This window comes from Ziziphus jujuba, chromosome 3 (genome assembly GCF_031755915.1).
Source record: "Ziziphus jujuba cultivar Dongzao chromosome 3, ASM3175591v1".
Classification (NCBI taxonomy): Eukaryota; Viridiplantae; Streptophyta; class Magnoliopsida; order Rosales; family Rhamnaceae; genus Ziziphus; species Ziziphus jujuba.
This window is the reverse complement of record NC_083381.1, coordinates 93,725-165,813: the sequence shown is the minus strand read 5'-3', so window position 1 is coordinate 165,813 and position 72,089 is coordinate 93,725. Positions and strand designations below refer to the sequence as shown.

Here is a 72,089-nt window from a genome sequence, read left to right as displayed (position 1 = left end):
AGTCAGCCTCCATGTGCATCAAACCTTGTATTCCACCCACCTTGAGAATTTTCCACTCTTTCCAATCTTTAATCTAGGTGATCAAAATGAGCAATCATTCTTTGAAGTTTTTCCAAGATCGCCATCATGTCGGTAGGTTCACGTCCACCTCCTGTTGCTTGAGAATCTCCCTTGAACCAACGGATTCCTCTTCATTAATTCTAAATGAACCATCTCCTCTTCTCATCATTTAATCTTCCATGTTACTATAAATAACAAAAATTCTTACCAAAATCACTCCCTCACGTGTTTCACTCAAATAATGTCTTGATACTCGTGTTTGCACACTAGTTTCAGCTTTTATCCTCTTTTAAGCTCACACTCTCTTGCCTTTTTCCACTCACAAGAATATCTTAAAGTTCTAATTAAAACACACATAAAACATAAACTAGATCACAAGTTTTCCTTATTTAAACTTATCAACAAAACAGCAACTAAAACAAACAAATATCGAGTAAATTAACAAAATTTAGTGTCGGCCTAACTAACCAAAAATAAGGAAAAATTTAGCAAGATAATTTTGATTTATCAAGAAACAAACCAGAATAATAAGAACAAAAAATTTCAAGGATAAAATTTAGAAAAGAGATTCAAACAATGAACAAGAAGCAATTTGAACAAAAACTTGGAATAGTTGTTGGTTGTTGTTCTCGTAATTTAAGTCTTTGTATCAAATCCTTCAACTAACTTTAATCCAAGTAATTTTAGCACCCAAAATTCAATTTTCCAGCAACAATATGGAACTAATAAACAGCAGCTCCAAATATCTCAATTTCAATCTTTCCCACTAAAACAAATTCAAACCCCAATTTGTTTTCAACAAACTGGCCTTTTGTGCAGTTGTTTTTTTTTTTTAATTCTTGGCTTTTTTTTTTCTTTTTTTTTTTCACAAATAGAATAATGCAAGGACAACTTCCAACAGTGAACAACACAAACCGCGATTTAAAGTTCAACAAAGATCAAACCGTGACTACAAATTACAAATTTGTAAATTTGTTGTATGTTGCCTCAAATCCCCTTTTTTTCTTTTTTTCTTTTTTTTCTTTCTTGAATATATGAATGCAAATACTTTAAGATTAAAATAGCAAAGAAAAATAAAAAATAAACCAAAATAGCAAGAAAAATGATGAAAAACAACCAACAAACTAGGAAGCAAAATATGGTAAAAAAAAGGAAACCTAATGTGACAAGGAAAAAAAATTATTTTGAATTTTTTTTTTATGCAAAACGTGTATGAACTAAGAAAAATCTTAACCTAATGCTAAAATTGTAGAATAACATAAAAATAAATAAAACCATTAAGATAGATCAAACCTGTACAAAATCTTGTCTCTGATACCAAATGATACGAACCTAGGTCAACTTGCGCCCAAACTCTTATTATATTAGCCCGGATCACAATTAAGTTCAGGTTCTAATAGTCACCTTAACCCTTAATTAACTTGTGATTAGAAACCTTGGTATATGATGAAGATGCCACAATAGGTCATGGATGTCCTATTGATAAGTCGAACTAAAACACTCACTCTCTAATGGTGTTTTAGTGTTCAAAAAGAACAAAGAGAATTCTTTTTCACAAGTATTTTTCTGTATAAATAATGTACTGAATTTTATTGAGAAAATAAGCCTTTAAATAGGTTTGAAAACACAAAATAAAACCCTAAACAATTAGGTCAAAACCGGCCATTGAAAATAGGAAACTATGCTTGGCCGAATTTCACCTTCCTTTCCTAAACTAATTTGTATTAATTAATTCCTTCATTTTGAATCAGGAATTGATTAATTTACAATCAAAATACTAAAATTCTAACTTTCTGAATTTGATTTTTCCAGCAAATAAACAAATAAAAACCAAAATAAAATATAGTTTCCTAAAATAAAAGGTCAAACTCAAACTCAAATTAGGAGACTAGTTGACTAGTTTGACAACTAAGCTAACTTTAACCAATTTTCAGCTTGTAAATGATCCAAATCAGCTCCAATATACCATTTAGGATGCTAAATAGGATTAATTATGATTCCCATATGTTGTCCTTGATTGGAACAAAGAGAAAGAACTAAATCATCAATATATGTCAATCCCAGCGGCAAAAGGTGCATTTTCGGCCAAAAATGTCCTCAATGCTCAAGGTGACAAACCAACTCCTTAGGTAATGATAGAAGCTCTAAAGCCTTTTGAAGATGTGATGCCAGACTAACTCCTAAAGTGCCTTCCTCCAAGAATAAGTATAAATCATAAAATTAAACCAATGCCTAAAACAAAGCTCCTTCATGAGTGCCATACAAAGCTTTAATGTTATTTTAAAAGAAGAAAAATGGAAGTATACCTTTGTGTGTAAACTTTCGATCTCTCAACAAGGTCATAGTGCTAGACAAGTACCCCATTCTTTTCATTGTGGACCTATTTTACTAGCTTAGTTGGGCCAAGTACTTCACTAAGTTAGACTTGAGATCGAGGTATTATCAAATGAGAATCGTTGAGGGAACTGAGCAAAAGACAATGTGTGTTACTCTTTATGAAGCCTTCAAATTTTTGGTAATACCTTTTGGGTTGAAAAATGCACTGTTAACGTTTTTTACACTAATGAATCAAGTATTCCGTAGCTATCTTGACAAATTTGCTGTAGTATACTTGGATGGCATTGTGATTTTTATTTCAACCTTGAAGGAACATGTTCAACACATACAACTAGTGTTCCAAAAGAATTAGGAGAATCAATTATTTGTGAAGAAGGAGAAATGCTCATTTGCTTAAGATTGTATCAAATTTTTAGGTCACATTGTAGAACAAGGCAAAATCCCAATGGACATGGAAAAAGTGAAAGCAATCCAAGAGTGGAAAACCCCCATTAATATCAAAGAGCTGAGATCCTTCTTAGGATTGATGAATAACTATTGTCAGTTTGTTCAAGGATATTCAAAAAGACCACACCTCTTATACATTTGTTGAAGAAAGAGGTAACATGGGGGTGGAAAGATAAATGTAAAGAAGCATTTGAAAATAAAAAATGAACAATGATGAAAGACCTAATTTTAGCATTTCCTAACATCACAAAACCATTTAAAGTGCAAACTAATGCTTTGGATTTTACTTTGGGAGTAGTCTTACTTTAGGAAGGTCACTTAATCACATATGAAAGTCAAAAGTTATCAAAAACATAAAGGAACTATAATACCTAAGACAAGGAGATGCTTGCAGTAATTCATTATTTGAGAATATGGAGGCTTTATTTGCTTAGGACAAAGCTAATTATGAAGGCAAAAAACTCGGCTTTGAGTTACTTCCTAAGATAGTGGATTAACCTAAAAACAAGCTCATTGGTACAAATTTATGGTCAAGTTCAACTTCCAAATTGAACATAAAATAGGGCGTAATAACCAAGCACAAATGCTTTAAGTCGCAAGGTGAAACTTGCAGCTTTGAGAATGAAGCGCATATGTTTGCCAGCACCATAAACTCATCAATGCAAGAGCGCATAAAAGACTACTTGAGGAAAGAGCCAATTGCTCATAATCTTTTTAAATTAACAAATGAAGGAAAAACATGGCAATTGTGGAGAGAAACAGACCTAATATGGAGAAAAGGAAATAAAATGTTTGTCCCAAAGTCTGATAATTTGAGGAAGATACTCTTACAAGAGTAGCACAATATTCTGTGGGCATGACATCCAAAATGGCAAAGAACATATGCGCTAATCAAGCAGCACTATTATTGGCCATAATTGTGTGAAGACGTTATAGACTATAGTTGCACCTATTTCATCTTCTAATAAGATGGAGGCAACCAACATTGTTAGAACTGCTCCCTACACCCATTAACCCATGGGAGAGTGTGTTACTAGACTTCATTTCTAGTCTTCCAAAGATCGAGGATCTTTCAAACATACTAATAATTGCAGATAGATTTTCAAATTATGTAACATTTATTTCGACTTCCAAATATTGCACTATAAAGGAGACAACTTATTTATTCATTTAAGTTTATGGTGAAATATTTGAGAAAGCTTAATATGTTATGAGTGATCGAGATGCAAGATTCATAGGAACCTTTTGGTCGAAACATTTCAAGCTTCTTGGATCACAGTTTAATATTTCTCTAAGTTTTCATCCTCAAACTAATAAGCAAACAGAAAAGCTCAATGGCATTTGGTGGAATAGTTGCGGCATATTGTCAATGCCAAAAAAAAAAGAATTGGACACAAGCTCTGACATAGTCTAATTTTGCTTTAACTTTTAAAAGAGTTCTTCCACCAATAAAAATCCTTTCAAGATTACCAATGTCCAAAACCCCTTATTTCCTCATATAATAACTAGATATTGTCATAAGAAATCTAGAGCTTTCAACTTCACAAACAAATGGAGGGGCAATGTGGAAATAGCCAGATCTTACTTGGAAAAGGCAGGAAATCGAATGAAGAAGAGGGTAAGTCAAGGTTGGAGACCATTAAAGTTCCAAGTTGAAAACTTGGTGCTGGTGAAGCTTGCTTCAAAATAATTTTGTTTCCTGTGCAACCGAGATAGAAGATTGGCGAGGAAGTATGAAGGTCCACTCCCAATTATAGCTAAAGTTGGGAAAGCTAGGTGCATTCAATATTCCATGTTAGCAACTTGAAGATATACAATTTAGACAATGAGGATCCAACATGCAACCAGTCAGCCAGAGTCGGTGTCAACATCAAGCTGTAGAAGAAAAAAGAAGTCAATGCAATCCTTACCAAAAAAAAAAAAATACTATTGTAGCATGGCATCCACATTAGAAGTATCTAGTTAAGTTGAAAAACTTAAGAGATGAAGAAACCAGCTGGAAGCAAAAAGAAAACTTAACATCGTACAAGTAGATAATCGAAGAATTTGAAGCAGCCAAGTCATGAAAGATGGTAGGCATAAAATACTCATAATTTTATGTCATTTTATTAGCTTATTATTTATTATTTTATACTTAATTGTTATGAAAAGTCATTAATTCTTGTGCTTTTCTAAATGTAGGACAAAAAGAAAGAAATTGTTAAAAATAATGCTAAATTTGAATTCCTTAGGTCGAATTATGATGGGTATTAAGACTTGAGCTTAGTCAAACCAAGATTCAAAAGATTCTAGAAGATTCCAAAAGAGTCCATAAAGATTCTCAAGACATTCTCAAATGGATCGACATCTCAAAAGATTCTTCAAGATTTCCGATTCCAAAAATCATGTGTAAAAAGACACAAGCATTTGAAGTTGTAATCTTATAGGAAGAGTATTCTTCAAGATGAAGATTCCTTTAATATCTAACATTGATCAAGAAAGACAAATTGATTAACCAAGCATATCCTAATTAATCCAAGTAGCGGCAATTGGTTAATTTATCTTTAGTGACACATATATCATATCATATTTTCAGTATGGATAAAATGGACTAATTAGCAATCTTTCTAGAAGGAATTGGAGAAAATGAAAGTTTCGAGGAGCAACTAAACTCAAAAAGCCTCTTTTTACACATGAAATTCGTCCAACCTCTTTGATGGATTAAAAAAATGTGTCTTGCAACCGTTCCACATTGAAAATAAAAGCGAGAAAAATGTTCCTAAAATTCTATATATATTTATATAGCTCTCACCTCATTGAAAGAAGATCTAGAAAGTTTAGAGTATTACTTACGAGCTTTTAAGATGCTCTAATAGAAACATATCAATTTTTTGGAGTTTCTCAAATTGTCTTAAGGTTTTAGGATGCCAACTTTGGAAAGAAATTATTTTGGGGGTTTAGAGAGAATTAAGGATGTTTGGGTTGCTTCCTTGGTTGAGTGACACAACCTAGGTTATTTTCACTTCTTTTTCCATCCTTGGAGCTCCTTTTAGCATGGAAACATATTTGGTTATTGGAGAAGACATTGAAGACTTGGCAGCCACTTTTCTTGGTCAACCTTGAGACTTCTTTTTGGTTTTTATTGTTGTTGTTCCTTGTTTCAATTGTTGAACTAGTTTAATAATGATGCTTTTGGTTTCAATTATGGACTAAATCATAATTAGGGTTATGAATTTAGCCTTTATTTATTATCATGTTTTAATTTTTATGGAAAAATATGTATGCGTTTGAATAACTTAATCAATTAGTTCTTAATGCTTCATGATTGGCCTCTTTCATGTATGATTTAAGCAATATAATTATATAGAAATTTAGGTTATATTATAGTTTAATTATTGATTTACATGCTTACGCTCCTCAAGTTAGTAAGGATGCCATGATACTTGGTTTTGTGCTAAATAGAAATGCATGATCTTTAATCTTAATTAGATGTCTTGTTTTTAGTATGTTAGAATTACTAAACATCTTGTGTGTTTACATTCATATAGTTGTCAAAACAATATGCAATGACATTATAATCAAGCATAGTTAAGTTATCGAAAATTTATTTCTATTGTTTGAATGATAATTGATAAATTGGATTAACTGGTGGTGAAGTTTACAGTTCTTATCTCATCATCATTAAATTAAATCTTAGTTTAATTTGTTTTCTTTTTATTTACTTACTTTTAATTTTATTATTTAGTTTTAATAATTAGATAATTACTATTTATTTTTTATTTAAATTTTTATGTTCGTTTAATATTAATAATTAACTTGGTTTAATTAATACAAATATTTCCTTGGGTTCAATAATTTAATTTATTCGAACCATTTTACTACTTGGTTTTGTGTCTTTGCAAGCATTTTTACAATAGAGGATGCCAACAAATTAAGTAGGGGTATATATTACAACCTCTATATATTTGCATGGATTTTTTGTACTTTCTAATTTATGCCCATACTATTCAAAGTAAATTCATCCAAAATCATTAGTTAAATCCATCGTCACTTAATTGAACTTTCTATTTTCCTTTTCAAAAAATGTGATTATGACTCCTTGCTCGTCATGATGTTTTCTTATGCCTAGGAGGGTAATGACTACATAAGCTCTTTAAGAAGGCTTGGTAAGTCGGCAAGTGGTTAGGCTTTGACCACCATCATAAGTGAGAGCTTTTGTTGCATGCTTGTAACCCTTGCAGGCTCTTTCTCGTGAGATATTAATAAAAGGAATGCATTTCACTTAGTCCCTTTATTGATTTATGTTCTTGTCATTTTTCATATTAATCTTTGTTAATTTTTTTTTTTCTTTGCTTGCTTTGTACTTGCATTATACTAATACTGTATGAGTTATTTACTTGTAATGAATATTTACGATTGGCTTACCACTCACGAGGGATTAGTAAGCACCGTACAATCTACTTGTATGTGCATCAAAAGTTGGATCATAGAGAGATGGATTATTCACAGTAAAATGTGTTAGGTGCATATTTCAAAATCTAAGAAATTAAATTTAAAGTATGGTGAACCTCAAAGGATTTATAAAGGACATTCTTGAAAAAATAAATAAAAAATAAACAAATGGATGACAATGCCACGAAATTGATATGTTGTAATTTCACTGTAATTTTTTAAGAATACAAAGATAGGTCGTAAAATTTGCCAAAATACATAAGATGTTAGTATATATTTTTCTAAAATAGAATGAATATTTAATGAGAAAAGGAATTTAAGCTCTCCTTATACTGTTACCAAGAAGATTTGTTAAAACAGCTTCATTTTTTATGGCTGTATATGTAAAAAAAATAAAAATAAAAAAAGCACTTTTAGAGAAATCAAAACGACTTTAAAGAAGCTGTAGTTCTTAGTAATATTTTTAAAAAGCTGTAGTTTTTAGTAATACTTTTAAGTAGGAGGTGGACATGGATTGGGTTAGTTCGGTTTTGGACTGAAATACAACCCAATGCATATTCATCAGTTTTTCTAATATGCAATCCAAACCAAACCATTAAAATGTTAAATCCAAACTAAATCAAACCATTTATGATCGGTTTGATTTGGATTGGTTGATTAATTTGAAACTTATTAATTTATAAATATATAATACAAATAAAAAAAATTTCAAATATAAAATATAAATAATAAATTATAATTATCCAAACATAAAATACAATTAGAATAATACAACATAGTTTACAATGTAAAATAAAAAAGAAAATGTAGCAAATAATACACATCTTACACTTATCAAGTAGCAAACATTAATGTCATCATCTACTCCTACAACATTAAATTAAAATTATTAGAACAAATAATGTAAAATAATACATTCATCAAAATTCATTCACTCAAAAATCGATTTCGGATATGGGGATGTAAAAAAAAAATATATATATATATATATTAAAAATTAATATATAAAAATGGAAAAAAAAATAAAAATTAATATATAAAAAATATATATATATATATATAATTTTTTAATTATATAATATATTATTTGGATTAGATTGAATTTATATTTCCAATTCATAATCAATCCAATCCATATAATTTATAATATTTTGAATCCAATCCAATTCAATTAATATAAAAATTTAATCCAAACTATTAAAAATATATTAAATTGGACGGATTAAACGAATTGAATTGGATTTTATCCGGCCCTACTTTTAAGAGTATTCAATTAATTCAACCGTATAAAAGTACCTATTACATTCAAAATTTCAAATTGTTTTTTAAGAAAAAGTACCGCGTCTCAGTTAATACAGCGTAATAAAAATAATTTTACATTTAAAGATGTTAAAAAATTGAATATTTTCTTAGTCAGCTGTTGAATTGACTAATGGAAGAAAAGTGTATTTTATCAAAAATGGAAGAAAAGTGAAAATTCCAACGCAATAATTTTCCGTTGATAGGAGGTTAATTTAATAATTTCCTGTGCAAATTCTCAGTCAACCTTATCCTCTGAAAAAGCAGCGGTCGCATCCGAGCTGGCTACGGCCTGGCTTCTTTAATATCCCAGCCTAAGTTCGAGTGGCCGAGCGGCAAGGCCGCTAGCTACCTTCTCTGCCCAGGTTAAAGTGGCAGACTACCGTTAAAAAAACAAAAAAAAACAAAAAAAAAAAAAAAAAAAAAAAAAAAACACGAAAAGCCATTAACTTTTCTACAATTCCACAGATGCGCAAAGAGCCTTTCCTTTTGTAACTCATTAATGTTTTTTTCTTCTACAATTGGAACCCGGAGATTAATTTTTTTTTTTTTTTAAAACAATTTCAATGTAAGAGACAAAACAATGAAGATGAAAAAATGTAAGAGACAGAGCGAACAGATGATAGAGGAAAGAGCAAACAAGAATTTTGATTAAGTTGCAGAATTTTTATACAAAATAGATTGATTGTAAGTCTGTGGAGAACAAGACTTTGTAAAACTCTATTAAATTTATCGAAGACTTCAGCAAGACCAACAAAAAGGTCATATTGTTTAATTTTTGAAATTTTCTTTCGCTTAAAAGTTTAAGTGGCAAGATAGATATACGATGCAGATGTGGAATTCCCTTCGTATAGGACTGTCTCTCTCACCATGGTAAGACACAATTGGACTATTTGCAAAATGATACATGACCACCTAAAGTATCGCTAATCCGAAGAAACGGAGAAGAATTAAATATCTAAATTGAGGATTTATTTTACAAAGTTCTATTTCAAAATATTAAAAAATAAAGAGTCTCGACCAAAGTCTTCAGGCGGTACACGAAATATATGTGTATATATGTATAAACGAAGAAGAATTAAATATCTAAATCGGGGGTCTCTTTTATAAAGTTCTATTTTAAAATAGAAAATAAAAAAATATGACCAAAGTCTCCAGACTATACACGAAATATATGTATCTAGCTGTACATGAAATATATGTATCTATATAGTTAGTCTCTTATTAGTACATGATTGAAATTTAAATATATATGAATCCATATAGTTAGTCTCTTATTAATAAATGATTAAAACTTAAATATATATTTAAAATTTATATGAATTATTATGTGATTTATTTGCCCTATTAAAATTTTAATACTTCATTATATTTACATAAAATTTTAAATATAAATATATTTTTAAATTTCAGTTGATCTGATGGTTGGTAAGTTGGACAATGGTGGAAAATGGATCAGGTGCATTTATATATATATATATACACACACATTTGATATTTGCACAAGGCTAGGCATTAAAAGATTCACCAAAAACGTTTACCAAATAACACGTAAATATGAATGAATAAATTAATCAAAAAAATTAGATTATTTGAAATAAATTTGATGTATATTTTGGTGACTTTAGTTTTATTGTACTTGTATAAGGAGTTGTTTCTCTTTCATAAATATCTCATTTATTTGTGTGGTACGATTAGGACTTGCGGCTTTACCAACACGGCCGCTTCTCCTTTCTTCCCAGCCGGTGCTAAAATTCCCCAACCAATTCATCTACAAAAATATCTCCTTTATCCATATCGAAATGAATTCTTAGGAGTCCATTTAAAATGCAAAATGAACTATTATAAATTTAAAATTTTGATATACTGGCAGTGTCGTCCAGCATAATCCGGCACCCAATTACATATAATCGGAGGCCAGACCCATCAGAAAATTTTTATTTTAATTTAATTCAATTAAGTTGAACCAGATGGAAATGGTTATCATAATCAACTAAATAAAAAACAAAGACCAAAAAGACGACCACAATCTAGTTGAACTAGATAAACGCACTAACATGACTTCAATCCACGATTAAAATATAGACAATCACAAATGAGCCAGACCATTCCAACATTTAAAAACAAAGCCTCAAATAGTACAAAGATCCTGGAATTCATAATCCAACACTTGAAAACAAAGCATCAAACAGTACAGCGATCCTGGAATTCATTTTGCAGACATAATTGAAAAAATCAACTTACCTCCTATTTTATTATAAACCAATGTTGCTACTCCTCACTCCATATTCAAAGAATTTAGCATGTAAAAAATTGAGGTTAAGTTAATATCCTAACATAAAACTAGTTTTTCAAAACCTATAACATTGATATACATCTTCATTTCGAAAAGTGAACAAGTTTATATGAATTCTTTCTAACAATACCAGCCCTTCCATAAAATCCTTACTTGGCTTAGTTATCTATTCAAAATTCTAGCACTGATACCCCTGGAAAAGATTGCCTCAACCCCTATTGCCATTTGTAAGTTTTTCGATTCACTTCTATTTCATTACATACACAAACCATTATAACAGAACTTCTAAAGTACTATATCATTCATAAGGTAACAGGGAAACTCATCAAGCTACATCACAACTGTGTTAACCATTGTAAATACATATCTACACAATGCAGTTAATCAATTTTAGAAAAAAAAAGCATAAATATATATATGCATACATAAAACCATTATAACAAAACTTCTAAAATAAACTATATCATTCATAAGGTAACAGGAAAACTCATGAAGCTACATACACACACATACTGTTGTTTCAGAACGCCCAATATAGGTAGTTATATAAACTAGCATGGTCATTTTATGGGAGTTGGCAGTATTTAACTTCCAAAAATGTGAACAACTTTTTTTTTTCTCTTCACTCATTCTTGTGTAAGCGTGAAATATAACAACAGAGAAAACTAAGAGACAGCAATATAGAATTTTCTGTGAGAATTGAGAGTCAAGACAAAAGGAGTGGGAAAACTATATTTTGAACAGAAGGGAGCTTCCATAATTATGATTTTCTTCCAAGACTCTAGTGCTATAACATTTATCATTTTCTGAACTTCAGTGAGTTTAGAATATTTGATTCCCTTTTTTAGTAATCAACACATAAATACACGCATACATGCATAAAGACACACATACATATATATATATATACATGTACAATATTGAATTATATATTGACTGGAGATCACGTACTAAACACTGTCATAACAGTTTTTGATGATCAATCCATATGCTAGTCACGTGAGCTATCTTGCCCCAATCTTGGCCTTCCTCCTTGCTGCAACGTTCCTTTAATCCAGGGCAATCATTTATCAGTAGAAACTCAAGTGAAGCTGACAGTCCTTCTTCGGGCAAGGAATGCAGCTTTGGACAGTGCTTAATTTCTAAATGCTCGAGGGAACTGAGATTTGAAAGAGATGGAAGAGCAACAAATTTTGAGCAAGACTCCATTACGAGTTTACGTAGGGATGGAAAGTCACCTATTTCTACTCCTGTCCACTCTTCCAAATTGTGCATGGCATCAACTGCAAATTTCTCCAACTTGGGAAATGCATGCAATCGTTGAGGTGACCCATTTCGGAGAAATTGACTATTTATTACTTTCACATCATTCATTTCACTAATATGAAGAAACTTAAGAGCAGGTAATACCCCAAGGGATGGGAGAATTTGGCAATTTTTGCACTTGTAAAGAGTAATACCAATTAGGAGATCAAATTTTGGATTGCTAATCCAACTTGGAAGGTTCAACCCACCATAACATAGTATTCTCAACTCTTTCAGGCCAAAATGTGGTCGAAGACATTCCAAATTTTCTTCTTCCTCCTCTGCTTTCTCAATCCGCATGTCACTCCAACGTAGTTCCAATTCATAGAGGTGTCTTTTTTCAGCCAAAGCAGCATCCTCAGCCTCTTCTGTACTCATTACATTTTCAAGTCTTGAAATGACGAGTACGCCACTAAGATTATTCAGATTCTTTAACTCTCTAATTTGGAACCCATCATCTCTGCCAACAAGAAATGCAGACAAATTCTGAAGATTAGTTAAGTTCCCAATCTTGGCAGGCATTGAAACCAACTGACGAACAATATCAAGTTCAAGATGTCGTAGGTTGATCAGTTTCTTCATGCCCTTAGGTAACCCAACTAAGTTTAAGCACCCTTTGAGATTTAAAGTCTGTAGGTTGTGAAGACAATCAACTGATTCTGGCAATCGCTTAATGAGTGTATGGGAGACATCAAGATATCGCAAAGATTTTACATTCCCAATGGAACTTGGCAATTCAGAAATGAGTGTTTCACTCAAATCCAGTGTCCTCAAGAGCTTTAGGCTCAAAAATAGTTCACGACGAACTTGTTTGATAGAAGATCCACAACTAGATAGCAGAAGCAAGGTTCGCAACTGCTTAAAATTTTCAAGTGATGTCAAAGTTGCTTCATTAGTGTCCTTGCAATTTAAAGACAAATGCAATGTCTTATCAGTAACTCCATGTAAACCATGATTCGCAACTCTAGTATAATCACCCCTAAAACATGAATCTTCAAGACACTGCATCTTGGCATCATTTAATCTGTACAATGAATTACAGTCATCGCGATCAAATACAAAATTATCATCTGATGTATGGACAAAATCCACACTGTTATCATATCTAGAGGGAAGAATGAACCCCATGGCTACCAATGAATTAAAATAAACTCTGCCTGTGTCCTCCAAACTCTGAAATGAACTGTCCCGAATATAGCCCTCGGCGACCCACAACTTTACTAACTTATCCTTTCTAAATTCATAACTTGATGGGAATAGGAGACAATATTGAAGCAACCACTTCAAATGTTCAGGCAAATTCTCATATTCATCCTCATTTACATTATCTACTACTGCTGACCCAGAACCTTCCGAAGGTTTTGTTGCCTGGCCCTTGATGCTCTGATCCTTTTCTTTTAAACCAGTGAATTTAATCACCAAATCTCTGAATTGACTCTGGAATGAATAGAAGTGATTAAGTAGGGGCAAAACTGTGTATATATCACCAATCACGGACATACAAAGAGGGGTACTAACCGGATCAACGTTGATAGTTTTGGTAGCCCTTACATGTTTCCGTTTCTTGAATCCAAAGCCTGAAGAAAATAATTATAAAAAAAATGAAAAAATAGAACCGATTCAAGTTCTAAAAGCTAAGGAGATAAAGAGTTGCATTGGCACTGAATTCTTATGACATATTGGGTATAAAGAGAGCATCATACAAGCAGTAGTAACCAGAATTCTTATGTACATAGAGGAAATCTGACCTGGGGTTTCACGCTTCCCTATATCCATTTCACTCACTGTATCTTCAGACTCGTCAAACTTAGACATTTTAGGACTCAACGACAGCAAAGGGATTCCTGATTGTAGAAAGACGGAATATAAATTCAAATAATTATAAAAAAAATGAAAAAACAGAACCCATTCAATTTCTAAAAGCTAAGGAGATTAAAAAGTTGCATTGGCACTGAATTCTTATGACATATTGGGTATAAAGAGAGCATCATACAAGCAGTAGTAACCAGAATTCTTATGTACATAGAGGAAATCTGACCTGGGGTTTCGGGCTTCCCTGTATCCATTTCACTCACTGTATCTTGAGACTCGTCAAAGTTAGACATTTTAGGACTCAACGACAGCAAACGGATTCCTGATTGTAGAAAGACGGAGTACAGATTCAAATAATTATAAAGATAAATATTAAAAGAAAAAAAAAAAAATATATATATATATATATATATAAAGAGTTCTTAAAGATTTGAAGCTAAGGAGATTCAAAAGCTTCATTTGCAATTAATTCTTGTGTAGATAAAGAATATCTGACCTGGGGTTTCAAGCTTCTTTATATTGAGACTCGTCAATGTTAGACATCGTAGAAGGCGAAGGGAGTTATGAAGAAGAGATACAAATTCAAAGAAGTCCAATCCTCTTTTATTGCAAATGAAGGCAAATTTTATTTAGAGGCTTCGGGCTTGCCATTATTTATATTTTAACCCCGGTTTCTCTACTTTAAAACGTCTCCCTGGGTTGTTTTCTTTTTTTTATTACAATATAGGGAGGAGAATTTTTTTGCACAGATCAAATTCTTTTCTTTTGATAAAAAGAGATCAAATTCTTCTCGATGGTACAACCATTAAGTCGAGTGTATGAGTATAAAAGAAGATACCTCTCTACATTGTTAATCTTTATTAATTTTCCCTAATTTTCTTTTTTTTGCTATAAAGTCCTTGCAACTTTATTGCTAGTGATATTTAAACTATTTTAGGTTCTTAAACTACTTTTTATTTTTGACAGATTGATCATTGAATTTGTTAATTTTTTACATCGTTAATCCTTAGTTAATTTTTCATCTAAAATATCATTATCAAAAGAGATCAAAATGAAATAAATGAAATTTTTATATAATATTCATTACAAGAAAATTATCAATTACCAACAAAACAATATTGTCGGCAAAATTGGCATATTCATCGGTAAAGGATTTACTGAGGAAACTAAATTTTTTGGCACCTTCATCGTGCATGCTTCCTTTGGGATTGTATTTGCCAAGGAATTTTTACGTTTCTCGATAAGGCCCTTTACCGACGACTACAAAATTCTCTCGCCAAATACTATTTCCGTCAACCCTAGAATTCTTGGTAAAGGGCTTTGTAGACAAAAAAGAAGCTGCTGAAAAAACAATTCTGAAAATTTTTAAAACCATTAGCGACGATAAGCTGTTGTTGGCAAATGGACCTTTAGCGACGAATGTTTATTTTGTCGGTAAATAATTCTTTAAGGACGAATTTAGTGTTGGTCGGCAGCGAGTTCTCTAGCAACAATACTATAATTTGTCGGCGAAGGATCCATTAAGGACGAAATTATGGTCTGTCGACAAATGTATCATTTTCGACGAAATGTATTTTTGTCGGCAAATATTTTTTAATGAGGAAAATGGTCGTCGGCACTGGTTTTTTGGGACAAATATGCTATTGTCGATAAAATGTTTTAGCAGCAAAACTCTAAATATTCAATCATTTACCAAGGAAATTTGTGGTCGGTAATCATATATCCCGACGAAAGGTGATTTTTGTCAGCAAAAGTATTTCTAATTTTTTTTAATTTTTACAAAATATTGTAAATTATTTATTTTTGCAAATTTTGTCAACCTGAGAGTTTTATCGACACAAATATTATACAAATATTCATATTGTACAAAAGTAAGTGAACAAAAGAGATAATTCATTAATATTATGAACATACACTTGAATAAAAATCCAAAAGCTACCACAATAAAATAAAAATAAAAATAAAATGTTAACAAGCAGCTAATGGAGGGGGTGGAGGTGGTGGAGGAAAACGAAAAGATGTACCATGACCAGAGCAAGAGTTCTGTACCATAATTTGTCGTATAAACTCTCTCATTTGGCTTATATCATCTTCATATTTTGACATCCATTCTTCATTTTGTTGCCTATATGAGTCATATTCTTCTTTTAAAATTGACATCCGTTCTTCACTTTGTTGCCTATATGAGTCATATTCGTCTTTCAAACTTGACAATCGCTCATGCAAAGCAGTTGTACCGAGTGAGGGTTGTCTTTTACAAGAATATGAGACTGGTTTTGGACCATATCCCATGCTGAGTATATATCTTGCTCTAGTTCCCAATACTTCATCAGCAATCACATTCTCATCCACTGATTCCAATCCTTCCTCAAGTAGTTGTGAACGTCTTTAATGCATGTCCTCCTGCAAGAAACAAAAATTCATATGAATGTATTTTTCACTTAGAATATTGAGAATATAACAATAATTGCCATATGCACAATTCCACAATTCCTGTAACAATAATTTCCTCATCCTCTTCATTTGAAGAGGTCTCATATTTTCCAACACATCATCTCATCCTCAATACATATCCTAGGGAGGCAAAGTAAGTAAGGCGTTTCTTAGTTTGGGAGGAGAAATATAGAAAATTATTTACATACATATCTTTGTCGAGCTGTCTTATTGATCCAACCTTTTTAATCATGATAATGCATATCATGAAAAAAATCCACCCGTCCTTGTATTTGTCCTTCAAGAAAATTATGTTTGTTCATAAAAATTTTATGTACAAAAAATTAATAAACAAGCAAATTGCCAATTTTAAATGTTATACAGAGTTTTTGGACAAAAATATACATGTATATATATACCTTTGATTTGTCCTAAAGATGATACACAAAGGGTTTCGATCCTCCATAATGAATATAAGGCACATTTTCATGATTTTTTTTGTTTACTTGTGAACGATCTGCACATGAAATAGTATCTTTAATTAATTTGAAAGTATAATATAATATCCATAAATATAATAAAAATTAATCACATATACCAGATATTTTCATTGGTGCCAAATAAATCACATAGATGATGCCAATCCACTTCCTTTACGCCTACGGGAGGACTAAATTGTTTAGCTTCTTCGATAGTCTCAAACTCCAAAAAGCGAATATGAAGTCTATGACCAAAAATCACTATATGCTTTGCCCATTAAAGTATTGACATAGTTAACATATCTCTCATCTTCTAGGTCAATATCAAACTTAAACTCCAAAAAGAATAATAGAAGTATAGATGCTTAGAAATATCCAATAGCACTTAGCACTAGCAAAAATCTTGGAAAATCCAATAGCACTAAGAACCAACAACAAGCTTAGAATAAATATCTATATGTAGACATTTCAATATATATATATATACACATACATTTCCAACAGAACAAATATAAATTAGTTAGCAATTAATATTAGCATAAAGATGAAGTATATTTTGAGTTAAAGAAAAAAAATCCACATCATATAATTAAGATAGCAACTATTTGCAAGCTAGTAATGTAGAAAGAGAAGATTTTAAAATGCATATAGAAGAATAGTTAAGGAAATAGGTACTAGCAGCCCTAGCATATCACCTCATAGATGAGTAGCCTTCATAGTTAGAAAACATAGAGGAAAATCCAGAATGGTTATGAACTTGTAAAAGATCTCTGATTTGTTTTCTTTCATTCTCATCGATCTTCATCCATACTTCAACGTGTAGAGGAGCATGCTTTCTTACTAAATAACCGCGTTCACTTGTTAATTTACTTGAAATCTTGTTGTTCATGGGCCTCCCAATGTCATAATTCAGTTCCACCATTAGCCTCCCCATAGTTGCAACATAGCTACAGTTCCTTTGCCAATCGTCCCTCCTCTAACATTTTTCCTTTGCAAATGGGGTGCTGAAAATATGCAACATCAAAACAAGACATTTATGTAAATGATATAGACTTATTAATACTAGTTTAAGCAATTATTTATAGTCACTAATATTGAACTAATACTGCAGGAAATTGATTTCAAGTTTCGGGCCCAAACAGATAGAATTGAACAACTGTAGGAGCCTTGAGGGTGGTAGTTGGTCTAGCTAAGGAATAAGGTGGTGGCAGGTGTGGTGGGGGAAGAGGTGGCAGAGGAGATGTTAAGGCTTGGTCCTTCCTATCTAAGTTAGTAACTTTGGAACTTCTATCACCTGTTGGTGGTTGTCATGGTGGTGGCAGCAGGGAAAGGGAGGATCTTAAAGGTATTGTTTGCTCCATTGATTTCCTCAGTAGTCATTACAATAGGTGATAAGCTAAGACAATCAGAACCAAATTTCTCAACAAGACAGCTGCTGTTTCCCATTTCTCCTTTTTTTCCCTTGTCCGAAACTAACATTTTTTGTTTTCAACATCCAACAGACAAGGCAGCACAAACATTTGTTGGTTCACTATGCACAAATACAACTTGGATAATAATATATGTAATCATTTTTTTTCAGGAATTTAAGGACCAAAGGTAACATTAATTGAACTTTATTTGCACCAAAGTCAAGGATTATAAGTAAGCACTGCACTATGCACAAATACAATGTAACAGTATATATATATATATGTATGTATACATAATGCATCCCTTATATTGCAATTATCATGAGTCATAGCAAGCGTAGCTTGTTTCATCCCCAACTTTAGTCAATAAGATAGGACCACCCTTCTTTCTATTTGTCACAAATTATTATGCATTTTAGCAAAAATAGTAAGTTTTTTAAGCTACGGTTTCTGTTGCTTGTACAAATGGGATTATTTTTTCAGGGACTCACAATTTTTGGTACTATAGTGTGTAGCCTAGCCTAAAAAGCCAAAAAAATTGTGTTGCTGATAACAATTGTAGTGGTAATATCTTGAGTCTCAAAATCTGTTCACTTCATAACATTACAAAAATTTTTGGTTTGGTATTACCCAGAATGTGATTTCAAAAAAATTCTTGCCAAACAAACATTTAAAAGAAGCATAGTTTAGAAAAGCAGGGTTGGGAATGTTCACTGGGGAGCTAAAGCTACATTGTTTTTTAGGAAAATTAAGGTTTACTAACCAATTTTTAAATGTTGCCAATCAACAGTCTTGTTAGCTGTTCATCAAGCCCTATAACTTGCAGGCCAACTCACATCAATTAAATAGGATTACCATTAAGTGTGACTGATATTTTGCAAATCAATTGTCTGAAACTAGTTCTCTATTACAAGGAGAGAATACAACTATGTTATTATGTTCATGTTAGGGCACTATGTAAACAGTACAAAATAGAAATGAAAATAAAATAAAATAAAAAAATCCAATCAGCCAACCAACTATTATGATTCTTTGGGAAGATTACCCATGTTTTTTTCTTGATGGGTCTCTTTTCATACAGAAATACCTCTCAGGACTTGTTACTTTCAAACATCTAACAGACTTATAATTTCCAAGCCAAGCCTCTATCCTCTTCTAGTTTGTCCTATTGCAGGGTTTAACTACAGTGTAGGCAATTTTTTAGGCCCCTCTCAACTTTTGAAATAGAAACCCGAGTATATAATATGCTTATTAGATTACTAGGAGGATATACAATATACGAACTTTATGGTTATGTGAAATAGCTATATCTCATTATTTCACATTACTGGCTTTGCTTCCAGTCCTCTAATCATAACTACTAATTACAATTGTCCAAATGCAATCTGTAATTATAATTTTCATACAGCATGACACTATTTAGACTTAACAACATTGAAATTTGAATAGTACGACATAATGTTAATGTTTTTCCATGTAATAAGCTATGGAAACCTAAAGAGTAAATTAACATAGATAAAGCACAAGGCTCATGTGCTCTACAATATGAATCCCAGAATTCAAGGCTTAGAGGACTGTTCAAAGGTCGTACATGAATAGGACAAGATATTTCCAGTACCTAAACTTAGCTAAACATGAGCAAGAAGGAACTTTCCAGAAAGTAGCTACATTTTACCCTATTTATCATCAATGATTGAAACTTACAAATGAAAAAGTTTTGTTGTGCTTCTGAAACATAACCGATGCATACACAGACTCAAATTTTTGGTTTTTCTATATCATGAAACTGTAGGCAATGACTCTTCATGACTGGCAGCTTGGCAGCAAAAAGATGACACATTTTCATTTATATATATATATATATATATGTATATAGTCTCAATTTGGAAGATGGTGATGGTGAAGAAGTTGTTCCCAATGAGGTTAAGGATGATGACAATATGAAAGCTAAGGGTGTGGAAGAGAGTTCTGGTGAGACGAAAAATGGGAGCGAACGAGAATTTGAACAATGAGTTTGGGGATATTCTTGAGAAGATGATACTTGGAGAGTTGTTTGATTACATTGAAGTTAACTTTGCTAGATATTCCTGTCTTAACGTATTAGTGTACTGAATGCTGGATAATGGTATTATAACATGGATTACAAATTTGTCACTACTATTTCTATGATGACTCAATTTGCTTGCTTGCTAAGTAAACATGAAAGATAAACATATACTAAATTTTAGGTATACCTGTGCTACTATGAAGACTAAGAGATGTAGTGGATGAAATAGACAGAGCGGATGGAGCAAAAGGAGTAGATGGAGGGGATGGAATCGATGAGCTCGGATCTAGTATGCTAGTGTCAGAATGATCAGAGTCGAAGGAGCTGCACTAATATCCACTGATTCGCCACAACCACGACCACATCACTGGCAGATTTCTCTCAATCCGGCCATCCCTTTTCAACACCGCCAATCCTGTTGAGACACCCATTCCCCGATCTACCTCCCCACCAATTTTCATGGCCATTGGCCACCGATGGTAAGCTTTTCCAGTGGAGCACGGTGCCTCGTCGGAAAACACAGTTCCGGTGAGTTCCTGGTGATCCCACCTACCTTTCCCCGCTAATTCGACCTCCCTAAAGCCAAATTCGAGGTCGGTTTCCTCCAATTCAGAATGGGTTCTGAAATTTGAGGACTTGAATTCCGAGAGCTTTCCGGCGAGATTCCGACCGCCATGGGTCCGTTCTGCGGGAGGAGCATGTGTGAATTGTGGAATCGATCCCGTGGAGGATCTTGATTGAATTGCGTGCTCGAGGTGAGGGATTCACCTTTAATTCTATTTTCGGGTATTAAATTATGAATATTTGTGTTAACTAAATATTTAAAAATTATATTTAATGTGTTGAATATTTAGTAAATTTATATTTGGAATTTTGATGTCAAAATTGAATGAATTAAAAATATTTGTGCATTATAAAATATTGTGATTTTAATAATTTTATGGATTTGGGATGTTGTTAATAATTACTGAATTTTATTATGGGAATATTGCATAATTAAATATTTGATAAATATGTTTATATATTTGATATTTAAGAGGAATTTCCATCTAGAATTATATTGCCAATTTCTGATAATTTTTAATATATGTTTTGATGCCAAAAATATATTTGGGGATTTAAAGAATTGTGGATTTAAATTCTTATTAATTATTGTTATGTTTATTATTGAAGTTATGATGTACGATATAGGTAATTACATGATTTTAATAACATATGAAATTATGTGATTTAACATTATTTTTGGTATGGCTTGATTGTATGGATTTGAATGAAATTATTTATTTTAAATTTATTATATACTGACAAATTATGGAATTTAATTATATTTTGATTTTTGAGGAAATTTGGAAATTAATTGTTATTAAACCATTATTGAGAAAATTTTTGGGAATTTGATGCATAATAAATTTGTTTGCATGGTTTTAAGAATTTATAAATTTCATGGGACTTAAACATTATTCTTGAGCGGATTGATTTCATGGATTTGAAGAAAAATAAATAAATAAATTTATTATGCATTGAGATGAATTTCATAAATTATTTTATGGTGTTGGAATATTTTGGATATATATATATATACCATTTGATTTTGAGATGATGGATTAATTGATGAATTGGAATTGATAGGTGTTAGTCCTTGTTTTATAAAAATTTGAAATGGTATATATATATATATATATAAATGGTTTTTAAGACGCACTATGCAGTACCTGTCAGGACCCGTCCAAAATTTCTCACCGGAACCCTAGACAAGCCCTGATCCTAGGGAAACCCTACCGGACCCTCCAATGGAAAATCCGACAGGGTTTCCCTGGGATCAGGGCTTGTCTAGGGTTCCGGTGAGGAGTTTTGGAAGGGTCCTGACAGTTGGTATCAGAGCCAGTACCCAGATCGGTGTGCCAGCGAGGACGCTGGGCCTCAAGGGGGGAGGATTGTAACATCCCACATCGGTTGGAGAGGGGCACGAAGCGGTCTTTATAAGGCTGTGGACACCTCTCCCTTCAAGACGCATTTTGACAAAACCTTGAGACCAGGGGGGAGATAGGGAGTGAACCCTCGGCTAAAGAGGACAATATCTTGATGCGGGTGGACTGGGCCGTTACAGTGGTATCAAAGCCAGTACCCGGATCGGTGTGCCAGGGAGGACGCTGGGTCCCAAGGGGGGAGGATTGTAACATCCCACATCGGTTGGAGAGGGGCACAAAGCGGTCTTTATAAGGCTGTGGACACCTCTCCCTTCAAGACGCGTTTTGACAAAACCTTGAGACCAGGGGGGAGAGAGGGAGTGAACCCTGGGCCAAAGAGGACAATATCTTGATGCGGGTGGACTGGGCCGTTACAGAGGGTCCGGTAGTGTTTCCCTAGGATCAGGGCTTGTCTAGGGTTCCGGTGAGGAATTTTGGACGGGTCCTGACAGTTGGTATCAGAGCCAGTACCCGAATCGGTGTGCCAGCGAGGACGTTGGGCCCCAAGGGGGAAGGATTGTAACATCCCACATCGGTTGGAGAGGGGCACGAAGCGGTCTTTATAAGGCTGTGGACACCTTTCCCTTCAAGACGCGTTTTGACAAAACCTTGAGACCAGGGGGGGAGAGAGGGAGTGAACCCTCGGCCAAAGAGGACAATATCTTGATGCGGGTGGATTGGGCCGTTACAGTGGTATCAGAGCCAGTACCCGGATCGGTGTGCCAGGGAGGACGCTGGGTCCCAAGGGGGGAGGATTGTAACATCCCACATCGGTTGGAGAGGGGCACAAAGCGGTCTTTATAAGGCTGTGGACACCTCTCCCTTCAAGACGCGTTTTGACAAAACCTTGAGGCCATGGGGGAGAGAGGGAGTGAACCCTAGGCCAAAGAGGACAATATCTTGATGCGGGTGGACTAGGCCGTTACAGTACCAATGTTCTGTAGTTGTGGATGTGATTAGCGTATGGGCAGAATGTGATGAGCGCGCAAGTTTATGCTCTCCTATGGTTGTCATCGGGCCAAGGACAGGTAAGTTGATATTGGTCATAGCTGCCCCCCTCCATGGCCGGGATTAAGGTTTATAGCATCGACGCTGCTAGGACGCCAGGGCTCCCGGATGCAGGTTTCTCTCTATAACCTCCCTGGCATCATTGGTATATAGTGTGTGCATCAAGTTATTTTCTCGATCCGATTTTCAAAAATTAATTTTTTTTTTCAAAATTGTATTTGAAATTAAAAGTATTTAAATGGAAATTTTATTATTTATTTAAATTGTGTCCAAAAATATATTTTACCATGTTTTCAAGGCTCACATAAATTTAAAATTTATCAAAAAGATTTTCTACGGCATCTCGTATTATTTTATTAAATTATTGAGCATAATTTTTATAATTTATTTAGTGGAATCAATTTGGCATTACATTAAATTTTATCATTATTAAATCAATTTATTGCATATTAAATTGCATTGTGTTTATTATTAATTCTTTGATTATTTCATGGATTGATTAATAAATTTTATAATTATATATTGAGTTTAAGTTGTTTGGTTAATTGAACTTGTGCTATTCTTCTAGTATGAATTCTACCATTTATTTGTGAACTTATTTTATTTAATGATATTTTGTTATAGATTCAATTATTTGTAATTAAATTACCTGCATGGTTACATTGTAAGCTTGAACTTATTTGTATTTTATTTATTATTTACTTCATTCATTTTAGGATATAATAATATGGGGTTTTGTGAAACGTTTAAAAAAGAAGGACTTTTCCAATTGAGTGGAATATTGAGGATTTTGAGAGAAAAATGTAAATTTTACTTATTTACAATTATATAATTATTTATCTATTTATTAATAATTAATCAATTTTATTATAGTATTATTACTATTATTATTATTACTGTATCGTAGTGTATAGCAGATTAGGTTACTCACAGAGATTATTAGCATCTCACATTTTTAAATCCGTTTCTCTAGATCCAGGTTAGTAGATGTTGATTGTCCGAGACGAGCTCGACGTGTTGGTTTGTTGCCGAAGTCCAAGAAGTCATTCTTTCTTTTCCTTCCATCTTGTATTATTTTCCTTCCAGCTTTTATTATATTAATTTTATATTTAAATGTATTTTATAATACTCTGTATACTATGTTGGACATTTATTTATAATATTGCTTCTGGTTCCCTGTTATTTTTGAAGTGTTGTAAATTTGTGGAAAATAAATTGTAGTAAAGTGGGAGGAATAAGGAGATGTTGTTAGAAGTGTGTTTTCTATGCAGGAAATTTTGTAGTAAGTCCTACCCTTAAGAGAGATGCTGCTGGATTTTTCATTGGAAGGTTCGGTGGTCTTTTTCTTGGAATCAGAGCTTGTCTAAGGTTCCGGTGAGGGATCTTGGATGGGTCCTGACAATTCTACTCTCTCTTGTCATGTTAATTTGTATTTTGCATGTGACTTTACGTACCTTTGGTCACCACATTTTACTAAATGCAGCTCTTTTCTTATTCTCATGTCTTCCAAATCTTTTCGAGCTTTATCAGTATCCTTTGTTTTGGTATCAATGTCCAACAGGGTTCCAACTATATTATCACATATATTTTTCTTAATGTGCATAACATCAAAAGTTTGTCTTATTTTCAAAGAGGACCAATATTCTAACTCAAAAAATATACTCCTTTTGGTACATTTCAACTCTGCTGGTGTACGCTTTTGTTTCAGACTTGGATGCTTTCCCAATTTCATCGTTTCTACATATTGTTGCAACTGCCTCACTATATCCTTACCAGATAATTCCTTTGGTGCAAGTCGAGTCTCATATTGACCATCATGTCGACGACTTCGTCTCCAGCAATGGTCAGAAGGTAAATACCGAAGATCACCCATGTAACATATTTTACTTCTCAACTTTAATGATGATGTTTCCTTGTTGCACACAGGACAAGCCATATAACCTTTTGTGCTCCAACCTGATAGAAGTCCATATGCTGGAAAATCATTAATAGTCCACAACACTACAGCATGCATTTGAAAGATTTTACCAGTTAAGTAGTTATATGTTGCCATCCCATTCCACAACTCTTTAAGTTCTTCAACCAATGGTCGTAAATATACATCAATTTCTCTACCAGGAGATTTTAGGCCGGATATCAATAAAGACATCATTAAATATGGTTGTTTCATACATTTCCATGGTGGTAAATTATATGGGGTAAAAATAACCGACCACATGCTATATGAACTACTCATATTTCCAAAAGGATTAAACCCATCTGATGCAAGACCAAGATATACATTGCTTGCATCATTTGAAAACGATGGATACATTGTGTTAAATTCTTTCCAAGCTTCACAATCAGCTGGATGTTAAAGCACACCATCATTAACTTGCTTCTCACTATGCCACCGTATATCCCTTGACGTATGACTCAACATATATAATCTTTACAATCTCGGTTTTAGTGGAAAATATCTAAGTACTTTGTGTGGAATGTTTTTAACTTTATAACGATTTTCATCACATACTAGACATCTTCCTAGATCGGCATTCTCTTTCCAAAACAAAACACAATCATTTCGACATGCATGAATCTTCTCATGCCCTAATCCAAGTGCACGTAACATCTTCTTCATGGAATATGTATCTTTGGGGATATTTGCACCTTCTGGAAAGGCATCACCTAATATTTGAAGCAACATGTCAAGTGATTTATTACTCCAATGGTTTAGAATCTTGAGATGCATTAACTTAACCACAAAAGTTAATGTCGAGAGCTTACAACCTAGATATAGTTTTCTTCCAGCCTCAACAAAAAGATTGTCAAATCCATTGTTATCATTTCTGATTTCCTCATTGAAAATACTTGGCTCGAGATTTTCCATATCATCTGCTTCATAAGATTGATACACATCATTCAAAATGTCCAACATATCATCATCATAATATTCATCCATATCTCTTGTTTCTTGCTCTCCAACACTCGAATTATTCGATCCAGCATTGCTCGTGGATGCCACGTGTTCTTATCCATGGAACACCCAATGTACATATAATTTAGAGAACCCATACCCATAAATATGTTTATGTACAACCTTAATAGGTTTCCAATAGGCATTAAGTCAATTACGACCCAGGCAACGTGTCTTCCCCTCATCATCCAAATGTTGTTTGGCAACTTCAATAAATGATGCTACCCCATTAACATATTCTCTAGAATGTCGATTCGAACGACCAATCCAACTTTTATCCATCTATTTTATACATCAAAAGATAATAAACAATCTATCCCATTTGGACATAGACATAATCAAATCTAGTTAATGCATACATATACACATAGGTATGCTCACTATTATCAACATATTATGGCTCAGTAGCATCTTTCTTAAGATTTAGTAAATGTGAGATTTACTAAAGTAAATCTCATTAAGTTCATAACACTTCTTATCAAACATCTACCACTAACTTTGATTTATCTATATTATGTTAAAATCTAACACAATACACAATTCAATCTAAAATCTCTTTCTCGCCCTTTCTTCCTTCCAATTATATGTTTCAATATAAAACCTACGTAGGAACCAAACAATTATTTTTGTTTTCTAAACTTTAAATTTGTAATCTTGTAATTTTGCTGTCAATATTTTTATTATATTATTTTCTTTTATTAAAACATTTTCTTTCTTGTTTTCATTTGTAAGAAAAATCTCATTTATCAAATATATGTATGTGGATGTAGATGGGATTTATTTGCTTTGATTTTCTCTTGGAAGGATCTTAAAGTCTTTGGCAGAGACCCTACATCTTGGATAATAATTTTGTTGAGGCAATTAGAGGCAGATTACGAAACATCTTGGAAAGTAATTTTGTTAAGGCAATTAGAGGTAGATTAAGAGATATATGTCTTCTTGGTGAATAGTTCCTCAAGGTGTTAAGATTAAAATTGTATATTAGCTAGCTATTATAGCAATAAAGCCTATTCTGATTAATTAGGAGGATAAAAAAGCTAAAATTTCTTATCACGGTCAATGTGTTTTAGTTATATGGGTATTATTCGTCCTTTCGTTTGTTAATTTAAGATCAAATTATAAATTTTACATTGAAAATAAATTATTTGAAATGAAAAAGAATCTAAGAGGAAGTATATGAAAAAAATTAGTGTCCAAGAATAAAAGTGAAAAACGTTCAAAATATGAGATAACCACTGCAGAGGAAAAAGCTACAAAATGGTAATATGATTCCACATTGGATTCTCCAACCAATGGTGGTAGCTTAGTAAGTCTAATACTATCACTCTCCATCTAATTCGATCCAAACACCTATTTTTATATTTTTACTATTTTAACCGCTTTTCACAAAATTAAAAAAACAAAGAAGGGGCGATGTATTAATACATAACAAAGTCGCCTAACATATTTGGCGACCTTTAATTTGCTATTTTTAGTAATTCATATATTTAGCGATGCTTTAAAAAAAGTCGCTAATACATTTTTAGCGACAGTGTGGTGAAGTGTCGCTAAATAATGCGTCGCTATAAGTGGATTGTTAGCATGCATCGCTAAAAGTCAATATGCGTCGCTAACAACTCAATGATAGGCGACTCTCCTGGTGTGTTGCTAAAAATCTATCTGAGTCGCTAAAATCTCAAAGATAAGTGACTCTTATGATGCACTGCTAAAAATCAATCTAAGTCGCTAAAAACTTAAAGACAGGTGACTCTCATAATGCATTGCTTATTGTTTTATGGCTTTAGTGACATGATGTTAGGCGACTCCATGCGAAACGTCATTATTTATTTTGTGCGATACATTTATTGCATCATTTATCAATGCAATTCTAGTAATGTATGCGTGTAAAATAATTAGACGTGTAATATAACAAACCTTTATATAAGCTGACTTTTATTTAGGATTTTTATAAGGATAAAAACATTATAATATAATTAGGATCCCCAATCATATACATAATTATACGGTAATAAAAATTTTGGTTACTCTGATTATTTTAATAATGTTAAAGAATCATGGCAATTGTCAGCCATGAACAACCTAAACTCGAGACCAAAACAAGCAAAACCTGAGACCAAACAAAGGTGCCTTGGCCGATGGGTCACTTTCTTAGTTTGTTTTTGTACTTTGTTTTGTAATTTGTTAAAGCCAATTTGGTCATTAAAATACCAAAAGGTACAATTTTAATCATCAATGTCTTGAATGTACTAGATCTATCCGAAAATTTGTTAAGTGTGCCACAACTTATAAAGAAAGGATACACTTTGAAGTTCTTAAATATTTGTGAAATATCTAAGGATAGAAAAATTGTATTACTTATCCATATGAAAGAAAGATAACAGCCTTGTAATTGATTTCAATCAACAAAATCAATTGGCTATGAGAAGTAAAGTCCATGAAGATTCGAAATTGTGGCATAGGATGCTTGACTACTACAACTATGCTACCATCAAACAAATGCAATCTCAACAAATAGTTGATCACTTACCACAAATCCAAGAAGTTGAAGTTGTTTGCCAAACATGTTAACTTGGCAAAATCAAAAGATAACCATTTCCTTTGACAACACTTGGCAAAGCAAAGGAAAAACTACAAATGGTGCATTCGGATTTGTGTGGACCAATGAATGAAGTAACTCATGCATGGAGGAGGTATTTTATCATCTTTATTGATGATTGTTCAAGAAAATGCTAGATATACTTCTTCAAAGAAAAATCAGAAGCAGCAGCGATATTTGGAGAGTTCAAAACACTCGTGGAAAATGAAGCTTGAACAACCATCAAGGTGATCCGAACCGACAATGGTGATGAATACATTTCTAAAGCTTTTCAAGATATTTGCAAGTAAAATAGCATTATACATCAACTCACAACTACATATACACCACAACAAAATGGAGTTAGTGTTACTCCATCATGGAGATGTCAAGATGCTTGCTATTTGAGAAGTGTTTGCCAAAGAAATTTTGGACCGAAGCTGCCAACATAAGTGTATATCTCCTAAATCGACTTCCAAATAAGTCAATTAAGTCCAAAACTCCAAATGAATTATGGTGTGGTTTTAAACCTTTGATTTCTCACTTAAAAGTCTTTGGAAGTATTTGTTATATGCATATACATGACACCAAAGATCCAAACTAGACAAAAAAGCAAATATTAGCATGCTTGTTGGCTATAGCTCGATTTCAAATGGCTATAGAATATATGATGTATCTAAAATGTAGGTTGTTGTTTTTAGAGATGTTGTCATAGATAAGAACTCATATTGGAGTTGGAAAGAGCATAAGGTGAAAGAAAACACTTATATTCAATCAAGAACTCCTTCCATGAATCAAAGTGACTTTGATGTTATCAGATGATGATGATGATCCGGCCAATGAAGATTATGTGGGGAAGAGAGGCACAAAATCAATTGCTGAACTTTATGCAAGAGCAAGGATGGCAACACTTGATCTTACAACATATAGTGAGGCTTCACAACACAAAGAATGGAAAGCTACAATGAAGGAGAAGCTTCACATGATAGAAAAGAACAAAACATGGAGCTTGGTGCCGAGACCAAAAAAAGAACATATTATAGGTGTTAAATGGGTGTTTAGATCCAAACCAAACCCTGATGGTACCTTAAATAAACATAAAGCAAGGCTGGTTGTAAAGAGATACGTTCAACAATATGGAATAGACTACATGGAAACCTTTGCACCGGTAGCAAGACATGAAATTATTCAGCTTTTACTTTTATATGCAGCCAACTATTCATGGGAAATACATCATTTGGATGTGAAATCAACTTTTTTGAATGGTATATTAGAAGAAGAAGTAAAGTAGAGCAACCTAAAGGCTTTGTTAAAGAAGGAGAGAAGGAGAAAGTATAGAAGCTTCATAAAGCTTTGTATGGACTCAAACAAGCTCCAAGAGCTTGGTATCAAGAATTGGTGATTATCTCACTCATAAAGGTTTTGTAAGAAATGATAATGAGCCTACACTCTATATCAAAGCCAACTCACATGAAGATGAAATGGTAATCTCACTTTATGTTGATGATTTGCTTATAATATGTTGCAACATCAAAGCCATCTAAAAATTCAAAGACAAGGTGAAAGAAACCTTTGAAATGTCCGATATTGGCTTAATGAATTACTTTCTTGATTTGGAAATCAAGCAAAAAAATAAAGGTATATTTCTATCCCCAAAAAAATATATTCTGAATTTGCTTGATAAGTTTCAATCAGAAATTGCCAAGTTTGTTGAAACACCAATGATTCAAAATGCTGAGTTTGAATTAAATGGTGGCAGTTAAAAAGTGAATGCTTCGGTTTATAGAAGCCAAATAGAAAGCTTGCTTTATTTGTGTGCTTCAAGACCTGATATTATGTATACTGTAAGTGTGCTATCGAGGTTTATGAGTGCACCATCTCAGAACCATTACCCAGCTGGAAAAAGAGTCTTTAGATACGTGAAAGGCACGACTAACTATGGAATTCTATATAAGCATGGAAAAATTTGTAAGCTACTTGGCTATTGTAATAGTGATTGGACAAGGAGCTTGGAAGACACAAAGAGCACCTTTGAATACTTGTTTATGCTTGATTCAGGACCATTTTCATAGAGTTCACACAAGCAAGGAACCACAGCACAATCAACAGCAGAAGCTAAACACATCTCGGCGGTAGCAGCATCAAACCAAGCAATTTGGATTAGGAAATTGCTTGATGACTTAGGTTGCAAACAAACTAATGCAAACACCATTAATTGTGATAATATTTCAGCCATTGCAATCACCCAAAATCCAGTATAACACAAAAGAACAAAGCACATTCCTATGAAATACCATAGTATCCAAGAAGCTGAAAGAAACAAAGAAACCAATTGGGTGCATTGTAACACTCAAGATTAGCTGGCCGACATTTTTACAAAACCATTGCCAAAAGAAAGACTTCAAATACTTAGGAGTCTTCTTCACGTCATACCTAATGTTGCCAAGGAGGAATGTTAGAGAATCATGGCAATTATTAGCCATGAACAACCTGAACCCAAGACCAAAACAAGCCAAACTCGAAAGCAAGCAAAGGTGCCTTAGCCGAGGGGTCACTTTCTTAGCTTGTTTTTGCACTTCGTTTTCTAATTCCTTAAAGCCAATTTTTGTGTAATCTAGGTTTGTTAAGTTGGTGCACAAAGACACCAAAGCATATTAAATAATATATATTAGCCAAATTAGGGTCTTAAGAAATCTAAGCACCTAGATGACATGGAAAGCACTTTTGGTGACAAGGATGGTGACATGGAAGCTATTTACATGGAGCTCAACCATTCAGCCTCTCCCTCATCCAATGCATGTGAGGACATGTATCATTATGCATGAGGACTACTTCAACATGAAGCACTCAATGAGACAGCAATAGTTGTCAAAAACCGAAGAAGCATGTGATGAAGTTACTTTACATATGTGTTTTACTTCATCATGAAGGACTTGTAAAACATTGGACTATATGATCAGCTATGGTGTGCTTTCACACCTCTTTTGTATGCTATAAATATGTATAATATTTTAATGAATAAAGTGTGTTGATTTTTGGTGAAAAATACCTTAGTTTCCATTTGAAACCAAGAGAAAAACAGAACCGGTTTTGCTGGAAAATTTTCCAGCAACTTGATCAAAAAAAGCTGAGTATAACACCACCCAAAAATCAATTTCCAACAACTTATAAACTTTGTTCTCTTTAGTTTAACTTTGCCCTAACTTTTCAAATAAAACAAAAAAGTTTCTCTAATTATTATTATTGCTTGATTGCTGAAAAAAAAGATGGTGACATGAAAGCTACTTCCATGGAACTTAACCATTCAGCCTCTCTCTCATCCAATGCATGTGAGAATATGTATCATTATGCATGAGAACTACTGCAACATGAAGCACTCAATGAGGCAGCAATACTTGTCAACAACCGAAGAAACATGTGATGAAATTACTTTACACGTGTTTTACTTCACCATGAAAGACTTGTAAAACATTGGACTATATGACCACCCATAGTGTGCTTTCACACCTCTTTTGTATGCTATAAATATGTATAACATTTAATGAATAAAGTATGTTGATTTTTTTGTGAAAAATACCTTAGTTTCCATTTGAAACCAAGAGAAAAACATAACCGGTTTTGCTGGAAAATTTTCCAGCAGCTTAATCAAAAAAAGCTGAGTATAACACCACCCAAAAATCAATTTCCAACAACTTATAAACTTTGTTCTCTTTAGTTTAACTTTGCCCTAACTTTTCAAATAAAACAAAAAAGTTTCTCTAATTATTATTATTGTTTGATTGTTGAAAAAAAAAATTGTAAAATAGTTGGTACGGTTTGAATTTCTATATGGAAATTTTTATAAATTTCATATAAAAATTATGACTGTGAAAAACTAAAATAAATTATTAATGCATCTTATCAATCTAATATTAAATCAATTTTATTTTCAACAAAAATCAAATGGAAAATTAAATTAAATTTTAAAATATGAATTAATTTTTTTGTAAGTAAAAAAATATTGCAAATATATATATATATATATATTAAGTTTTAGAAAACATCAGAGCCAAAAAAAAATTTTGGTATAGCTCTTAATTTTATTAGTACCACATAAAAAAAATATGCCAGTAAAAAACCTAAAATAAATGGTTAATATATTGTATAGATTAAACATTAAATAGATTTTTTTCCTAATTTTTTTAAGTAAGACATATTGCATATTGCATGTATATATATATATATATATATAATTGTTTTATATTATTTATTAATTTGTTAAAATATCATAAAGAAGAAATTATTGCTTGGGCATTGGTGCATAGTTTACCTTGCTTCGCACTCATAGCTCAAAGACGCCCCACACATCCAAAATACTCTAAAGCTCAAAATCTCCAATCACAAAAATAAAAAACCAAATTTAATATTGTTATATTTAGTGAACAGCTAAAAAATTAAAATTACAAATAATTAAATGTAATATTATATAATAAATTAAAAATAAATATATATTTTAAAATAATTTTAAAATTTTTCTCATTAACAATAACACATTCATAAATGACACATTCATAAATGAAAATAATTTTTTTATATATATTTTTTTATATCAATGGAAATCTAATTTTTTAAGTTCATATTTTTCTACTTTCCAAAAGATAAATTATTATTGTTTTAAAAAAATCAAATCTCCACTAACATTATTACCATATATAAATATCTTTTTTGCATTTCAATCTCTCTTTATATCTTTTTTGCTTAATTTCCTGACTAAGTTTCCAAGGAATTAGATTACGAGGAATAAATATCTTTTTTGCTTTTCTCTCCCTCTTTATATCTTTTTTGCTTTTCTCTCCTTTGCTTCTCTCTTTATATCTTTTTCGGCCTTTCCCTCGCTTTTTATATCTCTTTTGCTTTTCCTAGTCTCTTGCAAAACCTTACTACTACTTTGTACAGTCTCTCTCATTGCCCAAGAACCCTGGATTTTCCACCGAGATCCCATCCATGGCTGACCATCCGGCGGTAGCAGCATCACCAGCTTCTTCTTCTATGTCATCCTCAGCTGCGCCGCTAGGCAACTCTGTGATCCCGATAGTGAATAAGCTTCAAGACATATTCGCACAGCTCGGCAGCCAATCCACAATCGAGCTTCCTCAAGTTGCTGTTGTTGGCAGTCAGAGTAGCGGCAAGTCAAGCGTGCTTGAGGCCCTCGTCGGACGGGACTTCTTGCCGAGGGGTTCCGATATCTGTACACGGCAGCCGCTGGTCCTTCAGCTCCTTCAGACCAAGAGAAATCCCGATGGGACCGACAAGGAGTTCGGCGAGTTCCTCCACTTGCCAGGGAAGAGATTCTACGATTTCTCTGAGATTCGGAGGGAAATTCAGGTGAGCTTTCGGTCCCAATGTGTGTTTTATTGGATTTACTTTTAGCTTTTATAACTTTGGAATTTCACAAAGAGCAAGAGACTTTTGTTGCGTGATCTTACAATTTATCTCTGTTCAATCTTTGTTTTAGTGTTTCAGTTCTTCACGGCCAAGAGTTTTAGTTAGTTATGAGTCTACTGTTTTAGCACAAGTCTAAAACATCACAAATAATGAAGTCTGTATATTATGCTTTAATGAGATCAAAGTCTTTGGCTCAGAATAGTGAAGAAAGTAGACGTAAGCAGCTCTTGGAATCGATGAAATTCTCCCTGAAATAAGTTTAGATTCGTAACGAAGTCGATATGGAGAACGAAGGGAGACGAAAAATGCTTTGCTTCTTGTCTGCATTTTCTTAATCTAGATATAGGAAGAAATGTGAAGCATAAAACCTCTATATATACATATATACATATATACATATATATATATATATATAGTTTTATTTTATTTTATTTTATTTCTTTCTTGTGGGCAATGGACTGAACGGCGTGTAAAGGAGATAACGTTTTGATTTCTCATGTTTGTATTATTTTTAGTCGCTACTTCACTCGGCCTAGAAGGAAACACTTTGTGGTAATATTATCTATTTATCTGTTTGCTGTCCGTACGAGTTCCTAACGATTTTAACAAATTTGAGAACCAGTTGATTAGATATGTGATTATTTGTTTCTTTTATTGTATACTAATTTAGCCCAACATATTTATTGAAATTGACACAGGCTGAGACAGATAGGAAAGCAGGAGGAAATAAAGGTGTATCAGACAAGCAGATTCGCTTAAAGATATTTTCACCAAATGTTCTTGATATCACTTTGGTGGATTTGCCTGGTATAACAAAAGTTCCTGTTGGCGACCAGCCCTCTGATATCGAAGCACGGATCAGAACAATGATCATGTCTCACATTAAAGTTCCGAGCTGTTTAATTCTGGCTGTTACACCAGCAAATTCTGATTTAGCAAACTCTGATGCTCTTCAGATTGCAGGAAATGCCGATCCTGATGGTAAGTTGTACTCTCAATATTCTTGGTGAATTGATATTGGGCAAAGTTAATAATGAGGGTAAATTTCTTTTTCCCAGGTATGAGAACCATTGGCGTAATCACGAAGGTGTAATATTTTTTTTTCCACCCTTGGATTCTTTTCCAAGTTTTAGAATATCGGTAATTTTAAAAGTTATACGAATCCTGATGAGGTTTGCCTTTCTTTTTTTTTTTTTTTAAATTTTTGTGTGTGTGTGGAGGCCAGTTAGATATCATGGACAGAGGTACAGATGCTCGGAATCTGTTGCTTGGGAAAGTGATTCCCCTGCGACTTGGTTATATAGCTGTTGTGAATCGCAGCCAGGAGGTAAGCTTGCGTATGTGAGAATGAAATTTAGAAGAAGATAGGCAATGGAGTTTGCTTTTCTTTGAGCAGGTTGATTTTTCTGCATGCTGTAGAGTAAATGTTGGCTTATAGAGTTTGTATCGCATAAATGCAAGATGAACTGTAGCCTTAGGTTTTATTGGTTATGCTTGATACATGTGGATATAATTTTGTTGCTCATTTAATAAGTGTACACCACTCAGATATATGAAATTTCTCAGTATTAACAACATTTAAGAAAAAACACCATGTATGTAGACATTTATAGAAAAGTGATTTGGTTTAAATCTGGATTGTTTAATAGTATGTTATAAAAAAAAGAAAAAAAGAAAATTCATTTAGTAACAGTTTTATGCTGAGATTTTGCTTTTCTGGGTACATATTTTTTTTTTCTTCTCTTCCCGAGCTTAATCAAATACTAGTTATGGAGTTTACTAGTAATCCAATATGTAATCAGCATTTAATCATGTTAAAGTGGCTTTCAAAGTTTTTATGGACCTTTCCGTTGTTATCCGTAAACAGGATATTATTCTCAACAGGAGCATCAAGGATGCACTTGTGGCAGAAGAAAAATTTTTCCGCAGCCGTCCTGTATGATTTCTCTTTTCATAGATTTCTTTACATCCCTTCGCATGTTAAAAATTTTTTTTCATTTGTTGTTTCTTCTTCTGTTATGTAGGTATATAATGGACTAGCTGAGTGTTGTGGTGTTCCTCAATTGGCTAAGAAGTTGAATCAGGTACAACACCTGTAGGATCTAGTCTTTAAATCTCTGGCAAGAGGGTAAATTACTATCATATATCCATTTACCCAAGTGCCCGCAATGCTATGCCATAAATTCATACAGTTTTATCTTTGAATTAGGATTATTGAGATAGTTTGGCAAACTTATCGATAACGTGGCATCATAAATGAAAACTGGTTATGCATATGTTTTGCAGATACTAGTACAACATATTAAGGCAGTACTTCCTGGGCTCAAGTCACATATAAGTACTGCATTGGTTTCTGTTGCCAAGGAGCATGCCAGTTATGGGGAAATCACAGAATCAAAGGTTTGTAAGTTAGCTGATTCCTATGTTATTCATTGGAGTTATTTCAGAATAAAATAATATATTTTCCACGAGTTATGATGTGGGATTTTTTCACTTGTCGCTGCGTACTTTTATTTGTCTTCACTTATGCTGGAGGCTTCATTCTGTTACAGTTTTAGGTTGTACATGTTGGCTGATACTCAGAGATCTGATTGTCTGCTTTCCTGGTTGATATTTTCTTTGATTGCACATATTTATCAAACTTCTGCTGTGGACAGGCCGGTCAGGGAGCTCTTCTTCTTAACATTCTTTCAAAGTACTCCGAAGGTAAATACGGAGTACTATCTTTGTCATCATAGTGAATGTTCTAATTCATTTGCACTTCTTATGTTGAGCTGTGTTTTGTCCATCTCAAGTGGATGAATGGTATTCCAATTTTTTTTTGTTGGAACAGCATTTTCATCAATGGTGGAAGGGAAAAATGAAAAAATGTTGACATCTGAGCTCTCTGGTGGAGCAAGAATTCACTACATCTTTCAATCAATCTTTGTGAAGAGTTTAGAGGTTAGGACTGATGAGACTCTACCTGCCTTGTTCTTGAAGTATTTTTCAAACTTGTTTGACATTCTATATTATTGGAAATGCTTATCAGTGATACATATATTTTATGCTTCCTTTCATTATTACTTAAATTGAAAGTAGTTTCATAAATTGAAGAATAGTTGATTTTGTCTTTGAGCAATGTTATCCTACGCCTTCATTTTTCCATCGACTCTGTGCCTTGTAGGCTAGTGGTCAATTTGATTTCTAGTGGAGACAATTGTAAGATTTGGAAATTTACTCATCTTTTTTGGCTGACGTTTGGGAAAATGATACAAGATGAAGCCTGTAAAATAAAAATGTTAAAAGGGAAAAGTCCCTTTTTAGGTATAGTTACAACCTTAATATTGTACATGGATATGGTGGATGTAGCGTTATAGTTGGCTTTCAATTGGTTTATCAGAAATTGGCTTTTTCCGTTGGTTTGCATCTGCATGTATGCAAAATATAGGGTATATCAGTTCTGAAACCATTGGAAAGGTCCAAGTTTCTCTAATCATAGCATCCTTGAATATACCTTAAACATGGATGTACTTTTCTCTAAACACTCAAACAATTTCTTGATGTTTGTCTTGGTTGGAGGTGCTAAGATGCTCTGGTTGACTGAAAAATAAAAGTTGAAGAGGAAAACGTCTGAGAAGGTTATGTGGGTGCCAAGACACTAGTTGTCCTGCCCGATAATACTATATATTTTTTTTAATGTAACATATGATTCAGGCTCCAATGATTGATTTGATTATGGGTAATTTAGACTGGAGACAGCAGTGATTTTGGATTTTCCGTTGATGGATTATATTTAATTCAATTTAATGTCATGCAGGAGGTAGATCCTTGTGAGGACTTGACAGATGATGATATTCGAACTGCCATTCAGAATGCAACTGGCCTTAAATCTGCATTATTTGTACCTGAAGTAGGTCTTAATGTATTCTTTTTCAATTGGTTTTTCCCGGCAACATATACTTGAAGAATGTAAATTGTTTCATTGCATTATCGTGTCATTCATTTTCTTCTCAATGAGGTTAGTCATACTAAAATTTCATGCCTAATGTTACTTATGCTGACATTGGCGTGTAGGTGCCATTTGAAGTTCTTATTCGAAGACAAATATCTCGTTTGTTAGATCCAAGCCTTCAGTGTGCTAGATTCATATATGATGAGTTGATAAATGTAAGAAAGGTCTTGGGCATTTTTTGTGTTCATATTGCTCTCATACGCTTAGTCTAGTTTTCTAATAATTCTTGTCTGTTCAGATTAGCCATCAGTGCCTAGCAAATGAATTGCAGCGTTTTCCTGTCCTGCAAAAGCGTATGGATGAAGTTACAAGAAACTTCTTGCGGGAGGGTCTTGAACCCTTGGAGACGATGATTGGCCACCTAGTCGAAATGGAGGTATGTATAAACACAAAGACGATTGAATTATATTGTTGTTATTCATTACACCATGTAATTGGCTCAAACGTCATGTCGAAACCATATTTCACTCATAATATCTTGTAAAATAGTAGTAAAATTATTTTTGAATTATCAGATGTTGTTCTTGCTGTTTGGACTTCTTTCCATTAGTGTTTTTAGGTTGCGCTTCTTGCCTACCGTATTGTCTTGAGCAATCTTTCATCCTTTCTGCTTTTCTTACACTCATGTGTTACAGACTGCCTTCTTCTTTCAGCATTTTGCATCTTCCATTGTGATTATCATGTAAATAATAAATTGAAATATACCACGCATATGTTTTGGTATTACTATGGATTTTGATGAAATTATTGTAATCAATTTTAATATGACAGTAATTAGAAACTTGGACAAAGTTCATTGTTTGTTCTCTTCTATCAATTAACAGTTGTCATGAACTCCTAATCATTGCTAGAACAGAGTTATTTATATTGCCTCCAGTCTGACTAATTTCCCGCTCTATGGGGTTTCTTACCATTTTACTACCATGTGAACTTCTTTTTGTAAGTTGTTAGAGCAAATCATTGTTTGATTCTGATCTGTGTTTTGAAATTGGCTGTCTAGCTTCATTAACGACTTGATTTGCAGATGGACTACATAAATACTTCACATCCAAATTTTGTCGGTGGGAGTAAGGCTGTTGAAGTTGCATTGCAAGAAGTCAAGTCCTCTCGGGTTCGTCCACCTGTTTCCAAGCAGAAGGTATGTGCGTCCTGTACCCAACTTTGATCAGTTTAGTATTTATTGCTTACTTTTACAATCAGTTATGTTCCTCAATTTTAATTTTCCTTTTTCACATCTGGATCAATTAGGATGGTGGAGAGCCTGACAAGGCCCCAACATCTGAAAGAAGTTCGAAATCTCGAGGAATTTTTGCTAGACAAGCAAATGGAACGGCGACTGATCAGGTAATGGAAGTTATTTTTCATGCTGGGTGCTTAGGCTATCTGTTAAATAAAGCAGCTCATGTTCAGTTATTGACATAATGTCTGTAGTTTCATTTTGCAATTGTTATAGGATCAAACAAGTTTAAATTTGCAATTATTGATTGCTACTAATCCTAGTCTAATTCCCGTCTATTTATTCTCCTTGGATAACTATCAGGCTGTTCGACCTGTGGCAGATGGTGAAAAAGTTACATGCTCTGGTAAAGCATTACGTAATAAGTTAAATAATTTTAACTTATCATGCATTATCGATACTATATCTAAATTAACATTATTTGGAATACAATTTGCTGATTCTTACTCACCTAGGGCATCATTGAAAGAACTGCAATGCTTGATAACCTGCGCATATTGATAGTACTAGTTCTAATACTTAATCTTTTTTCATTGGTTTTTTTTTTTTTGTTTTTTTGGGTCGTCGGGGGTGGGGTTGGGTACCTTGCTGAGGGTGGTATAATCTGACCTCATTCCATTTAAAAATAAAAAATAAAAAATATAATAATAAAAGAAATCTTTCTTCAGGCGATAAATAAGTTATGCCAACTCTTTTCTTCTTCTTCAAACGAATTTAATTTAATTTTATTTAAATATATTTGCATTAGTTGTTTGTGATTGAATATATTCAGACTAGACATACTTATATTTGTGCTTGTTCATCGATAATCAGGCAACACCAGCAGCTCAATTTGGGGGATTTCATCAATTTTTGGTGGGGGTGACCGTACGACTGTTAAAGAGGGCTCAACAAACAAGGCATATAATGAACATATCAACAATGTGGAGCAATCCTTTTCTATGATCCATTTGAGAGAGGTCAAATCTGGGTTTTGGTTTCGCTTGTCTAATCTCTAATATAATTAATTATTTCTTAATTCTTACCTTTAACATCTTTTTTTTAAAGCCCCCACCTATCTTGAGGCCGTCAGAAAGCCATTCCCAGCAGGAAGCAATTGAAATTGCAGTTACTAAACTGCTACTGAGGTCATACTATGATATTGTCAGGAAGAATATTGAGGACTCTGTCCCTAAAGCAATTATGCATTTCGTGGTAATGTCGAATCCTTGTAATATCCATTATCCTGTTATTCATTTGTTTATTCATCTTTTCTTTATCATATTATTGGAATTTGCAAAAATCACGAAGTATCACAGCATAAAATGGCCGTGTTAATTGCATAGCAACTGCAAATATGAAACATTATTCGAGTCACAACCTTCAATTACCTCATGCAGTACATTCTTCTGTCAAATTATGAAACTGGATTTATGTTGTAATATTTTATTAATCAAGGTAGTACGATTCTTGGAGCTGTGGAGGCATATTAAACGGTTAAATTCCATCACGTACCACGCATGTACACGTATGTTTTTGCTTAATGAAAGATTGTTCAATTCATGTTTAACTTGCACATCAAAACTTTTAAATCAGTACCTTTGTCGCTTTCTTTTACCTCTCTACAACGCTTATATATGTGTAGGCTGTTGTTTTAATCACTGTCTTTCCAACGATATAATAATTATACGGACCTGAAACTTTTGCATTTCATTTTTTTAAACGTTAACTTTTATAAATGACATGTCTCATCCAGGTGAACAACACGAAGCGTGAGTTGCACAATGTTTTCATTAAGAAGCTTTATAGGTAAGAAAAAGGCAGTCTTTTTATTGCTGATTTTCCAAGACATTCTGCATGCATTTTTGTCTGTTATTTTGTACTCCTCGTCAACATTTGGTTATGCTAATTATTTATATATATATATTCCTTGTTAATATTTATATATTCCTGAACAGAGAGAATCTTTTCGAACAAATGTTGCAAGAACCTGATGAGGTAACAATGAAGAGAAAGCGCACTGGGGAAACACTCCGAGTTCTCCAACAGGCTTTTCGAGTAAGTTTTTTTGATTTCATAATAGGTACAGTTGCTTGAATCACTTATTAGTACTACCTCACCTCGCAATTATCCACTTGGATCTAAATTAAGAATTGATCCATGTCCTCTGCGCATGTGGTCCACGGATGAGTAAATGTATCGAGTGCATAGATTGGCTGGTATCGCTTGGATATTTTCGATCAAATGACATTAGGACTTAAAACCATTTCTGGCACGTCTAAGCTATCTGTACGAACATTTTTTGCACATAGGTCCTGAGTATTGATTTGCATGTGCACCGCATTATGCTTTTCTAGTACTTAAAGATTAACAAGAAAGTGGTTTATAAGGAATCACCTAAGAGGTGCTTCTTCCATAATCATGCCAAATAGGTAATTTCTTAGAACAAATATCCATAAAAAGTACTTTCATGTTTTTAAGCAAACGCTACATAAAGCGCGCGCATTTATCTTCTGGCAGGCGGTTTTAGACATTTCTAAATCACTCCAAACGAACATCAAGTAGATTTTCATTTGTGTAATTCATTATTTTTACTATTTTCATTGTGTTGCTAGACATTGGATGAATTGCCTTTGGAAGCTGAAACAGTCGAGAAAGGTTACAACTTGGGAGTTGCTGATACAACAGGGTTGCCAAAAATCCATGGACTACCTACATCATCAGTGTATTCCGATACGGATTACCTCTAAAGCTTTTCATGATTATATCATCCAATATGGATTATTAACGCAACTCCCCGTAAGAGTATAAAACAGGTGCAGAGATCATAGACGATATTCCTCTCTGCATGGGGGGAAAAAAAAAGTAAAAAAAAAAGAAAAAAAGAAAAAATAGTTGCTTAGGCACTCAACATGCCACTAGAATTCTTTTTGCACTCAGAGAGCATGTCCATGTAGATTTGGCACTTGCCGATTTCGTTCCCATAGTTGTTCAAGCAGTGAAAGAAACCACAGGCATATAATATAAACATTACTGCACCTGGTTTTCGTTTTTGCATGGTTATAGAGCTCAGAAAGTAAAAGATGTATGCATCAAAAAACATTATATACAATTCATAGAAAGATGGAAAAATAAAATATTTGGAAGACTTTGAATGATTAAACCAACATGAGAATAAGAACACAATCTAACAGGGAACCACATCAAGAAAATTGGTGCCCGTTTGGAAGTGATTTTGAAAAGGCCAAAATCAATTCCAAATGGATAAAAGCACTTCATATAATGTTTGGTTAAAAAATGTAAAATCACTTTCTAGTGATTTTGTTATTGGAAAATCACCTATTTGTTGATTCCAGAAGAAGCACCAATTATAAGATTCTTGAAAACTCAGTTGAAGTGATTCTTAAGAATCATTCCCAAACGCACACTTAAAACTGGACCCATTATTAGAACAATTTGCTTTGAAAACCTTAATCCCACCTCATACGAACAGAAACAAGATTAAGTTAAAAAGCACTTAGGTGTAAAAGAAGAAAAGTAGAAAACGATTAAGTTGAAAAGCACTTAGGTGTAAAAGAAGAAAAGTAGAAAACCACGGCTCAATATCTAGAGATTATTTAATTATTCTAAGTCAAAAGTGTCCTGAGAACCACCCATCATGCATGGTAAGCAAAAAGGAAAACATTGTAGATTTGTAAGAAAGCACTAACAAAATGTGAAAACAAGTTATCAAGAGAGAATTTTGCTTACATCTTGGAACGCCTTCATGTGGACATTACAGAACCACCAAAATTGCTTGCAGTAGGTGCAGCAGCAGCTTCAGAGACCACAGTTACATGCTGAATGGTGCGAGGACCCAACACACCATCCACAGCCCTGTGCGCCATCGCACTTCCAGTACCAAAGGCCATTCCTGCAATAATAGAGAAGAAAACATGAATTCCCATCTAGACATAGATGCATCAATCATTAACCATCATAGCATAAACAAACATTAGATATCTCCACGTTAAAAGTAATACTGCGTGACATACCCTGAGCTATGGTCGATCCAATTCCTCCTAGCATAGATCCACCACTTCCACCTTGTGCAGGAGCTGGAGGAGTATGGTTAACTGCATAATCATCACTGAGCAAAAGCTTGCACGGGCAGACCAAAATTAAATAAATACTAGAATAACAGCATAATATCAACCTTCTTACAATCAATCTAATTATGTAAACAAGATGCTTATAAATCATATATTAGAGAAGCCAAAATATTTTTTACATTATATAGATAAGGTGGAAAAAAGAAGTTCACAAATATCAAATTTTATCAATTTCATTCAACAAAATAATTAAATCGATACCATAAATGATTAAAAAAAAAAAAAAACGAAAAACATATTCAAAGATGTAGGCATATAACCATTAAACCCAGTTTACATACATACAAGCAAAATCCCTTTCATTCGAGCACGAAGCATGAAAGCAAAAACAAAGACACGAGAAGTACAAGCAAAAAAATTCGCTAACAATACACAAAAAAGATATCATTCTCTCCACCATGTTTTCAATTTCTCGAGGTTTCTCAGCCACACGAACAAAAAAAAAAAAAAAAAAAAAGGGCAGACACAAAACCCTAGAAAATCGACGACAATACATGGAAATTAGAGGAAAAAAAAAAAAAAAAAAAAAAAAAAAAACCAACAAAATTCATAGAAATCTATGAGACAAGGAAGCGACATGAGTCAGGAAAAGCCATGAAATTCTAACCTCCTGAGCTTCGGCGAGGCATGGTTTAGGCGGCGAATGAGATTTGAGACGGTGATGAAAGGAGATATAAAGGATAATTACAGACGATGAAGGCGAGATGTAGAGGAGGAGACGTTGGCTCTTCGAAGCCGTCGGGATCTATATTTATAATCTAAAGGGTTGGTATTCCGTAGTGGTACTAGTTGCGACTGAATACGTGTCGTTAGGTGATTCGTTAGAAAAAATGAATATATTGACTTTCTTGCTAGAGTGGCTAGTCCTTGTCTATGATGGTATTTAGGGTGTATAGAAATTATTGTATTGGATCATTGCTGTGTGAACGGTGGCCAGTTCAGATTGACTTCAAGTGTTCTAGAATATGTCAATAGTTGTCGATTTATAAATTAACAAATTTAGGCGGTGAATTATAAAATACTATACCGTCAAAACTATTAGATTTTTTTTTTTTTAATAAGTATTTTTTTTGTGTTTTTTATAAGTACTCATATATACGGAAATTCTATGGTGAGGACGATTGTGAGGTCTAAAATATTGATGATTTTATGCCATATTTATAGCTTAATATTTGTTAGTTTGTGTTAATTTGTTATGGAAAGATACTTATTTATGTATTTTTCTTAATCTAGGTGAAAGAGGAAGAATTTTAAGAAAACAACCATAAAAATGGATTCTTTGGGTTGAATTATGGTGGGAAGCAAGATTTGAGCTCGAACGGACTAAACATTAAAAAGATTCCAAAAAGATATCTTGAAGATTCCATAAAGATTCTATCGGGAATTTCATGATGGAAGTGGATGTCATATGAATCATCACGATCTAAGGATTTCACATGTCTCGTTATTTTTGGATTTCGAGGTGCGAGCAAAGAGTTATCATCATTTAAAGTTTGGAATTTATAAAAAGGAATATTCTAGTTAAATCTCCACCATTGATTAAAAGAGGGAATCTAGGCAACTTGAGGGCCAAGATAAAAACAAGTGGCAATAATTGGTTAATTTATCATTAATAAGGCACATGTCATGTCACATGCTTTATTAAGGGTAAATTAGACTAATTAACTATTTTTTTTAGGAGGAATTAGATAAAAGGAAAGTAGTAGAGAGCAAGTAATATACAGTTTCCTTTTTACATATGAAATTCGTCCAACCCTCTTCATTGCCTAAAAAAGGTATCTTCCAAGACTCCCACATTGAAAATAAAGAGAGAGAAAAATTCCCAAGGTCCTATATATATAGCCCCCACCACATTGAAGGAAGAACGATCCGCATGAGGATCGCAGTATTAGTGACGGTTTTTCATAGTATTAACGACGGTTTTTTAGAAAATCGTAACCAATACTATGAAAAACCGTTACTAATACTGTGCTCCGTATGAGAACCATCCACACCATAGATGGACTGCTCATATATATATATATACACAATGAGTCTAGGATAGGGACCGATCTCACACAAACCATGCGAATAAAAAATATGATAAAAATGACACCCGTTGGATGTGCACATCTGCAGAAACGTCCAGATTGAAGCTGGCTTTCACGTGTGAATTTTTGCCCTTCTTCTTTCCTTCCCACTCGTGAGCAAACTGGATTCTGTATATATATATATATATATAAACACCTAAAATTTATATGCTACCTTCTGCTTTTGTATTTTATAAATTAAAAAAAAAATTATTTTAAAGTGTAAGGGTCTCAATCTCTGTAATTTTTTTCACTAAATTTCAAGATAGGGGAACGTAGAGTAACAGGTCACGCCCCACATTTAAAAAAGAAAAAAATAATAATCAAATTAAAAATTAAAATGAGCAAAAACTTCAAACTTAAAATTTCGTCAGTGGGTGAGGTAAAAGTGCTCTTTAACGCATTGGAATTATTAAACAGCTTTCCTTAGGAGAGAAAGGGGAAGAAAAATGGAGGTGAAACCTGACTGGTACAGCGCATAGCAGCAGCCTCGTATCATTTTGAAAGATTGGCAGTGAATCAAAACCTAATCTTGGAAATGGTGGAAAATAAGCTGGTGCGAGCTAGTCCAAGATGGTGCAATTTGGAATTTTGGCAAAGTTATTTTGGAATTTTGGCAAGCCTAGTGCGAGCTGGGTGGAAGTGGGAATCCAGTTTGGTCACGAGCGGGAAAGGAAGAACGGGGGCAAAAATTCACACATGAAGGACAGCTTCAATCTGGGCCATTCTTGCCATATGTGCACATCCAACGGGTGCCATTTTTATCACATTTTTTGTCAACATGGCTTGTGTGAGGTCAGCTCCTATCCTAGACTCACTGTATATATATATATATATAATATTTAAACTTGGTATTGTAGACTATTTTACCAACATTGAAGATTGTTATCAACCTTATGAATCGAACAATGGTTAATATCCCAATTTTATATATGTGAAGTTGAAATGTATTAATTTTACATAAAAAAGAAAAAAAAATTTGTTTATATCTAGGAAACTAAAAAAAAAAAGAAGAAAAAAAGAAAAAAAAAAAAACAAAACAAAACAGCAACAACAACAACAGCAACAATAGAATTAACTCTTTGTCTGCTCTCTTTTTTTTTTTTTGTACATCATTTGGCGCATGCGCGTCGCATATAGAAAACACTTGTAAAACTGAAGCCATACCTCATGTTGGTTTTTTTTTTATGCTTAGTCTTGTTTGACATTACCTCATTTTTGTTTTTGTTTTTTTTTTTAAATTTTTTATTGGTGAATCACTTTTGTTTTCCTCGTGTAACTATTGATGGAAAAAAAATCAATAGTAAAGATTGTGCAGCCTTATTCATCAAAAAAGAATTTTGTGGGAGTGCTTTTTGTCATCACCAAAGAATGGGGATAATATCTTTCATTATTAAAAAATATATGTGATATATTAAATCATTATCCATGATCATAGAAAATTAGAGTTTTAGTAACAAATTGGGAAAAAAAATAAAGAGAAAATATACATGTAAAATAATTGGACGTGTAATATTACGGGCCTTTAAATAAAGTGACTTTTATTTAGGATTTTCATAAGAATAAAGACACTATAATATAATTAGGATTCCCAGTCATATACAAAATTCTACTGCAACAAAAAATTTGGTTACTCTGGTTATTTTAATAAAACAAAAAGTTTCTTTAGTTATTATTGCTTCTTGATTGCTGAAAGCTATATTCTATTAATTCGGATCAAGAAATTAAGTTCAAGTTCTTATGGAAACCTCAACCCCTAATCAATCTATGACTGAAAATATTGGTATATGATAAAGACGCCACAATAGATGATGAATAACCTATTCATAAGTCAAAATAAAACACTCCCTTTCTAATTATATTTTAGATGTTCAAAAAGAACTAAGAGAATTTTATCTCACAAATAAATTTCTGAATAATATATAAGCTGATTTTTCATTAAAAATATGCCTTTAAATAGGTTTGAAAGAACAAAATAAAAACCCTAAAAACTAAGACAAAACCGGCCATACATTAACACATTCCTAATGTGAGATACCACATCGGTTGAAAAGGGGAACGAAGCATGGCTTATAAGCGTGTGGATACTTTTCCCTTACGAAGCTTTTTAAAACCTTAAGGGCTGGGTTGTAAGAGGATTCCCCAGGCCCAAAGAGGATAATATCACATGCGGGTGGTCTGAGCTATCACAGATGGTATCAAAGCCGGATCCGGATCGGTGTGCCGGTAAGTACGCTGGGCCCCAAGATGGGAGGATTGTAAGATCCCACATTGGTTGGAAAGGGGAATGACCTTTCCCTTACGAGGCCTTTTAAAACCTTGAAGGCTGGATTGTAAAAGGATTCCCCAGGCCCAAAGAGGACAATATCGCATGCGGGTGGTCTGGGCTGTCACACCTAATGTGGCCGAAAATTCCATTCCTTTCCTAATATAATTTTGATTAATTAATTTACAATTGAAATAATAAAATAATAACTTTCCTAAGTTAATTTGTTCATAAAAATAATTAAATAAAACCAAAATAAAAGTTAGTTTTCTAAAACAAAAAATCAAAATCAAATTAGGAAACTAGTTGACTAGTTTGACTACTAAGCTAACTTTAACTAATTTCCAGCTTGTAAAGGTACCCAATCTGATCCAATGCGCCATGTAGAATGTCAAATAGAATTTATGATGATTCCCACAAGTTGCCCTTGATTGAAACAAAGAAAAAATGTCAAATCAACAAAATACATTAAAAATAGCAATTTCGGACAAAACTCTTCCTTTGCGCAAATGCCTTCTTTGATTGCTTTTACTTCTACCTTGACTTGTTCCCATGAACTTTTAGTTATATGAATTGAGTTCAAAAAGTGGTGAACCCATTCCTTGCTGTCTGAAGTCCAAAAATACACAAAAACAGTTACCCAGGTCCATATCAGCCTTCTCTACATGGATGCATAAAACTGGATCTTGTATTTTCTGATGTGGTTAAACTTTTTTAAGAATTGATAACTCCCTATATGAATCTAGCTAGATTGTCTCTAAATCTCGTGGCTTGTGCTCTAATGATTGGTCCGGTCTTCATCTATATTGGATCAGCATCCTAACGGGTAGTCAGTTGTATGAGTTTGAGCGGATCCTCATCAATACCTTTTGACTTTTAAAATATTTTAAAATCCATTAAATTTCTATTCGAATACACCCGTAAATAGTATTTTAAAATAAAATAAATATTTAAAATCTTAAAAAATTATTTTTAATACAAAATTGTGAAAATAAAATGGGAAAGTATTTTATCTTTTGCAATATTTTTTTTAAAAAGATAAAAGTTTTAAAATATATAAAAATTATTTGTTAATAATTTTGTTCTCAAAATCAAATGTCATTTACTAAAATTTCTTTTTAGTTTCCTTCATTTATTTATTATAAATTCTTTTTTATAATTTATGGAAATAATTTACAAACATTTTAAAATTTCCATATTGGTTTTTTTTATTTTATGTTCTGTTAAAAGCTTTCAAACATTTAGTACTAATTCAATTTTTAAATATGGTTTTGTATTAAAAATATAATTTTAGATTTTTATGAGCCATAAAGATCCTTTAAATTTAAAATTATCTTTGAAAAGAATCTTTTCAAAATATTTTCCTCTTACATTTTTTAATTATTGGCATATATGATTTAGAAATTTTAATAATTCAAAAATAAATTATTTTTTTTTATAATAAATGAATGAAGTATATAAAAAGAAACTTAACTAAATGCCAGTAAATTTTAATAATAGTTTTTTTTTTTGACAATAACTTAACATAGTTTAAAATTTTAATCTTTTTAAGAATATTTCAAATGATAAAGCACTTTCCAATTATTTTCTTGATTTTCTATGCAAAATAATTTTTTAAGATTTTTAAATAATTATTGATAAAAATATTTATTTTATTAAAAAAATATATTTAAAAATACTATGTAGGACCTTTTTAGCGTTTATTGCAGGCATGGTCTCTAAACTATAAAAGTTTCATTTTGATCTCTTATGAAATTATAATAACGGCATTTTTAGATGCAAACATATTCAATTCAAGAAGAAACGATCCAATTACCTTTTGTTTTTCTTTTCTTCTTCTTCTTTTTTTTTTTTTCTTCATATCCACACTCTTAACGTTTCAATCAAATTTTAGATAACTTTCGTAGTATGTTTGATAAACCAGAGCCGAACAAAGTTAGATCTTTCTTACTATCCAACTGATCATCCTTTACAACCAAACATATCTAGGTTGTTCAATAATATGAAATTAACAATTTAAGAATGTTTGACCAATGAAACCGAATATCGTTCTAACAATTTGACTTCAGTTTTTCATCCCTTGTAAACGGAGGTCCTACCTTTCTTTTTTTTCTTTTTTCTTTTTTTTTTTTTTTTTTTTTTTTTGGTGGGGAAGGAACGGAGGTCCTTCTTTAATATCTGAAATTCTCGTCAACACCCAAAATTCATTTAAACACAGAATAATATTAAATCGAAAATAAACGAATATTCTAGAACAAATCAAATAGAAATATGTTCTTCTGTATGTTGTGTTTTTATATTTAGTAAAGCGTATGTACATGGGGTAGATTAGGAATGAAATAAATGTATTTAGATATTTTTTAAATGAAGATTTATTTTACCGTAATGTAAAAAAGTTAAAACGGCCAGAGTGGACGTTTTGGTCGTGTAAAAAGAATACTCCTTTAACCTACGTTTTTACAATTCACCACTAAAACGATTTATTCAATTAAGAATTCTAATAAAGTTTAAAATTTTAGGGATATTCATTATTCAATATAAATTTTAACCACCTGCAAAAATCCATTAAAATTATAGATATTTAGTTATAAACATTTGACCTAAGGTGCATAATCCTTAAAAAAACACATAACCTCTCACATGTTACGAACACTGGGTATTGAGCCCAGATAGGCTAGACTGTACGACAAAAATGTAAATTAAGACACCTTTCATTTGCTTTACCTCATTTAAACATGGAAAATTTGGGCATTGCTCATCTAAACAAGGGCTTAACGGTGGATGCTCTCTCCACGTAAACATTTTTTGTTTTGTCTATTTATTTCCAAATTGCCCTCATTTAATATGAAATCAGAAAAAATAAAACAAAATTCTTTTTTTTTTTTCGATGAAACTCATCTTTTTCTCTCCTTCTTCCACTTCTTATCTTTGACTTACTTGCAAAACTTGGGTTTTGGCAAGATGCAACAAACTAATTGACAAGAAGAGAAGATGAAGAAAAAAACATTATCCAAACACAAATCCTAACCCCATAGAATTCCAACTAAAATTTAAAGGCAAGTCAATAGAGGGCACCACTCTTAATGACCCTGTCGTGAAGAGGCCAATTGCTATTATAAATGATTTTTAGGTATGCTTTCTTCTTCTTCGTTGGTCTAAAAATATAAGACTGGTAGAATGATTCCCACATGACAATCCCTTAGAAAATATGTTCATAGTCTCATGAGAGAAAGAAAGAAGTTGAAAATCCCTCATCTACTCCTTTTCTTTTCTTGGTCCGCTTTGTTTCTCTTTTTCTTTCTTCTTTGTCTTGCCAGAGAGAGAGAGAGAGAAATCATTTTTTTTATACTTTGTTTACTTCATTTGGTTGTTATTCCTGGTTTTTAGCTATAATTTTTTAATGTTTTATGAAATTAATGATAATGATTGTTAACTACATATAAATAATGATAGTTATAATTATTCAAATTTATATAGTATTATAGTATAAAAATTGTTATATAGTTTATAGTCAATGTGATGTATTACTATATTTTTTTATAGCTAAATAATATAATTTGAGTGATATGTTTTTGCCCAAAAGTTGAACATATAGTTATATATTTGTATAGTACCCAAAAGAGAAAAAACTTAGAAAGTAAACATAACAAGATATAGGTCAACTTGAAAATCATAAATGGATATATAATAAATTAGTTTGATTATAGTCAAAGATGAAAACTTCTGTAAGCAATTAGTTATATGATCAAGTGGTACTTATCATGATTTTCTTTTAGTATAATTATAAGGTTTTTATAAATTATACTATTTCTTTAATAAAGAAAAATTATGATTACTACTCACTACTATATTATTTTAAATGTACTAATCAATGAACTCTATGCCACAGACTTTGTTAGAAACTAATTCTATAATGTTAATTAAGAATTTAAATTTTGAAACAGAGAAAAATACATTTTTTATTTTATTTTCGCCAACTTTTTTCCGATTACTTTTGGATAAAGTAGGAAAATTTAATTGGAGAATCCTCAAGCAAAATAAGTTATTCACTAAATTCAAATGGATATTTAGCAACAGAAAATATCTAAAGATTCAATTAAAATCTCTACACTAGTTAACTCTATTTATAATTGTTTGTGTAAATAATGAATTTCATTATATTAGTATAATTGTGTAATTGTGTAAATAATGAATTTCATTATATTAGTTTAATTTAACTTTTGCACACATTAATTTTTAAACCACTCTCTCTTCTAGATGGAATGACATTTATGCTGATATAAGAAAGGTAGAAAGTTAAGATATAACGAAGTGTATAATTTTTTAGAGAAGTGAGAGATTAGAGTGCTCACAAAGAGGCGAAGAATTGAGAAAAGGTAGAGATAAAAAATATTTATGCCCATTTGGGATGATTACTTTATTATTTGGTTTTAATACATTTATTATCATGTTACTATTTTGAGAATGTATTGATATAAATTGAGGCTATAAAATGTCCTGAGTTTCTTTTTCTTTAATTATTATATTTATTAAGGATTTACAATTAAATATGTTGTGGATTTAATTTTTATACTCAATGGTGGTAAATCTTATCAGCCACTACTTTTGGGTCATTGATGAGAAGTTTAATGTTTTATTTTTATTTTTCCCTTCCACTAATCTGTTTAATACTAGTTGAATGCACCGATTGTAGCTTAATAGAGATTCAAGAATTTCTCAACATGTGTTAATTTCATCATTTAGGAAACACACTATATGTTTATACATGTATACAAGTAGGTACAATAATCTCAACTGCTTTGAATCTGTGAGCTCCATTCAATGAGATGATTGCATTTGGATATTTGGCTCCTTTATACGTGACATTGAACCAACACTTTCGTTTATAGGAAGTTTGCAACTTAATTTGATAATCTCACTTTTGACTTTCTATTAATTAAAGCATTTCTTTTGCGATAAGCTCTTTGTTGGTCATTTTGTTTATGTATGAATTTCTCCAAATGTAATACTAAAGCTCTAACTTGAAAATTTCTTTTACTTGTTTGTTTTTTTATTTTATTTTATTTTTTATTCTTTCTCTTTTTGTCCCTAGTATTACGTTGTTGTTGAGATAGTAATACTTAAGCTATAATATTATGTTGTTATTTGGTTCCGTTAGATATGATATTGAAGCACTTTAGAATGACACCAAAGAAGAACATGCGATCTTATTCAAAGAAGAAAAATATAAAGCTGCAAGCCATGAAGCACAGCGAAAGCACATCACCACCTTCTTCAAAACGTCAATGAATTTGTAAACTACAATCCGAATCCAAAAAAATAAAATAAAATAAAATAAATACTAAGCTACAATTCCAATCCAAAAAGGAAAGCACTAAGCTGCAACCTCAACTGAAACACTATGAAAGCATGCCACCACCTTCCTTGGAAAGTCAACAAACTTCTGAGCACCTTATTTCTCCAACTAAGCTCCCAACTAATGTATCAATGTCCTCTAGGTAAGTTTGATTCTCGATGCTTTGAATATGTGAACAACTGTTTGTTGAATGTGTGATTTAATTCAAGGCTTAGCTCATACATGTTATGCTATATTTATTATACATATGCAAAATTATGAGAATTTTATATTCATTTATGAATTTCGTGCTAGTTATATCATTTTTATTGATAAGGTGTCTTTAATTATCTATCTTTTAGTCACAAAAAAAATTTCTCCAGATGGTCTTCAATAATTGCCGATAAGCCTTCAAAAATTTTTTTTAGTTTAATGTGACTTGATTACCGAAGACTTCATTGGTAATATGACTCATTTTATACTAATATGTTGGATTGCTTTGAAAATATTAATATCAACTTGAGGTTGGAAAATAGTGTGTGAGCAAATTATTGACTTTCATTCAATTTATATGCACATTATTTTGCAGGCCACTAAAGCTCTTAGATGGAAGGAACCTATTTTCAAAGGTTTTGATATATTTAAAGCTAGGGTGCATTCCTTTGCAAATCCAATGGAAGCAAACATAGTAGTAAAAAATGTGCTTATACTTGATCTGTGACGACCAGTGTGAATGGGTGCGAGGTATTGGCAAGCTACTTGGTATCCAATTTTACATCTCCCAAGTGTAGATCAGGATGATTCAAATGTAACAATAGTTACTCACATAACACAGAAGCCTTTTTAGAGCAGTTAACTTCAATATTCGAAAGCACTCCAAAGTTAAGAGTGTTCAGGTAAGAGTAATACTGGGATAGATGATCTACTGGGAAGCTTCAAATAAAAAGCTCCATACTAAATGCGGTGGCTAAACTGGAGACAATATCAGCAAAGAGTGACAGGTCTACCAGTGGAGATGGGGTATTACAAATGGTATCATAATCTGTACTCGACCGGAAGTATACTGGTGAGGACACACTGGGCCCCCAAAGCGGGTGGATTGTGAGAACCAATGTGTGCGGGTGCAGGGCACTAGCTTGCTATCAAGTGTTCAATCCACATTGTCAGGATGTAGATCAGGGGATAATTCAAATATAATAATAGTCACTCTCATAACATTAAGGCTTTTTCAAAGTGGTTGGCTTTCGAAAGAACTCCCAAGTTAACTGTGCTCAGGTGTGAGCAATTCTAAGATGGGTCATCTTTTGGGAAGCTCCAAATAAAAAATCCTATATCAAATGCGGTGGCTAAATTGGAGACAATATCGGCAGAGAGTGATAGGTCCAATGTAGATGCCCTATTGATAATTGTAATAGCATCTGTTGGTAATTTTTCTAGAGAGTAATATACTTTATAGCAAAATTACCATGGCACCTGTCAATGTTACCAATAGCATATCGGTAATTTCTTTACTAATTTATGCATGTGATATATATATATATATATATATTTTTTACTCCCTATGGTATTAAAATTATTTATGTTGTGTAACCATAATAGAAATTACACTGAAGAAAAAGAAAAAGAAATTAAAAAAAAATTGATTCATTAACAAAAAATAAAATAAAATAAAACAAAATAAAATTGCATAACATAATTACCAATGGCTTTTTAGCAATTGCGACAACAGCAATTGGTAATATTTCCTGAGACTCAAACGGAATGGAAAATAATAAATTTCCTTTTACATATCAATAACCATTACATCCCACTAATTCCATTTAAATCCAATTATCAATTGTATCATTGTCTTACCTATTAAACTCAAAATACCCATTAACCATTCACGGGAACCATTTGTACTAACCATTCTAATAACCAAATAATTTCATCCTATAGCCAACACCATTAATTTCATTTTCTTTTTTTTTTTCAGTACAATTTCTATTATGGCTATACAACATAAGTAATTGTAATACTACACGAAGTATTATAAATAAAAAAATATTACCACATACACAAATTAGCAAAGAAATTACCGAAAGGCGCACCAATAATATTGATAGTGTCATAAGTAATTTCTTTTTCAAGAATTATGTTATTCTATGGAAAAATCGCTTATCCTTCTTTTGTATCTTATTTTGCAGCTTACCAAAAATAAAAAATAAAAACCTTATTTTGCTTTATAACCTTTGTCTTCTTCCAGCTTGTCTCCAAGCGCGTCTCTCTGACCATCTCACAGTTTGCGCACGTCTCACTCAATGCCCATTGTTTTCGTTTTCTTGAGTTTGAAGAATCTAGGTTAGCATGTTATTTTATTATTCAATTTGATTTTTAATTGAGTATGGGTCTGGTTTCTACGTTCATCTTCTATCTCAATTGTACTCTTAATTTCTATGATGGTTAGTTTTGATAGACATTCAATGGAAATTTAGTTGTAGTTCATATCCGTCTTTGAATTTTGCAGCTGTAGATTTAGTTAATATGCATCTTCATCACTTGTTTTACTTTTGATCTGAATTTTGTTTCCATTACTTTTGATGGAAAATTAATTCATATTATCTAGTGCTTTTTTCTTTCTCTGTTCAGCTGTAGGGGAGAGAGAGAGAGAAAAAAAAAATTATTATAATAAAGCTTATTCAAATCTACTTGAAGTTGTTCAAGTTCTTATAAACCTGAAACTTCCATGGACCCTTCTTGAACAAAATCTTAAATTGGTTTCAGAAGTTTTACTACCATATACCAAAAACTTCAAAAATTTTAGTGCCAAAATATCAGTAAGATAATTAAAAAAAAAAAAAAAAAAAAAAAAAAAAGAGACCATTTCTTTAAGTACCTATTCACACTGCAATTGTTAAAACCGGAGTCGAAGTTCTTCAAGCTTTTCTTGCTACATAGATAGTTTTGCAACATCCTTTCGAGATTGATCCAAGAGTAAAGCTTTTCTTTTGTGTTTGTCAACCCCAAAACCCACCCTGTCTCAAGTCCTTTATCTTTTTTGCAATCACCTTTGCCTGTCTGTGCATATATTAAGTAAGAATCCACCAAAAAAAATAAAAATAAAAATAAAAAAAGATAAAAGACTATAACATAAAGAGAGTATAGTAATTACAAAGCATTTTCTATTGGATATGGTTTTTAATAATTAATTCCAAGCCTTACCAATAACTCAAGATCACAAATTCCAACTCTACTTTATCAAAGACTAAATCTCAAATGGATGGTAGCCATGGAAAAAAAGTGTAACATTGGTTATTACCTTATATAGTAGATATAATCCAAAGACTGATACAAAACACAAATAAGAAAAATATGCCCAAAGCTTGTGCCATTAACAATAAATTAACTCAGTCACAAAATTAAATTAACTCAGTCACAAAATTAAGTTCTAAAACCAGTAATTATATATATATATATATATATATATTGAGTAAAATACCTGTTAGACCCACTTTTAATGCTAGATATAGCAAAAGAATCCATGTAATGATTGGTCCCAGAATATTATTCGTGACCATTATTACTAGTTAGAAGGAGTATTAAAATTCCAACTACAAAGCAAACCGCAAAGAATTTGACACTACAAATTAATTAAGCACGTTCTTCAAATTAATGAAAACAATTTCCAGAAAACACATTCGAAAAACAAAACAAAATAAACCCATTTGAGAAATTTGACAACAAAAAATAAATAAATAAATAAAAATGAGACTAACCTTCAACCATGCAAATAATGTGAAATGTATTATCTTCCATTCAAAAAGTAATGTTTTGTTGCCTTTTCTCTTCTCTCTAATGGTTGTCGAAAACTTTGATTACAAGCATAATAAACAAAAAGTGAAACCATAAAATTATAATGTGAAATACATTTTACCTTTGAAGTAGGTTTGAAAACCTTTCTTAACCCTATATCATGCTCTTGTAAACTTATGCTCTCATGTTGTCACTACATGTTTAAAGAAAAAAAAAGTTATTAATGATGGGGGAAGCTCTAAAAAATAGTAAACAGAAAGTCAGACACTCCACTTTGACACTACAATTATGATATAGACATTTAGTTATTTAACTATGCTTAATGCAAAACTTTAATAATAAACAGATAAACAGTAAGTTAATTACTTAATATTCTTTCATACTTAACATAGTAGCGGTTTAGTCTTTCATTTGTGCCTTAATTATCTTACTTCTTGGTTGAGTTGAGTTGTACTTGCCTCACCTAAAACTTGAGCCCCAGGTCCTAGTATTTTTTATACATCATATTTTATAAATGTGACATTATCTAAAATAGGCAATTGAGAAACAACTTTTATTTCTTTCTATATGGAACTAGATATAATTAGATAAAAGAATTAGTGGCACAATCTTTGTAGTTAACGGAATAATAATAAATAAATAAAATACCTACTATCTTCTTTCCAATGAATTTATTCACTGGTTTTCCATCCTTTTGGTATGTGTATTATTTCTAATCATTTTTTTTTTCTTTTTAGCATTTTGGTTGTTTGTGATCTTGAAGATTAGCTTATCATTAAAGAGTGTTGTTATCAATATTTTCAGTTTGTCTTCTACCTAATGGTTCTAATATTTTGCATACATTAATTACATACCATACTTTAGAATAGCACCAATTAAAAAGAACCTATGATGTTCATTCATTGGGAACTGCATTTCAGCTTCAGGAATATATATTATTGACTCTAGAACCTCACCTAGTGAGGCGATAGATATTCATCTTTTAACGGTTGCAACAGAATATGATCCACTATTTAAAGCAAATGTACTTCCATGCACATTTGGAGGTTTCAATGCAAATTGCGATCTTTGTAACTGTTAAATTGTGGACTTTGAATGATACATTAACAATAAGTGGACATTTATCTTGAACTCTATGTGAAGTATATTCATCTATAAAACCTTGCACATTATCATCATTGTTCACTAAATACAGCTTGCATGACAAACATACATGGTATATAAGCTTTAAGATTAAGTGATATTACATAGAATTTAAATTGAGAGTATTGTAGACAACATTTTGAAGTTCCGTCAATGTGGAATTCGTTTTTATATATGGAATCTTCATTTTTGAATTTTGGTATTTTCACATACCTTCTTTACTTAAATTCCAAATTCTATCATAAAATTGTATCACTGAAATTGTGTCATTGAAATTTGTGAATACAAAATGTGTCTTTTTTTGGTACCACCTTCAATTACTTAGTAAGATCATAAGACTTAAAATATTTTCCATAACAAAAATTCAACTTAAATGGAATTTCCATCCTAAAGATAATGAATGAATAATATTAAATGCATTTTCATAAAAAGCAAAAACAAAAAATGTATATTTAATGATAATGAAATTTATTACAATTTAAGAGTAATTACCCCCAACAAAATAACTACTAGCTATTAACAATTATACACGATCAAGGTGAATAAGATATTAAACTTATAATTCAAAATCAAACTACAACATAATAATTGCCATATTGGAATATCGTGCTCCCTATGCCTAGGCATGTGGACTATACATGTAGATCCTATATCGATGGCATCTATTAGAATTTTCAATACAACTTTCGGTAATTGTTTTGCTAATTTGTGGATGTAATAATTGTTTTTTCTTTTTTTTAGAGTATTTCATGTGGTATTACAATTATTTGTTTTGTATATGCCATCATAGAAGTTGTATTGATATACAAAATCACAAGTTAAGGAATGAATAAAAAAAATGAAATTAAAAAAACCAAATTAACCCTTTTTTTTTTTAAAAAAAAAAAGTTAATTGTATAACCGAAATTACCAATATTTTATTGGTAATTACGGTAGTATCCATTGGTAATTTTTTTAGGGAAAAACATACTTTTGAAAAAATTAACCATGACAGGTATCGGTATTATTGATATACCTTATGATAATTTTATTTTTTTTACTAATTTGTGCATGTGGTAATTTTTTTTTTGTAATTTTTTTATTTTATTTTTTGTCAAATTTTTTTTTTAATTTCATCTTCTTTTTCTTCGGTATAAATTATATTAGGGCTACACAATGTAAATAATTGTAATACCACATAGAATATTATTAAAAAAAAATTACCTCATGCACAAATTAATAAAGAAATTACCAAAAGGCAGATCAATACTACGGATAGGCACCGTCAATAATTTTTCTAGAAAATGTATTACTCTCTAGAAAAATTAGGGCGTTAGTAATTTTGACTACACAATTAGTCATTTGGGTTGTCCAATTTTATTTTATTTTTTGTTAATGGGTCAATTTCTTTTTTAATTTTTTTTTCTTCAATACAACTGCTATTATAGCTACACAACATAAATAATTAGAATATAATATGGAGTATTATAAAAAAAAATTACCACATACACAAATTAACTAAGAAATTACTGAAATGCATATCGGTATTCCTAATAGGTGCCATTGGTAATTTTTCCAAAAAGTATATTATTTTTTGAAAAATTTACCAATGGATGCTTACCAATAGAGCATTAATAATTTCGACTACGCAATTCTTTTTTTTAAAAAAGGGGTTAATTTTTTTTTTAACTTTCCTTTTATTTATTTTTTAAATTCATTTCTTAAGTTGTAATTCAATATATCAGTATAACTTTTATAATAGCATATGCAACATAAATAATTGTAATACCATTTTCTTTGATATTAAGCACCAGAAATTTCTAAAAAATTGAATAATAATGTAAGAATGAAAAATGCATTCTTTCTAACATAAAAGATAATTTATTATTCATCACACAACAAAAAATCAATCAAAGATCATTAACAAACCCAAATACATTCCATTGACATCAAACACCAAAATTTCTGAAAAAAAATTGAATATATATTATAATAACAAACATCCACAATATCAAATCAAGTAACTTACTCATTACCCACAAAATTCAACAAATTGCAATTGAATTTAGTAATTAGCATTACTATACGAAGAAAGCATGTATAAATTCTAAAGCATTGTTACACAATTGACCACTAAATTATTCATTAGCAAGAAAATTCGACAATTTACCTTTTCTAAAGCTTTGGTACACAATTTCAGTACCTTTCCCCCTCCTTTCTTATAAATGAAAATTGAAATCAGAGAGAAGAGAGACCTAAAAAATTCAATGAAATTAATTTATCTAAAAATTAATAAGCTAATTTGATGAAATGGCAAGAATAAATCCTTGTTCCTAGGTATTGAATTGAATTAAAGAAATAGAAAAAGGAAAAACTTAGAAGACAAAGTTTGTAGTGCAAACAACTGATCCGAGCGGTGAATCGAAGGAAGCAAAGCAATGACCAGAGCGTTGAATCTGCAAAGATGCAACCAGAGCATTGAGTCGACAACGAAAAAGAGGAAAACTCTTCTAATTGCCTCAGATACTATTAGCGGCCAAGGAAAGCATTGATGGAGTCCTAAAGATCGGAGTTGAAGATGGAGTTCCGAGGCAGTAATGGAGGATAGAATGCTGAATGCTCAGGAGCCGATGCTCACGATGGAAGATAGAGCTCTGAACATTGTGCCCTATTTTCCCACTCTATGTTTCATTTTTTAAGAGAGTGCTATTTGAAAAGGCTACGGCTACGAGCAACTTGTTTGGCATTTTTAGGTTTGAAAAGAATGATCTTTGCCTAGGTTTCTTTTTTCGAATAACATAGATGTTGGTTTGGTGAAAGGAAAATTGAAAGAGATGGTAAAGTAGTAAAGAGCGGGAGAAAGAGAAATAGAAATTGAATGTGGTGGATGGGTTGTTGAAAAGGGTATAGTTGAAATAATAAAAAGAATATAGATACATAAATATATATATATATATATATATATATATATCAAACAGAGGAGGGTGTCTACTATCAAACACCTATTCCCGTGGCCAATAAACCAAATTCCCGTTAAATATCAACACTACAACCTACATTAGAACCTTCTGAGTTCATGTGGCCGGACTTAATATCATTTAACAGGATAGCCTTACTTAATATCAATCATGGGCCCAACCAATTATACTGGGTCATTTTATTAAATAGGGCATGCTAAATCTTAGACTCAATATAATCCACTCTAAAACATAAACACTCTCTTTACCAATAGATATTGACCCATACATAATCTCTTTTCCAATAAATAACTAATGTGGATAAATTTAGTGTTATTTTGTTGGTTTGTGTTGAATTATTTATCTATTCAAAATTTTTACTTTTCCGTGGCGTAAATTGGTAAATGAGCTCACAAGCAAACTTTTGTACTCATGGCATCCCTGTTTAGGCCGAATGAAATATAATATTTGTGCTAGTGATAAATTTTTCGTAGAAAAATGTACTTGACAAGCTTTAATTTTTAAATATTTTTAATACATATTCTTGTGTTCTTTAAGAAAAAGCTATTTGAAATTGTATCACCTGCAAGACATCTTAGTTTTTATTTTTCAATATTTTATAATCCAATGTTATTTTTTAAACAAACAAAAATAGTACTTCGCGAAGATTACAATGTTTCGAAAATTGATCGTATATATACCCGGAAAAAAAAAAATATATATATATATATATATATATGAAAAAAGATGTTTGTATATTTGTCCAAGCCGGGCTGAAACTGTGAACTCAAAAAAAATTAAAAAAAAAAGGACTATAAGTACTGGTGTTGATTTCACAGATGAATTGGATCTTTCTCCTATACACAAGAAATAACACGACCTAGAAAATATCAAAAATTGTCCTTTGCTTGGCGGATCACACCCAAAGCTTCTGCATCATCTGCCGTGACCGGAATGTTTAACGTCCGTCGTATCTCTGTACTTGAAGTACGAAGAAATGGATTACATGCCTTTTCCAATTTGAGCGTAGTTGGAATCTGATAACCACAATATTAGTTCGCAATGCTCTAGAAAAACTAGTATATAAAGAAAAATGTTGGCGAAAACGAGCTCTTGCTAAATGAAGGGGGAAAAAAAAAAAAAAAAAAGAATGAAGCAAAAATTTGCATATTTCATGAACATTACGGATTACTCATGTTATGGACAAAATACAGATCCAATAGCCACTAAAAGAAAGAAGAAAAAAACAAAAATTTATCTAATTCAAGACTGCCAAATTCAAAAGGATTTCAGAGTTTCACAGTTCAAGCAAAGTCCTAGGAAGTACCGTAGGCAAGCCCTTGCTGCGAAGATGAGATACATGTGCTGCATAGGATTGTAATGCCCTGTTTTCAGGCTCTATGGACAATGCAAACTTCGAATTACTCTGTCAAAAACTGTCTGCAGTTAGCACATAGCATTGAGTAAAATAGAATTGATAAGGTATACAAGCATGAAAGAGAGAGGAACAGACCAATGTATATTCATGACCGCAATAAATATTTGTGACATCTGGCAAAGACATTATCTTTCTAAGAGAACATAGCATCTGCAACGTAGATAACCACACGTTATACATATACAAATAACAGAACATCTAAAGGATGCATTTCTTGTGGAAACATCAACATATATCTACGACAATTAAAGAGAACATTTTAGGACATTTTACTTAAAGTTGTATATTTTCAATATTTTATTTAACCAAATATGAGAACTACATATATAAAGTCATTAGACTTCCTAAATATGCCTCATTTCATTTTTTTCAAATGATTTTTATAAAAATGATGATATATAACATCATAAAGTCTTCCGAAATTAACATTGTAAATATTGAAAAAAGTCTTTCAAACATTTAAATTACAGAGATTTGAAAATATATCTTTTCATAAGACAAAAATATCTACAATGTTAATTCACATTGCTGTATTTTAGAGGTCACAAATGAAAACAAGGTCTACAAGCATATTTAGAAGCACAAACCACGGTAAGTGTACCAAGCTAACATGGCTTAAAAATGTAACATAAATGCAACCAAAACTGCAAGCTGAGACATACCTGTTCAGGGGTTCCTTCAAATAGTTTTCCACATGATAAGCTGAACAAAGTGTCTCCAGTAAAAATTGCTCCAGATCCAGGAAAGTAGAAACTAATGTGACCTGATTGCAAAAAAAAACTCATGGATATTAGAAAACCATTAAAGGTGTTTGGGGTAGAGGAAAGAAACCATATACAATAATATCCAAAATATGATATAACTTATATAGAATAGAAATATCATTATGTTTTTTTTTAAAAAAAACCTTACTGGTTTTTATGTGTGATTAAATCACAACAAATAGCTAGCTATTTTGATTGTTTAATGATCCAAATTTATCTAGCATTTGGCAGAGGTTAAACTCTTCATATCTCTGTAATTTAAACAAGGAACATGAACTAGAATAATAAAAATAGGAAAGGGATTAAACAATATCATATTTAGTCCTACATTGCCTGCATTTTGAGTATACACACGTAATGAATTGTATTTTCTTCTAACTTGAGTAAGTGGGGTAAAGTAGCAAGTTGCAAAATATTCAGTTTGATGCATTAGTAAAATAGTTCAATCAGGGATGAAATGGGATTTACATCCAAAGTGGCTCCTTACCTCCATTCCATCCCCATCATTACAAATGTTAACATGGCATTTTTATTTTTACTTTTATCATTCTAACATTTTACTTTCACCTGTCTTCATTATCTACAATAGTGAAACAGTGCATGAATATCATGTAACATACAAATTATAAAATCTGAGGGATTGTCAAACTTGTAGGGCAAACTGGCTTACTAGGACATATCATCAAGAGGTGTGGTCAGTAGAGAGAGATGGCCACGTCCATAAACAAATATCAAGAGCATTCATTTGATTGCCATAAGATCATAAAGACACACACACAAAACCCAAAAAAAAAAAAAAAAAAAAAAAAAAAAGAGGATTACCTTACAGTAACAGCGAAGGAAAAGATGATGTTAGTGGCAGCTACCACCATCTACTCTATCAATCATTTATTTTACCCTCTTATGCATTTTTAATTTTCAAAATTTACCGTGTCAAAAAACATAAATCATTTCCCATCAATTAAGACTAACACACTAAGGAGGATCGAAAGAAGTGTAAAATGCATTATGAATAAAGCTGCAATTTAAAATTGCTAATCTTCAAATAAACAATAAATATATAGCAACAAGGATAAATATCATGAAATGCTTGTTCAATAACATTTATATTACTAGTTTGCTGTTTCCAGGTTTTTATTAAAGGATTTACTTAAGTTTTAATCGTCTTATATTTTAAATTGTAGTTAGCTGTATCACCTGGCTGCAAGATTATTTTAAGAAAATAAATAGATTGAAAAACATTTCGAAGTGCTTATAAAATGAAACTTATTACCATAGCAGTTTTCCTTTTGCGATTATAAATGTTTAACATAGTAGTGATTTATCATTTATGCATGCTTAATCTCTTAACAAAAAAGAAAAACAGAAAACCAAGAAACATAACCATTGCCAAACAACCTAAAAGGATTTGAAGTTAATTTCATACATAACAAGTGAAGGCAGACTAGTAACAGCAAAAAATATGGTGTTTGAAATATTTTGTTTCAGAAGAAACCACATTTAGAAGACTTTCAAATTTAGTATGGTAATGAATTATAACCTCTAGTATGACCAGGAGTGTCAATAACATGCACCTCATGACCTGCAAACATCCACTTGTCTCCATCATTCAACACAATATCAATGCCAGGAATTCGTTCCCTGTCTAATCCTGAGCCAATCACCTAAAACCAATAAAATAGGTATCAACACTTGCATAAATTATTAGCATGAAACCAATTGGAACCTCAAATGAAAAAATTATTGCAAAAGACTTTGCACCCTCAAATTTCTAACTTTTATTTCTTTTCTTCTATTAAAAGATTAAAATACTAAATTACATTAACAAAGCGCATAACTAATTTATATGGAGACTGGTTTCAGACAAAGCACCTGCAAAACCAATATCAGTAAAATGCTGCAACATTTTCCTATATTCAATTTTATAATTACAACTACATTACAATTCCTAACGTTACTAAGTGTTACAAGTGTTAGAAGTTAAAAAAAATTTAATGTATTTGGTCATTACAAGTGTTAGAAGTTAAAAAAATTAATGTATTTGGTCAGGTAACATTAAATCCAACATGAGCAAATTTATATGCTGGATAGCAAGTTTGAGATAACTATCCTAGATAAACAATACCAGCATACTGTTGGTAAGTAAAATATAATTTCTCCACTATATGATATATTGGTTAGGGTAATATAATGCAAAGTTTATGCAATTTGTTTTAGGACAACAAATTTCTTTCCAGCCTAATCTCACATAAACTACCTATATAACAGTTGGGGTGTGTAGCCACACCATTTTCAGAATTGCAGAATCATTCAATATAATTAGACCATGGCTACAACATTACAAAATTCGACAGACTTTAGGCTTGGACTGAACAATTCTGCAACAGCTATGTAATGCCACTGTTTAATGATGATGGAAGATCCCCATCCTATATTACTAGTTTTAGGCTGCTAGTTAAAAGGTAATCTCAATTTATGACAAACAATAAAATAGTAAAGGAAACCCAAAAAAAAAAAAAAAAAAAAAAAAAAAAGAAAGAAAGAAATCTAATGGTTGCTCTTCTTCATTTGATGCAATTTTAATAGTAAATAAAATTTATTTTAAAAAAAAAAAAAAAAAGGAAAGCAACAACAGAACAAAACAAAACCAAATCATTAAAACTATCAAAGAGGATGAAATTCCTCATATAGTGAAAAACTAAAGTAAAATTCTACATCACATCCCTCCAATTCAACAAAATCAATGAATTTGCAATATCCTCGAACTGTTTAGAAGTGGATGACCATAAAGGAGCCTGAAACTTGATACGATCCTGTAAGATTCTCATATCTTGATTCCTCTCTTTAGAAATCCTAGAATTTCTGTCCAACCATATTATCCAAACAAAGCCAACATAGCCCAATCCAAAGCACTTTCCCTTGTTTGCCACCCCTGAAACTTATTATTAATGCTGAACAGTTATGAATTGTGTAAATACCCATAAGACCCAGTGTCCACCAACCAAGACAAGAATACTCACAATGAAGGAACAAATGCTCAATGGACTCATCGTCATCACGAAGCAAGGGAATAAACAAGCATGAGGTCTTCTTTTTTGTAACATATCCCAAGTAAGCTTACCATGCACCGGGAAGCAAACAAACACTTAAACCTTTCTTGGTAAATATCAAATTATATGAGAAAGCTCCAAAACTATGAGAGAAGACTCATCAATCAAAAAATGGGACTTAGAGGAAAATTCTTTTGAGGGATATGATTTCCATTCTCTCCTATCATGCATCTGGTTGATTTGATGCTTTGCTCAGCTGTTGTTAATATATTAGTTTTACATTAAATCTATAAGCCAGAGCGGGCAAGGGTGGCAGAAAAGTAAAGGAGGAGCTCATGAAGACAAGTGGACAGCACTTCTAGAGCTTATCAGCGAAATCTTTCTATATCGACACAAAAGTTTACTTCACTACAAGACAAGTTCAACTCTTGTTTGTTTCATGCTATTTGTCAGATTCACAACCCTACGTATATGGTAATTGGAAGTGTTAGAAGGTTTTAGAATATATATATATATATATGTCATTACCTACTAGTACATAGGTTTAGATGCTTTCTCTTATGTTCTCAACCTCGAAATCCAAGACCTTAAATGCTTGCTAACTTCATGAGTGATGTCCATTGCAAAGTTAACCAAATGGTACAGATGCTTAAAGGATATTGTAAAGTTACTTTCAAGAAATGATATTAACTATAAGTTATCGTTATCATACCTTAGCACCATACCTTGCCTTTAACTCTACATTCCCACCAGTGTGATCATGATGGTGATGAGTATTCAGTATGTATGTTAAATTTCTATTTTTCTTCGTCAACACATCTATAACAGGTAACGCTTCAGAAGGATCAACAACACCAACTGTGCCAGTATCCACATCATGTAAAAGATATGCATAGTTATCACTAAGACATGGTACCTGAGAAGGAAAAGATATATAAGATTCATATTCATAATGAAGAAAAAATAAAACAGCTAGGGAGATTTAACTTATAAGATTGTATACCTTAAAAACATAAAAATAAAACAGCTAGGGAGATTTAACTTATAAGCTTGTATACCTTAAAAACATAGTAAACTACTCTCTAGAGTCTAGTCTCTATCATATTTTAGGCAATGATACAGTTTTCATACTACAAACTCATATCAAAATTAAGAATCATACACTTGATTGTTGCCTAGGAAAGAATATATAAATGCATACTGGTAATAATCCAAGATAAGCACCATAACAATCATCAATAGATTAAAAGCAATCAACATCAAGAGATCAGCTCACCAATTCAATTTGCAATGACGATGACATATTAACGACACTGCAAAACTGAGCAACCTTGAGAGAACGACTAGCTCCACGCAAGGTTTTTAGCGGTGTAGAAAAGAGCCGCATGAACCCATACAAAAGGCCCTTTCTGAGGCAAAGTTGTCTCATGCCTGGCCATACACAGAGGCCGCTCCTCATCTGAAACATGGGAAAGGTTTTCAGATCTAATTGGGAAAAAGTGCCGACTTTGAAAGTACAAAGAAAAATATTTGATAAACATCGTTCAAGAAACACATTTCATAAATATTCTTCAATAGATAGACCTTCACATCAAAATATACATCAAGGTCGCATAATCCAAAACGCAATTGCCTCGTAGAAGTGCCACCTTGAAATTCACATTCCAGATCCCAAAGGTAGAGTCAAGATATCTCCAATTTAGTATTAAGTGGACCATTCATATGGTTAGTAAAAGTGGTGAAATTGACAGATTTATTGCACAAAATGAAAAATAAAAGCCTATTGGGTTGTTTTGGAAAACCCAGCCAAGCTTACAACATGCAGATTGGTTCCTTCCAAAATCGTGCTTTTCTTTTCAATGCTCCATATCTTCTTACCCAGAAAAGAGGAGCTTGAAAACAATGGTATACTGGCGCCCAATTAAAAAATCAGGTCAAAAAGTTTCTTTCCGGAAATGAATTATAACCTGTTTATTGCTAAAACAAAAAATCCACCAAAATAATTCACTTTATCCACTATTTTCCTTTAGAAAGAAAGAAAAATAGTCCAAATTCAGTAACTTCCGGAAATAAAGGACTTAAGAACGACACGCAACAACTAACAAGATGGAGAAATAGAAACGAAAAACCAAATCACCCAAACCCCAAAAAAAAAAAAAAATTACAATGCCTAACAGAAAAGAATTTTTTTAGAAAAAAGTAAAAAATCAAACAGATTAAAAGTTATTTTAATTACAGCAGAGAAAAGCAATTCCCTTCCCTGATCTGCCAATTCTCAACCAAAAAAATAAAATAAAATAAAAAAGAAAAAAAAAGTTAAAACAATCGCAATCTCCCAAAGAAATGAAGGAAACAAAAAGAAATTGGAAAATGAATGTATAATAGCAACACAAAAGAGACACAGAAGAGAGAGAGAGAGAGAGAGAGAGAGAGAGAGAGAGAGAGAGAGAGAGAGAGAAACAAACCCTAGAGCAAGGCAGGGAGGCCATTGCAGAGGAAGCCTTCGAGATCATCAGCATTCCTTCCCTCCCCACCCCCTTTTCCTTTTCAACAGAGAGAGAGAGAGTGTTTGTGGGTGTGTGGGCTGGCACTTTTGGCAGTTGAGCACTCAATATTTTTCCTCTGTCTCTCCTTTTTCTACATTTTTATTTATTTATTTTTAATAATTATTTTCTTTATTTATGTTTTTTTAATGAAATAATTATTTTACTTATATATATATATATATATATTATATCTTATTTAAAATAGAAATTGATAATTTCATTCTTATTTTAAATTTATTTTTAACCAAAAAAATAGTGAAAAAGAATTTTGGCCATCTTTTTCCCACCGCGCCGCACTGAGTCTCTGACACCATGCGTTTTAAGTTAATTTCGCTCAATTAATTTTCTCGATGGATGATAAAACCGCCTGCTGCTCACAGACGTTGGCTCCATGGATCGTACGTGTGGATTTGAGGTTTGGTGACACAGCACGTGGAGGTGGGAAACCTCATACGTATTAGACAACGATTATGTCACCTATGTGGGATCCACCTTTTTGCAAAGCACATCTCCCACCAAACAAATATTTATATATATATATATATATATACATATATGTATTGCAATTTAATTTTAAGACCACATGCCTTTCCAGGTTCAAATTCTTTTTCCGCATATTGGGTGTTTGGCTCTTCATTTGTCTCCTCATTTGGTCCACTGATTTTCTTATTTCGCTGAGAGGTTCACTTAATTTACACAAATATATAAATAAAAATGTTTGATATGGAAAACTATTCGTCTCTTCTCTAGGGGAGGTTTCTTCCAATGGATGTGCGCGTATCCGGTTCATGTTGAATTAAATTAATATTTGTGGATTTGGTATAATCAATTACTCATTTACAGAGTCTATTTATGTCATTAATGGGACTGACTTATTTTATTATTTTGTAGTAGGATCCTTGGTCACACACTCTTTATAAGACTCCAGTTGGTCCATTGGACTGGAGGACCAGCTCTCTTTATAAGCCCATTGACTTATCCATATTTTTCCTAATATAATTATATTATCAAATTATTATTATTTTATGTGTGTCAAAATTAATGGATAAGTCTAACTTGCAGAGACTATTTCATGATGATTGGGTGTTAAAATTTCTGGGTATTTAGGCCAAATTGATCCATGAATAATATTCTCCACACTGAAAGGAATCTATAGACACCGGAATTGAAGAAAACGGTGGGCATTTTGTGGTTTTCCGGCCGGGTTGGGGAAGCGGGTCGTGCGACCCGTTAACCAGGAGGTGCGACCCGGCTCAGTGAAGAAGACGCTGACGTCAGCGTCCCTCTTGCTGACGTCAGCAACCTAAATTACAAAAAAAAAAAAAACTTATTTATTTTTATTCTATTTTATTTTTATTATTATTATTGATTTATTTGTTGTTTATTTAGTAATTAATTTAATGATTCAATTGTTCAATTTATTTATTTATTGTTTATTTATTTGTTTAATTATCACATTCTCAATTTTATTAAAATAAATTAAATATTTGTGATTGGAAAATTGGATTGTGTGAGCTTACCCAAAGAGACTTTGTGCCTAGTTGGTATAGTAGTGTGGGATTTTAGGTACTCACCTGTCGTGAGACTTATTTTATCTGCATTATGTGTACCAATGTAATGTATATTGGCATAGTGGATGGGATGTTTTATATTTGCCTATTTCATGAAATTGCCAATATGTTATTTTTCTCCCACTTATTAACCAGGGTCTATGCGGGTAATTAAGCTACCATGTCGGTAGTTTTAGTTGCTTTGTATGATGCCTGGAATGGCAGTGAAAGTTAATTAAATGCCATGTATTGTAGGTTCTGAGTTGCCCTGTCGGTGATTTAGTTCAATGCATTTGATTATGGTTATTTGGTTGACTGTCCCTGGCCCGCGTAAGGGTATCTTTAGTGCTACAAAGACCCTAAGCGATATTTATGTTTTATGTTTTTTGGTGTTGAGGGGCTGGAAAATAGTAATTGAATTGTCTTAAATTTTTTGAATGTCTTGTTGTTTACTATCTTTACACCTAGTAGCACCCCAAATCTTATGCCCATGATGAAATTGGATGGGACAAATTATCAGAAATGGAAGAAAACCTTAGTTATGAATTTGACTTTCATGAAATTGGATTTGGCTTTGGAGATAGATCCACCAGAGATACCGACTAATGAGAGTACTGCAGCAGCTAAGAAACTTTATGAGGATTGGAAACACTCTAATAAGTGTTGTATGATGATGATGGATAATTACATGGATGAGGCCATATATGCTAGTATTCCTAAAGTGGATACTACAAAGAGACTTCTTGAAGAGAGAGGAAAGAAGTTTATCAAGTTTGATATGAATGAGAAGCATCATTATTTGGACCTATTGAATAATACCAAGTATGATGGTATTAAAGGAGTAAGGAATCATATTATGCTACTTTCTTCCTATTATAATAAGCTGAAGGATCTTAAGATGGACATTGGAGAGGAGTTCTTGACCTATTCTATAATGAGGAGTCTTCCATCACAGTTTGATAATATAAGGTCGAGTTTGAATACTAAGAAAGAAGGTTGTAGTTTGGAGGAATTGACTACTATCCTTGTCAAGGAAGAGGATGATATTAAATTAAGTAAGTCTAGGTCTGTTGTTATGGTTTCACATCAGGTAGATAAGTCCAAGAAGTTTTTCCAAAAGAAGGGACAAGGATTCAAGCCAGGACAAGGTTTCAAGCCTGGGCAGGGTTTTAACCCCAATAGGAAGAAGTTTTCTGGTATAAAGCCTAAAGGGCCGAAGGATGGTGGTTTTCAAATTAAAGAAAGGAAAGAGTACTTCAATGGAAGGTGTGGATACTGTAATAAAGTTGGACACAAGAAGATAGACTGTTGGACCTTAAAGGGAAAGCAAGAGAAGAAAGGTAATATTTTAATGATTGAGACCAATATTATCGATGTGCCTATGAATTCTTGGTGGTTAGATACTGGAGCTACAATTCATGTTACTAATTCATTGCAGGGGATGATAAGCCGAAGGGGCCCAACCAATCTTAAACAACATGTTTATATGGGAGATAGCTCAAAAGTGAAGGTGGACATTGTGGGAACAATAAAGTTAAAGCTTGCCACTGG

The 72,089-nt window shown here is 32.3% G+C and overlaps 3 protein-coding genes, 1 long non-coding RNA gene and 1 pseudogene across 8 annotated transcripts; 2 read left to right on the top strand and 3 right to left on the bottom strand.

Annotated features, from left to right (window-relative positions):
* Positions 1-11,453: 11,453 nt before the first annotated feature.
* Positions 11,454-14,642, bottom strand: LOC107421781 (putative disease resistance RPP13-like protein 1). The gene is made up of 5 exons (XM_016031096.4): positions 14,484-14,642; positions 14,214-14,309; positions 13,924-14,019; positions 13,694-13,752; positions 11,454-13,612 (listed from the first exon to the last, which is right to left on the bottom strand). Exons 2-5 carry the CDS (start codon positions 14,278-14,280, stop codon positions 11,831-11,833), a joined length of 2,004 nt encoding a protein of 667 aa, XP_015886582.3. The 5' UTR covers positions 14,281-14,309; positions 14,484-14,642; the 3' UTR covers positions 11,454-11,830.
* Positions 14,643-33,578: 18,936 nt separating this feature from the next.
* Positions 33,579-42,551, top strand: LOC107421783 (dynamin-related protein 3A). Of its 4 annotated transcripts, none has more exons than XM_060815752.1 (20): positions 33,579-34,228; positions 34,987-35,269; positions 35,347-35,375; positions 35,514-35,615; positions 36,156-36,224; positions 36,313-36,372; positions 36,575-36,688; positions 36,946-36,994; positions 37,122-37,231; positions 38,088-38,180; positions 38,345-38,437; positions 38,521-38,658; positions 39,307-39,420; positions 39,531-39,626; positions 39,823-39,865; positions 40,333-40,478; positions 40,567-40,710; positions 40,957-41,026; positions 41,255-41,307; positions 41,457-41,561. In XM_060815752.1, the coding sequence occupies exons 1-19, from the start codon at positions 33,848-33,850 to the stop codon at positions 41,272-41,274; spliced, it is 2,154 nt and encodes a 717-aa protein (XP_060671735.1). In that variant the 5' UTR covers positions 33,579-33,847; the 3' UTR covers positions 41,275-41,307; positions 41,457-41,561. The 4 variants fall into 4 exon arrangements, with proteins under 4 accessions (XP_060671735.1, XP_060671734.1, XP_060671733.1 ...); XM_060815751.1 differs by having other exon boundaries at positions 40,567-40,713; XM_060815750.1 differs by lacking the exon at positions 40,957-41,026 and adding an exon at positions 42,114-42,551 and having other exon boundaries at positions 33,604-34,228; positions 41,457-41,556.
* On the bottom strand, positions 41,932-44,403 carry LOC107421785 (uncharacterized; annotated as a pseudogene).
* Positions 44,404-50,847: 6,444 nt separating this feature from the next.
* LOC112492309 (uncharacterized) lies at positions 50,848-54,836 on the top strand. The gene is made up of 3 exons (XR_003056603.3): positions 50,848-51,114; positions 53,143-53,482; positions 53,909-54,836. It is a non-coding gene; the product is annotated as an uncharacterized LOC112492309 (long non-coding RNA).
* Positions 54,837-61,897: 7,061 nt separating this feature from the next.
* LOC107421782 (probable hydroxyacylglutathione hydrolase 2, chloroplastic) lies at positions 61,898-69,175 on the bottom strand. Of its 2 annotated transcripts, none has more exons than XM_016031098.4 (8): positions 68,908-69,175; positions 67,719-67,901; positions 67,155-67,358; positions 64,933-65,056; positions 63,291-63,391; positions 62,704-62,778; positions 62,518-62,616; positions 61,898-62,227 (listed from the first exon to the last, which is right to left on the bottom strand). In XM_016031098.4, exons 1-8 carry the CDS (start codon positions 68,959-68,961, stop codon positions 62,081-62,083), a joined length of 987 nt encoding a protein of 328 aa, XP_015886584.1. In that variant the 5' UTR covers positions 68,962-69,175; the 3' UTR covers positions 61,898-62,080. The 2 variants fall into 2 exon arrangements, with proteins under 2 accessions (XP_015886584.1, XP_024931747.1); XM_025075979.3 differs by lacking the exon at positions 68,908-69,175 and adding an exon at positions 68,027-68,091.
* Between the last annotated feature and the right edge of the window lie 2,914 nt (positions 69,176-72,089).

Bases quoted from the DNA above. Each gene is read 5' to 3' on its own strand.
- LOC107421781 (XM_016031096.4), bottom strand. From the start codon at position 14,280: ATGTCTAACTTTGACGAGTCTCAAGATACAGTGAGTGAAATGGATACA. The intron at 14,020-14,213 runs GTCAGATTTCCT...TTCTACAATCAG, and splicing joins AGGGAAGCCCGAAACCCCAG to GAATCCCTTTGCTGTCGTTG. The intron at 13,613-13,693 runs GTTAGTACCCCT...TATTCATTCCAG, and splicing joins AAACTATCAACGTTGATCCG to AGTCAATTCAGAGATTTGGT.
- LOC107421783 (XM_016031100.4), top strand. From the start codon at position 33,848: ATGGCTGACCATCCGGCGGTAGCAGCATCACCAGCTTCTTCTTCTATG. The intron at 38,438-38,520 runs GTAAGAAAGGTC...TTGTCTGTTCAG, and splicing joins TATATGATGAGTTGATAAAT to ATTAGCCATCAGTGCCTAGC. The intron at 41,308-41,456 runs GTAAGAAAAAGG...ATTCCTGAACAG, and splicing joins TTCATTAAGAAGCTTTATAG to AGAGAATCTTTTCGAACAAA.
- LOC107421782 (XM_016031098.4), bottom strand. From the start codon at position 68,961: ATGCTGATGATCTCGAAGGCTTCCTCTGCAATGGCCTCCCTGCCTTGC. The intron at 67,902-68,907 runs GTTTGTTTCTCT...CCCATGTTTCAG, and splicing joins CCTCCCTGCCTTGCTCTAGG to ATGAGGAGCGGCCTCTGTGT. The intron at 65,057-67,154 runs GTATGATAACGA...TATTGGTTTTAG, and splicing joins AGGCAAGGTATGGTGCTAAG to GTGATTGGCTCAGGATTAGA.